The sequence below is a fragment of the Anabrus simplex genome, chromosome 1, assembly GCF_040414725.1.
Source record: "Anabrus simplex isolate iqAnaSimp1 chromosome 1, ASM4041472v1, whole genome shotgun sequence".
Lineage (NCBI taxonomy): Eukaryota > Metazoa > Arthropoda > Insecta > Orthoptera > Tettigoniidae > Anabrus > Anabrus simplex.
In genome coordinates this window covers 138042771-138106431 of record NC_090265.1, presented here as the reverse complement: position 1 = coordinate 138106431, position 63661 = coordinate 138042771, and the positions used below count along the sequence as shown (strand labels likewise).

At 39.4% G+C, this 63661-nt stretch overlaps 1 protein-coding gene across 1 annotated transcript; it reads left to right on the top strand.

Annotated features, from left to right (window-relative positions):
* Nucleotides 1-44537: 44537 nt before the first annotated feature.
* Sf3b5 (splicing factor 3b subunit 5) lies at nt 44538-62402 on the top strand. The gene is made up of 2 exons (XM_067139352.2): nt 44538-44675; nt 62052-62402. Exon 2 carries the CDS (start codon nt 62061-62063, stop codon nt 62316-62318), a length of 258 nt encoding a protein of 85 aa, XP_066995453.1. The 5' UTR covers nt 44538-44675; nt 62052-62060; the 3' UTR covers nt 62319-62402.
* Nucleotides 62403-63661: the final 1259 nt, after the last annotated feature.

Sequence of the window (63661 nt, the reverse complement as noted above, 5' to 3'; positions counted from 1 at the left end):
TAGTCAAGGAAGGTCTGCATACGATACCACAATCCTTTTCGGTGACGAAACTCACAGTACAAAAAGGATTTGACAGAACACAAAACACACCAGCACGTGGTCGAACAATGCCGGTACCGACAATCAACTTGTAGGTAAAGGGCGAAGGGCAGTACAGTGACTCTATATGTATAGAATTACTGTAAAGGGCAAGATTAGTCGAGGTAGGTCTGCATACGATACCACAATCCGTTTCGGTGACGGCCATATTTTGAGTCTTAAGCGTAGTTATGATGTAGGCGAACCCGATGTAATAATTTGCATTCTTAAGAAAAAATTTATGCTGCGCTACACCAAATTGTCAGAATAAGTCAACTGGCAAGATTACAGTGTTTCGCTTCCCAGTGATAAGCAATGGTGAGCTCAGTAGGTATGGTACAAATCTGCAGGTGTGATAAATGGCAACCTACATATAAATCCGTCTTGTGCGAGGTTAGTTATGTACCAGTCATACCGGCATTTACTGGCACAAGTAAACAAGGAAATGAGATAGACAAAATCAAAGAAAAACATTAAAGTAAAAGCCCAATACTTACCAACATACGCCTACGCCTACCTAGCGGGTTTCATGGTGGTAAATTACAGAGAACGTGAAAGAAAAACCCAAAGATTTTATTTGAAAGAATTAAATGTTTAATTACTCAGACCAATGTTTACAGATGACATTTAAGAAAGGCTCACTAAATGAAAAGGTGCACCTTCGTGAATTCACAAATATTAATTACCTAAGTGCTAAACTGGTCAGTAAAATAGACTTTGAAAATGAATAACAGTAAATAATTGCTTAACTAAATTAAAGTAACAAAGATACCTTTTAAACGAGGGACGCCCTCTAGACGAAGAAATAAATTAAATGAAAACATGAAAACGATGAGTTACAGGTTAATTATCTGCACTAATGTCCATGGACTAATTTGACTGCCCGCTAGAGGCGCTCGAGTAAACCCCTTTACGCTTACAAGATTTTAGTTGTATATTGAACATCTTAAGAAAACTCTTTCTGTAGGAATAATTACTTTTACATCAAGTGAATATATGTTGGAGTGAGGCCGCGAGATATTCTCCTGAATCGGATCACGGGAGCCCAACAAGAATTAATAACATGCATAGAAAGCATACATCAAAACCGAAAGGCGCTCCCAAAAATAAATGACACGAAACGGGGATCAACCATAAACATACGCCACACATGGAAAAGGGAGGAAAAGATAGCATTAACAAAGTAAACTCCCCACCAAGGTTTAGGAATTAAATCATATATTAAAAGAGCAAGCCGCTCAAATCACAGAAGTGACCACACGAAAAACCAGGTCGGCATAAAGCACCAGGCAGCACAATCCACAAAGGAAACCAACCGCCAATTAAATCAAGAATCAATAAATAAGATGAATAAGGAGACAGTAGCTCTCAACGTAAAAACACGCCCGTCACAAATTCAATCCATTTGCAAAAACGATCGCAAACACATGAATAATTTCCCGAACAATCGTTCCCGTTGGCAACGGTTGCCATGGTAATGTGAACAAGAAAAAGCGTTACCCAAGCATAAGATTAAAAGGAAATTTCACCAAAGGAAGAAAGAACAGAAAAGGTCAAATAAAGCAGAAACAGATTCCGATCTACGGAGATAATCTCGCGATCTCAAACCTTCGTAAGAGATGCCATTACATATTGAGTTAAATACTTTACAAACTTCTTTAACTTAACCCAAAACAAATTAATCGGTAAGGCTCAAAACACCAGCCGACGAAAAATAAATTATCTTGCACACATAGTTGAGTTAAGAGGTACATTCAACAAGTCAAAAGGTTTTGTTAATATATGTTGTTAAATTTCGAGTTCATTTCAAATGGAGATCGACCAGAAAAGGTAATCGCAGAACACTTGGAGATCCGCAATTTTAGTTAGAATTTTAGAGACGATGAAATCCAACTCCAGAAGGTAAAGGGTAGAATATAAAAATCTTTTAGCGAAACTTCTGTTCATGCGAAGAAAGCTACTCCATGGCCTCAGTAGAAATATCGTTACTTACATATTTCTGGTACAGTATGAAAAACAGGCGTCCACTCCAGGTAATAAAAGATTATTAAAATTTAAAAATAAAACACATCAGGGCCTTAGCCCGTTTCCAATGAATATCACGGAGGCATTTTATGATGGGTAAAGGCCCTTACGCAGAGCACCAATAGAACATTTATTTATTTTAAATGGATGGATGAAGGGGGATAGTGTGGGAGAGTTGACGTATATTACAACAAATGGAGGAAGTGCAGTGGATATAGGAATAAGCTCAGAGATAGCGTTAAGGAGAATAATAAGTTTTGAGGTGTTAGAATGTGGGTTAACGGAACATATGCCTATCAAAATAAAATTGAGAACTTTGGTTGCGGATGAGAAGGGAAAGATGGAGGAAAGTAGGGAGAGATATAGGAATGGTGGATGGAAGTATCTATGGGATGACAATACTAAAGAGAAATTGGGACGACATTTGAAAGAGGAGGGAGATATATTAAGGGTAGGAATTGAAAGGGCGGTAGAAGAGAACGACATGGATAGCGTGGTAAAATTAATAGAACTCCCTGTATGGAGGGTAGGAAAGAAAGTAAGGAGGAGGGTAGAGAAAAAAAAGAATAAAATGAATGGATGGTTTGATGAAGAATGCAGGAGGAAACGTGAGGTTGTAATGAGAGCCCTAGCGGAGTTTAGGAAGGAAGGTGAGCAAGAAAAGAGGAAGGAATATTGTAAATTGAGAAGGGAATATAAGGAGATATTGAATGAGAAGAAAAGAGGATGGAAGGAGGCAGAAGCTAATAAAATAAATAGATATTGTAGAGAGAAGAAATTTGAGAGGATATGGGAGGTAATAAACAAGATCAGAAGAACGAAACCGGTGGGGAAGGGGGATAAAATAGGAGAAAACGAATGGCTTAGGCATTTTAAAAGGCTTTTAGAAGGGGAGGGGAAATTGGGTAGAGAATTAGACAAGTCATATATAGGAAGTGAATTGGAGGTAGGCATTACAATTTTGGATGGGGAAATAACAAGTCAGGAGGTAATTAGAGTATTAAAAAATGCTAGACCCAAGGCTGCAGGAGGTGTGAACGATATTCCCAATAGTGTATGGAAGGAGGTTGGGGCAAATGAATCGATGTTGAGGGGGATCGTGAAGTTCTTTAATAGGTTGCTGGAAAAGGGGAAATTTCCTAGAGAATGGAGGAAGGGGGTATTATGCCCTATTTATAAAAATAAAGGAGCTAGGAGCGATCCTAACAACTATAGAGGAATTACACTCCTAGACTCGTTGTCGAAGGTGTACACAGGGGTTTTGGCGAATAGGATAACAAGATGGGCGGAACAGTACGGTAGGATATCTGAGTTCCAAAATGGATTTAGGAAAGGAAGGTACACAGTCGATAATGTTTGGATTCTGGACACTTTGATTACAAAGTATGTGAGGATTGCAGGGCGTGAATTATATGTAGCAGCGATTGATTTAGAAAAAGCCTTCGATACGGTCAGTAGGGAGGCGCTATTTTTGAGACTAAGAGAGGTTGGAATGTCAAAAAAAATGAGGGTGGCAATACAGACAATTTATGAGGAAGTGTTTGTGATGATTAAATTGCGGGATGGAAGGTTGAGTAAGTGTTTTGAATCTAAGAGTGGGGTGAGACAGGGGTGTAAACTATCCCCGATATTATTTATATTATTTATAAATAATATTTTAGAGGGTCATGGTGGAGAGGCTTGGCAGTGCCCTTGGATAGGAAAAATGGAGGTTCCGGGGTTGTTATTTGCGGATGACCTATTGATTTTGGCTTTGACGGAAAGGGGATTGCAAAAAGGGTTGGACAAGGTAGTTGAGTATACTAGGAAGTGGTCTCTCAAAGTAAATGCAAGGAAGACTCAGATAATGGTATGTAGGAAAAGGGGTGGAAGAAAGAATAAGGAAGTTTGGAGGCTAGACAAGGAAAATATTAGACCAGGAGTAAAAATGGAATATCTAGGTGTAATAATTAGTAAGAATGGTTCTTGGAAAAATCAGTGTAGGAACGCAAAATTCAAAGGTAGAGGAGCTCTTGCGGTAGTGGGGGTTTTAGAGAAGAAATTCCCAAATGTTAAATACAAAATTCAGAAAACGGTGTTCAAATCACTGGTAATGGGCAAAATGCTATTTGGGGTCGAAGTATGGGGAATGGAGGAGGGCAGGGGTGAACTAAACCAGGTGGTGGCGAAATTTAGCAAGATTATGATGGACCTACCGAACTGTACAGCCAATGCCGGTGCCAGATTAGTCTGTAAAGAATCGATAGAGGTTGAAATAGCTAAGAGGGTGTTTAAGTATTGGATTAGATTGGAGGAAGGGAAGGGCGGGGCATTAGTACAAGAAACGTTTAAGTTTCAGAAAGGTATGACGAATGAAGGTTACTGGGTGAATAAGTGCAAAAAATGGTTACAACAGGTTGGTTTGGGGGAATATGGAGAGGCCTGGGGGGGTGGTAGGAATAAATGGGTATGGGAAAGGATAAAGGGAAGACTACTAGATATTGAAAGACAGAGCTTAATAGGGGAATGTAGAGAGAGAGTCTCTTTATCAGTATTAAATAAATTGGTGGAAGTAATAAACCCGAAAACGGAGTTTGAGGGTAGAAGGGATAAGAGAGGTCTGTATTGGTGGGTTTTGGGGGTGCCGAGGAACAGGGGATGGGTAGGCAGTGAGAATAGTGATAGATGTGTGTTATGTGGAGGGATGTGGGAAGATCTGCATATTTTTAATCAATGCCGAGCTTTGGAGGAGATAAAGATTAAACTACTGAGTAAGAAGGAGCTGGATTTGATAGGGGAAAGTTATAAGATGACATCTTGGTTATGTAGAGAGTGGGAGAAAGGAACGAATATAGCGAAATTCTTAAATGTGGCCAGAGCTATATTTATAAAGAAATTGAGGGAGTAACAGGGGATGTGCAGATAATGTGGTTCTTGCCGAGGGAGGAAGGGGGAGGGCATTCTGCTCAGAGGAATGGATATCCGCCCTGAGCAGATGCGGGAAGGGGATGATATCAGAAAAGGGGGCTGTAGTGTTAGGGGAAAGGGGGTGAGCACCTTGCCCTGTGGAAAAGGTGATCCGCCTGGGGTAGGGTGTTGGGAAGTAGATAGGGAAGTAGTAGGAGGGGAAGAGGTGATAGATTAATGACTTCTGGAATATGAGAGCAGAGGTGTATAAGAGAAGAGTTGGTAACAAGGGAAAGACTGAGAAAATTAGGTAAGAGTTGAGAATAGGGGAGGTTGAGTTGGCTTGAGGGTAGTGTAAATTTAAGAAGCTGTTCTATAGTTTAAGTTTACCGTGGATGGTAGTAATGAAGCTTAGGTAAAAAAAAAATTAAAAAAAAGTAGTGAGATGGCTGAGCGAACTAATGAACTTGGAATGGAGTACTATTTGTTTGTGTGTATATGAGGTGTAAAAAAAAGTATTTGTGTGAGGAGGGAGGATAAAGATGGTGTGTGTAATAGTAATTTAGATAGATTAAGGGGGACTGTAGTTAAGGAGAAAATGTTGGAAGTATAAAAATTAAGTTTAACAGTTTGAGGCAAGTGTGGTGTTGTAGATTGTGAAGACTGAGTGAACTGATGGACTTGGAATGGAAACTGTCTGTTTGTGTGTAAGTGAAAAAAAATTGTTGATGTTTAAGTCTCAAGTGCAAGAAGGTGAGATGTAGTGGGCAGGAATAGTGCGAGAGAGGAGAAGGTGGCGTATCAAGGGAAGAGGGAGGGGTTGGAGGCTTGACCCAACCCAAAGAAGCTAGGCTTAGCATGTCTGCACGGCAAGAAAAGAAAAAGAAGAGGGAAGGTAGTGAGCTGACAATGAATAGAGAAGGTGTGACGTATATAGCGGAAGTGTGTGACAAGCCATGTGATGGGTCGGGTTTCCGCCAAGCTGGCTTGGCACACATGGTAGGTAAGGAATACATTGTCAGCAGGTGTAGGTGAGAAATAAGATCAGTTCTCACGTGGCGAGGCCGGTCCCTGCGATCAACGGGTTGGTGGGCATGTATTCCATACCAGGGCTGACGCAGAGACCGGTCTACTATATATATTTTTTTCTAGGTGGTTGGTAGGAATAGGGGAATAGGGAAATAGGGTAATTTGTAGTGCGGTGCTTTCTGCACGTTTGCCGGCTATCCGCGTGCGTGTGGGAGGACACTGAGTAGATTTAGAGGTAAATAATTTAGCTAAGTAGTTTTAGGAGAGATGTAGTGCCTAGTGTTTGTTTGTTTGTTATTTTGTTTTTGGGTTTCGCTCTGTCTGTCTTTATTACCTGTAAAGCCGATGGTGTATTCTAGGGTGGGTAATAAAGATATGTATGTATGTACGCAGAGCACCAGCACAAGGCTTCCAAAGATCATGGCGGCCGACAATGTACTAAAAGTGCGCTCCAACACGGGCTGTAGTAGAAGCGGGTCGTCCAGCGAACGAGCCTAAGATCGGACTCACTCTCAAGCAGGCCTGAGGCAGACCAATAGATAACGGGGAAATGGTGGAGTACAACAAATTAAAACATTTGAAGTACTCCGGGGACGGACGGACGGACGAAATACAGATACAGTAAGCGACATTAGTCGCACAGTACATAAAATAAAAGAGAGTAGGAATAAGATTCCCAAGTGATACACTTTTCAATGACGAATTGCCCAGGTCTCAAATGTTGAAGTGAAAGGCTTAAAACGTGTCCTCACGGGGACAGTTATTACATTGAAATTATTCCTGAAGAATCATACGTTTATATGAGTGATTTTCATTAGTGGTTTCCATTATGTATTTTCTTCTCTGGCATCATTTTGATGAATCGCTGTTCGAACAAAAGATGGTAGATGGACGGAAACACTCATGTGAAATTCCATCCCATAAATATTCCTAATCCACCCAAGTCTTTAAAACTTTCTAGGAAATCTCCCAAACAATTACTTTTTAAAAGAAAGCAACAAAATATTTGTCAACATGCTGAAGTAACCTTTTAGTAACGCAGTACCAATAACTACTTTCTTATTAAAGGAAAGTTTGAAGGTAATTTACCACAACTGTCTTTAAGTACTCTAAGTTCAATATTTCATGTAATCATAATATAACAGAGGTGCCGCAAAAATGTCTATGTTTCTGCCAATGAGATTACGTATTTCGACAAATGATATTAATAAGAAACACAGTACCAAGTTGTATGGAAGTAAAAGAGCGTACATGAACACTTCTGCTGATTCTTGTTTCTCAATAATGAAAATCAAGTTCTATTGATTATCTTCAAATTCAAATAGGTGTGAACGTATTCATGTTAGTTAAGTGTTATACAGTTATATATGTAAATGAACAATAGATGCCCAATTAAATTCTATATGAAAAATAGTTGTTTGCTTGTTTTCATTTCAACGTTTGGTACTAAAAACCTCTAAATTTGAATACACTTGCTTTTGGTTACAGTCACATAAAGAATCAACATGTCGGCTCGATAAGTAAACATTCGTGTCTGACCTTGCTAAAGAGCAGTGCATAGTGGCGCTTGTGACGGAATTGCGTCACTTCTCACTTGTCTCTGATTCGGTCTCGCTTGATAATGTTTCGACATTCGACATGACATTCGACGAGCATCGGTCACAATCCATTTCTATTCAACATCAGGCTCTTATTAATATAACGAGAATCCATTCCACCTAACTATGTAAGGATATGCTAATTCTTAGGAAAAATGAAAGTATCGAGAATCCCAATGTAATTAAATATTCGTAAAAGAAGATAACAATAATAATATTTGACACGACAACATTTTTGGAAAATAAGAAAATGATATTAACATTACATGCTTTATTGGTATTGTCCAACATAAAATTAATATATTTGTGATTGACTAACTTAAACTTAAATCCCTATAGTTTATAAATCAAATACGTATCTTGCTGAAGGCTTTATTATCAAGAAAATTTACATTATTATATTATTCTCTGACTGTTCGCCAATAACGCAATAATAAACAATTAATTTGTTCACTCATATTTGTCACTCATTAATCCAAGATCTTGTCTTCCCATATTCCATCAATATCACAATTCATCGCCTGAATTAATTATCTACTTGACAACTTGAGTATCTCATAATAACCTATGTCCAAAGTTGTCGCTTCTTAAAAGGTAATCATATGCTATTCAGAGAAATTGTAGTTAATTCCAACAAATAAATTCAATCATATGGCAGAAACAGCACACTCCTGGAATCCTATGCTCTACCGCACCTAAATATACAACATCTACCTACTAACATCATTAAGAGATGAGAAGAGTATGAAGAGCTACTACTGACTACGAAATTCACTTACTGCAAAGCAACTACTCAAAATAAATATAAGTCATGCTCTGCTTCAGGTGACAATAACATCGTTAAAATATGAAGCATCTCATTACTTCGCATCAGTGACGTTTTGTATCAAAGATCCTCTAACACTGATTATCCACCTAAATGGGTAAAATTCGCCTCCTTACAGTGCATGGATTAACATTTTGACGACTTTTCACACGTTTCAATACTCATAGTCTTCGGAATATCATTTAAAATACTTAGCGCTTGTCTACTTTCAGTACCATTCAAAAACTTTGCATGATGAACATCTTACTTAACTATTCTCAACCTTAAATTCATTGAAATTCTCGAAGACTACACCACATTTCCGTAATGCTTATTTTCAACGAACCACACTATTGCAACAACCGCATTTATCACCATAACATTCTATCGACGATCCTATCTGTTACCGTGTTTTTGCGGTAGTTATGCTTGAAAGAAGGTGCGGGGTGGTGAACAGGTCTCAAGCTACGAAAGTAAAGTTAATTTAAAATTTAACAAGGTTATATTTTCTTTTCAAAATTAAGAAATAACAAGTACGGCAGGTACAGAGTAGCAAGGCAACAAAAGGTGCAATTACAGTATTTACAGTATTTGGGCTTCGAGCCCCGAATTCACACTTCTAGGGCAATTAGCCCAACTTTACTCCAAAATAAGTTTTACCAGAGGGGCAGAAAACCCCATTCATGTTCAAGAGCACTTGCTCCAAATTACACAGAAAAACCTCCTCGAGGCATACAACACTTAATTTTCAAGAAAGAGCCACACGCTCTCAAACTTTAAGCCTCTCAAAGGCCACACCAAACTCCACCTTCAAGTTGTCCTCTCAGGACATAGACACAGGGGTAACATACCCAACCTACTGAGGTCAATTAAATGAAAAAGGGTAATTACAATGACCTCTAAAATAACAATTTGAGAGGAGGCGATCTGCACTCCTAATATATTTGTTTCAAAACCTAATTTGGCTCTAGGCCACTGATGCAAGGGCTAATCCCATACTACGGAGGTGACTTTAGAAAAGAAACAAATTTACATAATGTTAAGGAAGAATAGGTTGAGAAAATAAGTTCACCTCAAAACAATATGAGTGGGAGCTCGAAAGGGTTAAGCACTCTCTATCCCAATATGTAGTTTAAAAGATAGAATAGATACAAGTTTCTTTACATTTTAAGGAAGGTTACATAATGGAAAAACTTCGGACCCGCCCCGAGAGTTAAACTGCTGAGCAAGCAAGAAAAGAAGTAATTAATCGGCCATTACCTGGTTGTTGACTGCCGCCGAAGAAAGAGGCGCTTCCCGCCCCCTGCTATGTACTTTACACACTGAAAGATGGAACAGAAGTGGCAGCGAGACCCTAAAATCAGCAGTTTATATACTCTCGCGGAACGTTCGAGGCATTTTAGGGAAGAAAACACCCGCCCACAATCACTTTATTGGGTAGGATACAGCAACATATTCAAGTTGGGGGAAGATACATCCGATTGGTCAGAAATTAATAAAAGAAATTCGGGATTGGCTAAATACAAAACAAGGGGGAAAAGAGGGGTATACAGCCAACTTAAACAATAACAGAAAGAAATTTAGCAAAGAACAAACATTTGAAATAAAAATTTCTCCGAAAAAACAGTTCTTTCACTCCGCACTAGGGTGCACTATTGTTGATCTTCAGTAGTGTCCTCTAGAAGAGAAAGTTCACACTTCTTACTACAAGCAAAACAAAAATACGTCGAAAATGACACAGTTCAAAAACTCCAAAATTTCCAGGTAGTGACATCTTCTGAGAAAGTAGAAAATTAATACCGTAGATAAAGTTCAGACTTCCTCCAGCAGAGGAGTTTCAATTGGCGCACATTTTAAATAAGCAGCATGGAGGTGTACCGCCCGGTACAGACCTCCCCCCCCCCCCCCCAAAGGTTCCTCCAGGGGTGACACTGGCAATTTGTTTGGAAACAAGTTTCAAGTTTTGATGTTGATATGGAGATTAATTGCAGAAGTATTTATAGGATTTTCTTAATGTGGTTTGATTCAGTTTCAAAATTTTTGTTGTGGCTGGTAAAGTAAAGTCTTTATGTTTGTAGAAGTTGAATTCAGAAGGAAAACTTTAGTTTTTAAAGTTGAAGAAAATTTTCTAAGTCCACCAAAATTGCAGTAGAATACCCAAGAAAAGGTAGTAAAGTTGATCTAGAATGTCCATATAGTTGATGTTGATTAAGTTGGATGGCCAGACCGGCCGTTGCAGCTTGCGTCCAAAGGCGGCCGCTTGGACCCCTCAAGTACCCTGAGATACCGCTCGCCCGCACTATGAGGGGAGCAGTGGTGTTGAAGCACGCCGCGCCCGCGGTGAACATATACAGGCTGCGGGCCAGTAGTAGGTCGTGCGCCGCACATCAGCCTTGGCCGCGAGCAGGGCTCCGGCTCGCCGCACACATGTGGTCCTCGCTGGGGAAGAGAGGGCCCTTCCTCTAACCCAGTCGCAGCACGGCGCCGCGCGGCTGCGGGGGCACTGAAACATTAAAGCTAGGCGGCAGAATTGTTGGACCATCATCATTTTTTGAGGGCACAGGCTTTGTGGAGAGGTTGAGGGGCCAGCGGCGTGCAGAAATTCATTTCAGATGCGAGCCACAGTGAGTAGTGGAGCAGGAGACGGGAGCGTGGTAATGGCCGTGGGAAGGACAGGATGGCAGTTTAATGGTTCGGGGCAGGTTTCACAAAAATGCTTACATATAAAACAAAATACTATAGAAGGGGCAGAAAGCCTTAAAAGTGAAAACTCAAAAAAAAATATAACCTTCATATTCCTTTCACGATTATATGAAGCAAGTTAACCCAGAAATTACACCGGTTTCACCTGTGACAGGTGAACCCTAAATATCCTCTCGGTGGCTGGATTGCTTAATAACAACGTAACCGGCGTAAGGAAATCGAGAATGACACACGGCCCATGGAATCTGGGGGCAAGCTTGCCCGCGGGAACAAAATTCTTGACCATTACTTGGTCACCTACCTTCAAAGGGGGTGGGTCTCCGTCCACGATCATACCTTTCCCTAACCTTTTCATGAGACACTGTGAGATTGGCTTTAGCCTTCTTCCAAAGATCTTTAATGTCCGGATCTATTGTCTCAGGTAGAATGTCACTCAGGGACCAGAGGTTAGAGAGCGGCGTGTTGGGAACAAACTTGAACATCAAAGAGGCTGGAGTAAATTTATGTGATTCATGAACCGCCGAATTCAAAGCAAAAGCTAACCAATGCAGGGACGTGTCCCACCTGGAATGATCTTCATGATGATAGGCAATAAGCGCGGACCTGAGATTACGGTTAACCCGTTCAGCCAGAGATGGTTGAGGGTAATAAGCAGAAGTAGTTACATGAGAGATGGACAAGTCAAAACAGAATTTACGAAAAAGATTTGATGTGAACGCCTTAGCATTATCAGACACAATATATTGGCACGGACCAAAAGAAGAAAAAATAGAATTTAGGCAAGTAATGGTGGACTGAGCGGTAGCCAGCTTAGTCGGAAATAACCAGGAAAATCTTGTAAAACCATCTACGCATACAAAGATGAACTTGTTGGCATTTCCCTTTGACCGGGGGAAGGGTCCTACATAATCAATATACAGGCGTTCCATGGGGCGCGACGCTTGATGCGAAGACAAAAGGCCTACCTTGGTGGACATGGTTGGTTTACTAAGCAAACAAGATTTACAAGCTTTTACTAGTTCACGGATTTCACCGTCCATACCCTTCCAGATGAACCTTTCACGAATCTTTTCACGAGTTTTAAAGATTCCAAGATGCCCCCTAATGGGGTCTCATGATAGTATTTGAAGATCATAGGCACAAGAACAGCTGGAACGACAACCTTCATCATCTTATCATGCCTCGAAGGGCAACATAGAACACCATTCCTCAGAACATAAGGGACAACATGTTCCCCAGAAGAAAGGGTTTCCATTATCGGAGCCAGCGTCGGATCTTCACGTTGGTATTTCTCGATATCCCTAAAGAGCATGGGAGCATCTGTTAAGATGGCATTAACATCAGATAGCATGGACTCGGGAGGAGATGAACTATCGACCGGTTCATGGTTCTCAACGTCGTTGGAAAACATTCGGCTGAGTCCATCAGCAACAATATTTTCGGTACCTCTGATATGCCGGACATCGAATTGGAAGGCAGAAATACGGATGGCCCAACGGGCTATACGACCAGTACGACGCGGCCTACCTAAGACCCAGCTTAAGGCTTGATTATCTGTCTCCAGGTCGAATTTGACATGTTCCAGATAGAGACGGAACTTCTCTAAGGCAAATAAGACTGCCAACCCTTCGAGCTCATAGATAGAATACTTGGCTTCTTGAGCCGATAGAGTCCTAGATGCATAGGCGATGGGTCGCCTCCCTAGTTCAGTCTCTTGAAGAAGGACTGCAGCTACTGCTGACGACGACGCGTCGGTTTGGACGATGAATTTCTTCGAGAAATCAGGCATAGCAAGTACAGGGGCATTACAGAGAGCTAATTTAAGATCTTCAAAAGCGGCTTGTTGAGAAGGTCCCCACTCGAATTTGATGCCTTTCCTACGAAGAAGGTTTAAGGGCGCCGCTCTATTAGCGAAGTTAGGAATAAACTTCCTGAAGAAATTCACCATACCAATGAACCTGGCGATACCTTTAATGTCCTTGGGAGGTTTAAAATCACGGATGGCCTGTGTTCTAGAAAGATCGACTGCTACACCATCAGGTGACACAATATGCCCTAGGAATGACATAGAGGGCTTAGCAAAGGCAACCTTGGACAACTTGACAGTTAAGCCAGCCTTACGAAGGCGATCGAGAACTTCTCGCAGATGATCTAGATGTTCTTCAAAAGTCTCTGAAAATACGACGACATCATCCAAGTAGTGATATAAGTACTCAAATTTGATGTCGGAGAAGACCCTATCTAGTAGCCTAGTGAGTACAGCTGCTCCCGTGGGGAGCCCGAAAGGCACGCGGTTGTATTCGTATAAATTCCAGTTCGTGGCAAACGCAGTAAGATGTTTAGACTCTTCGGCTAGAGGAATTTGATTGTAGGCTTGATTCAAGTCCAAGATAGTAAAGAACTTGGCCTTGCGAAACCATGAAAAACAAGAATGAAGGTCAGGAAGGGGCACGGATTGCAACACCACCTTCCGATTGAGAGCCCTATAATCAATGACAGGCCTGAAGCCTCCTTGGGGTTTCGGGACTAGAAAAATAGGTGACGAATACGCCGACTTAGAGGGCCTAATAATACCGTCCTTCAACATCTGATCGATGATTTCTTTCAGAGCCTTCATTTTAGGTGGAGATAGCCTATATGGTGGAAAACGGACAGGAATCGAATCCGTGACCTCAATTTTGTATTCAATAAGGTCAGTAACACCAAGAGTATCCGAGAACACCTCTGGAAATGACTGACATAATTTACGAATACTATCAGCCTGCTCCTCAGGTAGATGTCTAAGGTCTAACAACATCTCATCCTGGGTAGGCGAAATAGATGAACATGATACAGAATTACACTTTAACAAGGGAATTTTACAATTGGACGCAAATTTGAATGTGCACGACTTACTCTGAAGATCGAGCACAAGACCAGTGTGAGAAATAAAGTCCGCTCCCAGTATGATGGGGCAAGACAAGCCACTCGTCATTTTTTATTATTATTGGCATAGGTGGAGTTTGCACCAGAAGTTGAGCAGGAGGGGGTGCTATTTGAATTTGGGCAATTTTTGGCCACAAACAATTTGATTTTCCATGTAAATTTTAAAATACGAATTTTGACCTGTACAGAACCTAGGATTTCCAATGGAGATGAATTAGCCGAAACATATTGAACAGGAGATGAGACATAGTCAGGTAGTTTACAAACAGATTTCAATTTTGAATACCATTGGTCCGAAATAATTGAACAAACACTGCCTGAATCTAATAGAGCTGTTATAGGCTCGTTATTTAACTCAATCTTAAGAAAAGGAACAGGTGCGGGGGTATCCGCCGCAATCCTAAGACATTCTTTGGGGCATTCGAAAGATGAATTTGAAGATAGAACATTCCCTGAATTTTCGACCTGTTTACCAGGGGCTGAGCCTCGGGAAGAGGGATTAATCGACTCAGCCGAAGCCACTCGTCATTTTTTATTATTATTGGCATAGGTGGAGTTTGCACCAGAAGTTGAGCAGGAGGGGGTGCTATTTGAATTTGGGCAATTTTTGGCGATATGTGAGAAAGCCCCACATTTAAAACAGCCTTGTGATGAACCAGCCCCATTCCTTGTCCCACTCGACTTGATCAGTGGACACTTATTGCGCAGATGGTCGGGCGACCCGCAAGCATAACATTTACGGGGTGTGACTGGTCGGCGAGGTGGAGGCCGAGTATTACTAAAGGAAGGTGGGGGTTCTTTCGCGACACGCAAAGAGTCGGCGTATCTAACTCCTTCCGCTGAGACGGCCAATGCTTCAAGTTCAGAGAAGGTTTGCGGGCACGCCGCGAAACACAAATATGACCTATAGGATGGTGAAATTCCTTCTACAATAGCCTGTACAATCTGATCTTCAGGAAAATGAAGGGCAAACACCCTAGTATAAAACTTAATGTCTTGTATGAAATCAGCCAGATTTTCATCCAATCTCTGTACTCGATAATAGTACTTCTGAATCAGAGATGACCTCGCGCGGGCGGGAATAAAATTTGCAAGCAAGTGTGCATGAAAATCTTCAATAGATGACTGTTCGGCTATGGCTCTTACTATTTTGTCAGAGAGAATACCAATTGCATAAGGATAGATGATTTGCAAAATTTGACATGGAGAAAGAGAAAACACAAGGGCATGATCCTGAAATTCAACTAAAAATCTTAAAAATGAAATTACGTCACTGGTGGTATTAACGGAAAACTTAGAGATACCTCTGAGCAACATTGCCAATGGATGAGGCAAGCTGCTAAACCCGGGTGACATAGTAGGTAAAGGTTTCAATGGCAAGGAAGTTAATTCCGAACGTATATTATCCAACGATGCACGGCGTTCAGACTCGTCCAATGGGGCAGAGGTTGTTTGAGCAGCGATGGTTTTCCTATTTACTTCTCCCTTAGGAGGCTCTTCCTCGCTACCTACATTCACTGTAGTGGGTAGATCGCTTTTGGGAAGAACCTCCCCAGTTAACAATTGAGTGACCTTGCTAGATAATTCGGAAATATTTTCAAGCAGCGTACTAGCTTCCTTTTTCTGAACGTCATTCAGCTTTAGAGACAACAGATCGTTAACTCTATTTGAAAAATGAAACAGCCTGGCTTGCACACGCTTAATCTGATTAGGAGAAGGATCATTTTCATCAAAAAAACTAACTACCGATGCTAGCCCAGTAGTATTCTCGGTGATCGTGGAAAGAGAGTCGTCAATTTTTTTCTCTCCCAAATTGGGGATGGAAATGGGCAAATCAAGGGACTCTCTAAGCTTGTTGGTGTCTACCGGAACCGTGCCTCCAGATTGCACATTTCTAATAGTCAATTCATAGATCAACTCCTCCTTGCGCAAATAGTTAAGATGGAGAACATCGCGAGGGCCGGGCAGGATGACAGAACAATTTTGAAAAACTCAAAAAATTCCAGCAACTAAGAAAATGGTTAGAGTTCGGATCAAACAATGTTTAGCCGTCAAAAGGGGCTAAAATGAGACCCATTCAACCACGCTCTGCTACCACTTGTTACCGTGTTTTTGCGGTAGTTATGCGTGAAAGAAGGTGCGGGGTGGTGAACAGGTCTCAAGCTACGAAAGTAAAGTTAATTTAAAATTTTTTTTTTGCTAAGGGCTTTACGTCGCGCCGACACAGGTAGGTCTTATGGCGACGATGGGACAGGAAAGGCCTAGGAGTTGGAAGGAAGCGGCCGTGGCCTTAATTAAGGTACAGCCCCAGCATTTGCCTGGTGTGAAAATGGGAAACCACGGAAAACCATTTTCAGGGCTGCCGATAGTGGGATTCGAACCTACTATCTCCCGGATGCAAGCTCACAGCCGCGCGCCTCTACGCGCACGGCCAACTCGCCCGGTAATTTAAAATTTAACAAGGTCATATTTTCTTTTCAAAATTAAGAAATAACAAGTACGGCAGGTACAGAGTAGCAAGGCAACAAAAGGTGCAATTACAGTATTTACAGTATTTGGGCTTCGAGCCCCGAATTCACACTTCTAGGGCAATTAGCCCAACTTTACTCCAAAATAAGTTTTACCAGAGGGGCAGAAAACCCCATTCATGTTCAAGAGCACTTGCTCCAAATTACACAGAAAAACCTCCTCGAGGCATACAACACTTAATTTTCAAGAAAGAGCCACACGCTCTCAAACTTTAAGCCTCTCAAAGGCCAAACCAAACTCCACCTTCAAGTTGTCCTCTCAGGACATAGACACAGGGGTAACATACCCAACCTACTGAGGTCAATTAAATGAAAAAGGGTAATTACAATGACCTCTAAAATAACAATTTGAGAGGAGGCGATCTGCACTCCTAATATATTTGTTTCAAAACCTAATTTGGCTCTAGGCCACTGATGCAAGGGCTAATCCCATACTACGGAGGTGACTTTAGAAAAGAAACAAATTTACATAATGTTAAGGAAGAATAGGTTGAGAAAATAAGTTCACCTCAAAACAATATGAGTGGGAGCTCGAGAGGGTTAAGCACTCTCTATCCCAATATGTAGTTTAAAAGATAGAATAGATACAAGTTTCTTTACATTTTAAGGTAGGTTACATAATGGAAAAACTTCGGACCCGCCCCGAGAGTTAAACTGCTGAGCAAGCAAGAAAAGAAGTAATTAATCGGCCATTACCTGGTTGTTGACTGCCGCCGAAGAAAGAGGCGCTTCCCGCCCCCTGCTATGTACTTTACACACTGAAAGATGGAACAGAAGTGGCAGCGAGACCCTAAAATCAGCAGTTTATATACTCTCGCGGAAAGTTCGAGGCGTTTTAGGGAAGAAAACACCCGCCCACAATCACTTTATTGGGTAGGATACAGCAACATATTCAAGTTGGGGGAAGATACATCCGATTGGTCAGAAATTAATAAAAGAAATTCGGGATTGGCTAAATACAAAACAAGGGGAAAAAGAGGGGTATACAGCCAACTTAAACAATAACAGAAAGAAATTTAGCAAAGAACAAACTTTTGAAATAAAAATTTCTCCGAAAAAACAGTTCTTTCACTCCGCACTAGAGTGCACTATTGTTGATCTTCAGTAGTGTCCTCTAGAAGAGAAAGTTCACACTTCTTACTACAAGCAAAACAAAAATACGTCGAAAATGACACAGTTCAAAAACTCCAAAATTTCCAGGTAGTGACATCTTCTGAGAAAGTAGAAAATTAATACCGTAGATAAAGTTCAGACTTCCTCCAGCAGAGGAGTTTCAATTGGCGCACATTTTAAATAAGCAGCATGGAGGTGTACCGCCCGGTACACTATCATTCACGATTCTTTATCACCTTATATGTGCACCACGCCCCTCATAATTATCCAACCAAAAATATACAAGCACATGTCCGAAGACTATCTCATAACTAAATATGTCAGAACCATCTTAACACCAACCTGGCAAACATAATCATATCTCATGAAATCATACACGACACAAGAAAATTATCTTATAAGTAGACCTCAACACCGACATATATTAATAATTTCTCATCATTTCACTAGAACTATCCACACAGTAACTAGTATGTCACCTCGATTACGAACACAGTATCTCTTGAACAACGGACAACCTTAGAAATATCCGAAATAATTACAACGATCGTGTGTCTATTACTAGTTGAATATTACATGGGGATACATAGCTTCAGTATCTCAATATCAAGAAATTAACTACTATTCACGGACATTATGAAATATTTGCGTTGATCACATGTTACTCAAGCTGTACCTCAACCATGTCATCTCATGACAACATTAAGAAACACCTACACTACCACAATGCATTCTACATGATGGAATAGAGGAAAGACTAATATTGGGGCACTTATCGTTGACGGATTCTCGTAGATCATCTCCATCTTCTCAGCTACTCGAATTTAAGATATTATTTTCATCCCATATGATTCCAGGCCTGTCAGGACACTGATCCCGATTAAGCCTGCATGATAGTCTTAAATGAAGTATTACAATGACATTCATCTTCGTAGCCATTCTAAACTGAAACTTGTACAATTGGAATTAGTACAATATTATATAACACACACAATATTCCAGTGTTAATTTATAACACTCGCCTTATGTTAAACACTAGATTTTATGTTAATACAATATTTTCCTTATTCTTTCCTCAATTCTCATAATTTAGATCAGCTTCCTTCTTACTTAACTTGTAGCAGTATGTCTTCTATACGACCTACAATCTCTATATCATATCATTGTTCATTGAAAACAAAATCTTATTTTAATATGTCGATAATAACATAGGCTCGCGTTTTCATAACTCTTAACAAATCGCTGGTCTGTAATTTCTTTTCCATCTGTTTTTGACATTTGGGGGATGACTTCTGTGGCAAGATTACTCCCTTAACCGAGAATCCACGCAAAGAAACACGCTTAACCATTCGTTTTATCTTTTTAATATGTACAATCGGTTATTTCATAAACGCCTTCTTGATCACTGAATTTGCATCATTCAAACAATTCCATGGCCTCCGCCGTATACGTCACTGCTGGACATGAATGTCGCATATAAAGGGTTGCTTTAATCTCCCGCTGATATGTCATCTTTTCATTTACAGGTTTCCGCTTGAATGCTAGATAATACGCTTCTGCAGATATTATCCGAAAACCAAGGGGTTCTGAGCTAAAGAATTTACGCATTCAACCAATTTCCAGCAACATTTCAGTTCAAATGAGCGAGTTATCTCAGCCCGCAGACATAGCTGGACGTATACTTCCGCATAATTTCCGTTAATTTTCTCGTTCTCATAACCTTCAATGGTTCTTCTGTATCTGACCCGGAGACCATTGGAAGGAGTAACACTGCTTTATGCACAAAAAATGGGGTCTGTGTATACGGATACGAAATATTGACTTGATAAAAGATTGTTCTTCTTCTCCTTCTGGAAATTTATGGACTCTTGACGAGTCACCCAGTCACAAAAACATAATTTTAAAACAATAGACACATTATAACACGGTCCACTTGGTCTAAAAACATTGAAGTACCGATATTCGCACACATACTTCTCGAGGGCAGTAACTGAGTCAGATAACCTATATTGTTATCCCATCCAAGAGATACGTGTATGGAGTCTTGGTTGTAGGCGGCTCCACATCGACCATAAATAAATCAGCCCTCATGGATAATAGGTTTATTTACACCACATACAGTTTGAGTACAACTTTGCATATGAGATATGTTACATTGATTACACCAACGAGACACAAAGAGACGTGACGCTCATGCTCACTCCACGCAGCCGAATGACCCTGATGCAATGTTACATTGTGCACAAGGGTGCGTTCTGTATTCGGGGCGAGTTCATTCTTCCCGATGCCGCCACATCACCTCCCCCCTCCCCCCAGGAGAAGGAAAGTTCACAAATCGAATGGACGGGCAACACGAACTCTTCGTCCTGATCGTGTTGTGTACTTTCTGGGTGGTGATGACGCATCAGCTAAGTCAGTTGTAAAAGAAGTGCTAGGTTGACTGGATGAAACGGGTGTAGCAGATGTGTCAGGTGTGTTGGTGTGGGTAGGAACAGACAGGTTTGTATCTATGTGTGCAGGTTTCACACGGTCTGTACTCACTACTACTTCCTTGTTTCCAATCATTAGTGTCAAAGTCTTCTCATTACGGCTGATTACAGGGTAAGGACCAGAGTATGGGGGCTGCAAAGGAGGCTTCACATGGTCAGCCCTCAGGAAAACATGGGAGGCAGTTGCCAAGTCTTTGGAGACTAATACTTTCTCTTGACTATGGTGGGAGGCAGGAACAGATCTTAGTTCGGCCATTACCTTCCTTAGGTGATTTACAAAATCAGAAGGGTCAACTGGAGTAGACTAACTGGGCGAAGAAGTAACCATTTCTCCAGGGAGGCGTAGAGGCTCCCCAAAAATTAGTTCGGCGGGGGAAGCTTTCAGATCTTCCTTTAGAACCGCACGCATGCCAAGTAACACTAGGAGTACGGCTTTAATCCACGTTGCACTGACACATCAGCGAAGCTTTCAACTGTCTATGAAAACGCTCCACCATACCGTTAGCGGATGGGTGGTAACTGGTTTTATGGATTTTTGTTGTACCAAATTGTGTCATAAGTCTGCGAAACAGTGTAGACTGGAATTGTCTTCCTTGGTCAGTAGTTATACAAGTAGGTTGACCAAATCGGGAGTTCCAACCTCTTATTAGGGTATCGGCTGTTTCTTAGGCAGTGATGCTGCACATGGGCCATGCCTCTGGCCAGCAAGTAAATTTATCAACAGCAGTGAGGAGGTAATTATAGCCTTCGCAGACAGGCAGTGGGCCAACAATATCCAAGTGAATGTGGCTGAAACGGCCTGTGGGTGCTCCGAAATTCCCCAAAGGAGATATATTATGCCTCGTCACTTCATTGCGTTGACACAACAAACAAGCGCGAGTCCAGGCAGGAGTGTCTTTCTGAATAGATGGCCAAACAAATCTATCAGAGACTAGACGAGAAGTGGCTCAAATGCCTGGGTGGCTTAAGTTATGGAGCTTGTCAAAGAACTTGCGTCGAAAAGGAATTTCAGGAACGGACGGGGTTTTCCTGTTGATGTATCGCAAATAATAGTAGTCGTGGTGCCCGGGAGGGTTACTTTTTCTAATGTTAGCGATGTACCACCAAGGCTTTGAGTTCGTCATCGTCCGCTTGGGATCGAGCCGGCGCAGCGTAGTCATCTTCTAGTGAGATGGCTTCAACACGAGACATTGTATCGGCAACAACGTTATCTGCTCCCTTTATATGCTGAATATTAGTTGTGAGCTGGGATATGAAGGACAGCTGATTAAGTTGGGCTGGGGGTAGTTTTTCTCTGCGTTGAGAAAATGCATAAAGCAGAGGCTTGTGTTCCGTATATATGGTGCAGTGTTGTGCTTCCAGTATATAGCGGAAATGCTGGACAGCCTCGTACACAGCTAACAGTTCCCTGTAATCGGCCGGCCATGTTATCTCACGCGCTAAAAAGCTTCTTGCTGAAAAACGCTAGGGGCTGTTCAATGGTGTCCAACTTTCTGTTGCAAACATGCTCCAACTTGAGTATTTGATGGATCGGTAAAGAGAACTAGAGGCGCTTCTGGCAATGGATGAGCAAGTTAAGTGGTTTGCGCTAGGCTTTCTTTGCATTCGTGGGAAGTGCGTTGCAATTCTGGAGTCCAGCGGACAGGTTTAGACCCTTAAGCTTAGAATTGGCTAGGACGTTCACCAACGGCGCCTGCAATTTAGCCGCATGTGGTAGGAAACGTCTGAAGAAGTTGACCATGCCCAGGAACCGGCGGAGGCGCAGGACAGTCTTCGGTAGAGGGTATTCCAGGAGAGACTGGATTCTCTCTGGTGGGGGTTTTGTACCGTCATTTGAGAGTCGATAGCCCAAGAAGGTTACCTCACTTGCACCTAATATGCACTTGGATGGATTTATGACTACACCGTAATCAGCTAATCTCTGGAAAAGTATGCGGAGATGGTGCATATGCTCTTCAGCATCCCGTGAGAACACCAGGTTATCGTCAATATATGGGAAACAGTTTAAATCTCTAGTGGCCTCATGCATGAAACGCTGGAAGGTTTGTCCAGCATTTCGTAACCCAAATGACATATAGGTACATTCAAACAGCCCAAAAGGTGTTGGTATGGCTGTTCTGCAAATGTCACTGGAGTGAATCGGGATTTGTTGGTAGGCCTTGATAAAGTCAAATGTACTGAAAATGGTTGACCCTGCAATGTTATGGCAAAAATCTCCTATGCGCCGTAGCGGGTAGCGGTCGGGTATTGTCATTGCGTTCAATACCAGGTAATCGCCACATGGACGCCATGAGTTGTCTCGCTTAGGTGCAAGGTGCAAGGGTGAGAACCAGGGACTATTAGAAGGTCTTGCTGTACCGCACCTTACCATGTCCTCGAATTCTTTCTTCGCTATCTGCAATTTTTGAGGTCCTAGACGATGAGTTCGACAAGAGACTGGTGGGCTTTCGGTTGTCCTAATGTGATGTACAGTATTGTGTTTAATATCACGTTCGATCTCAGGTGGGCGAGTAATGGAATGAAACTCAGCGAGCAACATGCTGAAAGGTGAGTCGGTGGATACTGCAGCAGTCTTTACGCTGGCCTGTTCGATAGAGGTGGCAGATGCCTTAACGTGTAGGTCAGTGGTGCCGTCGAGGAGGCATCTGTTACGGCAGTCAGGGAGTAAATTATAGTAAGCCAGAAAATCAGAAACAATGGTGGTTGTGCTAACATCAGCAATGACAAATTGCCAGCGAAAGTCACGACGTAAACCAAGGTTGAGGTTCATGGGAAGGCTACCGTACGTCCTGATTGTACTACCGTTTGCAGCACTCAGCTAATACCCAGAAGGTTTGCAAATGCTTCCCAGAAGCTTACGCGGGAAACAGCAAAGGTCAGATCCGGTGTCAATCAGAAATTTTGCTTTGGTATTCTGATTAAAAATAAACAGACGGCGGCCCGATATAGAACAGACAGTTGCCGTCTTCACTGGCTGTTCGTTCCGTTTTCCGCCTGCCAGGAACAAGGACTAGTACATTTTACAGCTTTATCTTGGAACTTTTTGTGGTACCAACAAAGCCGGCCCTGTGGCGTAAGGGAACGGTCACGGGTTTTAGATCTCCTCTTACTGTGACTCCTGCCTCGGGGCTGGTTACGGGCCAGGGCATCGATTTTACGTGTCAGTTCCTCCATCTGGGCTGCTAAAGTGTTCGGCGCCGCTGTAGCATGTACGGCTAAGTGGCTATATGGTGGTGTGACAATAGGAGAAAGTTCCAAGATCTTGTCTGCGAGCTCTGCTATATCAGCTAAAGGCATTAATTGGGCCGCTAATATAGCCTGCAAGTGCTGTGATAGTTGACGCATGAAAAGTTGTTTTAATATACTTTCGTCATGAAGTGAGCTACCGGCTAATGACTTTAAGTGACGTAAAACTGTGATGGTTTCCTATCACCGAGTTCTTCGTCACCAAGACGTTGGCGAACTCGTTGCCCTTCGGATACGGAAAGGCGACGGACAAATTCAGATTTTAGTTTTTCGTAACGTCCTGTGGTAGGGGGGTTAATGACAATGTCTTCTACCTCGGCTATGACCTTGGTGTCAAGCTGTGAAATTACATTTTCAAATTTAGTCTGGTCGGCCGTGATGCCTGCGAGCCTGAATTGAGTCTCAACCTGGGCGAACCAGACAGTTGGTCTGTTATACCAAAACGATGGTAGCTTTTCAGAGATTTTGGCAACTTGGCCAACATTGCTAGATGTAGCATCGGTACCAGTAGACTCATGCTCCTGGAGCCGGGCTAGTAATGCTTCGTTCTGCTCTTGCAAAGGCTTCGTCAAAGCAATAAGTTGTTGAGTTGGTTCTGTAAGTTGTTATTTTGTTCCTCTAAAGCTTTTAATCGATCCTCCGCCATAATCAAGATGGGTACATAACACAGGAGCAAAGAGAAAAAGAATTCTGAAAATACCGACAAGATGACAAAGAAGTAGTGAGCGGTATGACGTGTAGTTGTGTTTGTAAGTGAATGAAGATGTGTGAGGATGAGCAACGCAAGCACAAATTTACAAATACAAATGCAGATAGGCCTAGCATATGATACGAGATTCACAAACATGTAAACTATAAGTTGACAAAATTATCTTTCAGATATTACACATTGATTTCGGTTATATATGAAAATATTAAGCATAAGCCATGGGTTTCAATGTCCATTTTAAGTCTTGAAGAATGTCCATATAATGCAATTGTATGTTATACCTGTAATGTAACAACTTAGAAACCACTAAAAGGTATGATTACGATATATATGTATACATATATTGTAACAGTAAATTTGGTGCTTCGGTAGAGATGAGACGCAGGGCGTGTACCAGTCGCTGAAGTGCATACAGAGGGAGAGGGTTTGTTTAAAAGAAATCCTAAAAACCTTTTTTCAGAGTTTATTAAAATATTGAAATTAATATCACCTCTGTACAGCGTATACAGTCGAAAATGTTCCTCGTCCTATGGCTGGCGATGTCCTTGGATTCCGGCAGCTCCATTTTCCATAGCAGCGAACCACCATTCGCCCCCCGATGGAAGTTCTAGAAGATCTATTCGGTGTCTTGAAAATCCATGGCGTTGAGGTAGTCCTTGTAAATGGTGAACATGAATGAACATCGTTAAGCTCTGGGGCGAGTTAATGCAAAGGCTGCTTCTGCACAGATGAGAGAGTGTTTATAAATGCTTTTAACAAAGTCCAAACACAAATGTCTCGGTGAAATGTCACTTAATTTTGTCACGTGCCAAGTGAAAGAAATATTCATAAAATAAAGTCCACTCGGAACTGATTGTCGAGTTTAACAGAATTACTTAAAGTTCGTTGCACCTAGTACAACGTGAAGTAATGTCACATGACTCAGTTCATTGAAGCACTGTTCTATTTAAATGAAATAAAGATGTTCCGCTCGTGAATCAGAACTCATTCACGTATTGAAAATAACATGAAACCAAAGACGAAATTAATTGAGTACTGACAGTCCTTGGTTCGACTGTTCGTAAACTAAATGTTCGCAGAATTGAAATACACTGTTCATTAGAATAGAAATGCACTGTTCACACATGCACAGTTCACAGTTTATGACCTAAAATGTCGACACAATTTATGGATTGGTAAATTAAATTTGGATTCAAACACAGTCTTATAACTCGAAGTATTTAGTATTCGGCAAGGAGCAATCAGTTCTAAGACCTGTCCATAAAATTTCAATTTTGAGCACTCGAAAACGTTTGTGGGTCGTAGACACTCGTATAGAGTAATAGTCAATAGATAATGTCCAGACGATACACAATTCACCTCACGTCCTATCGGAGTAAAAGGTTGTCACAATATAAAGAAATCTGCATAAGTCCACATTCAACACGATGAGATTAAAGTCCACGAACTTGAAACTTAATAGCGGCTTCACGCTCGATCACGGTACCCGCGCACTGACTGTGCGAATACTACAGTCAGGACGAATAGAAGTACATAGTGTGACGACTTCTGCTGTTTGATATGTTCCTACACTACGCGGCGCTGGTGTAGGTAAACAGGGATCAGCTGTCCCTGAACATGTGATTTTAAATGAGATCTGATGTGACTTAATTCGGAATTTATCGTTTAAATAAATTATTCAAAACCGTGTGTTTATTATTGTTATGTTTCAGGAATGTGCATTCTCTTCACTGACCGTTGACTGTGTTAATGTGCGATCTGTGTTTCGTGCAAATTAAGATTATAGTGTTCCTTGTTTTGAAAGTAATATGTGACAAATTCGTAGGAAATATTTTACATTTAGTAATTATTTAATGAGATTACTTCTGAAATTGGCTCGTCAGTGTCTTAACGAATATGTCAAACGGGTATGTGTGTATAGAGCTATTTCATTAATTCACCACAAAATGAAACTCAGTGCAATTATCAGCTATAACCTTAAAAAGACACATGTTCGACTGTTAGTGTATATGCTGCGTAATATAAACACATTAAAACTCTGCAGGCACCCACATGATGTTACGTACCGGTATGTCATACACATGTAATTCCTACATAACTACTTAAGTTAAATTATATATTAACATGCTCAAATTAATGAATCTTATCAGCACTTCACTCCATCAGTCAGTTAACTGGACACCTTGGACATTTTCCGGGTATGTTTTGCGGTCGTACAAGCTTGCATTTCTTTCCATACTTCTCTTGTTCGGAAATAAAATCGGCATCGTATATAATGAAAAAATAATTTTGATACCGGTACCAAGTCCTGAGCATGTTCAGTACAGCACCCAAGTCTATAAGAAACAGTAATTGACGGTAAACTATCCAGGCATTCTTGAAATATTTCACCCCATATGCTTCTTGTACACTAATATTTCTCACAACTTCCTCTACATGAGAAAACATCAATAATAATTCACTCGATGGACAAATAAGATAGATGCGTTAAAATATTCTTCTAGACTTCTTAGGTCCTCCTCTGTATTGTTTTGCATAGAACCAATACATGCTGTACAGCCTATCACTTCGCTTGCATGTTTAACAATATGCCCACAGAACTTATGAATGATGACAATTTTTGAACTGGTGAAAGGAGCAATTTGTTCATCTTCCCAACTTGATAATGGTGGACCGAGCTAGTTGGCCGTGCGGTTAGGGGCACGCGGCTGTGAGCTTGCATCCGGGAGATTGTGGGTTCGAATCCCACTGTCGGCAGCCCTGAAGATGGTTTTCCGTGGTTTCCCATTTTCACACCAGGCAAATTCTGGGGCCGTACCTTAATTAAGGCCACGGCCGCTTCCTTCCAACTCCTAGGCCTTTCCTATCCTATCGTTGCTATAAGACCTATCTGTGTCGGTGCGACGTAAAGCAACTAGCAAATTAAAAAAAAATGTGGCTGATCAAAGGTAAGCGTGCTGTAATTTTTTTTCCCTGAGCTGTACTTGTGATTTTGGCATTCTCTTTGACAACCAGCTTTTGCCATGGCTCTAATCTGACTGAAAAATTATGTTAAGGGTACTATCACTTTAAGGCAGATGTTGACGTGGGATAGCCTTCGACCACTTTGAGAACAGAGTGGGATCTTTTGGGGGTGAAACAAAAATGACGCTTATCATTCGAATGTTTATTGTAACCCGAATTACAACCCGGGACACTGCAAGTTGTAGGCATATTCACATGCGGTAGTAAATTGAAGCATATGCCAAAGTATACGTCCTACTTCTCAAATGCATAACCTTTTTCTCTTTTCAGTTCATGAAAAGTTAATGCCAGCTATTTTGCATTTATACAACTGGAGAATGTATAAAAGTACTGAAAAATACCACATACTGTTTACACACTTCCACAGTAAGCCGACGAAAAGCGCGCGTACTTGGCCCTTTTACCGACAGCAGCGCGGCAGGTGGCGGAGAACATGTACACCGTGTCTGTTAATATGTGATTCAGAGGGAGTCGTCACACTATTCATTTCTATTCGTCCTGCTACAGTCTAGTGTACACATAGAAATTCCGGCCACACGCTGGTATTACACTCAGGCAACATACTGTAACCTGCTGGAATAGACAGTGATCTGCTGAGCGAAACAGTACGTATTTATATCTGATCCGTCGAAACTCGTAGAACATTCTACATCGGTCCAGGCTCTGTAGTGTGGCGAGGCATGCTGTGACGTCACCCGCTCACTACGTCACGCGCGCACAGCTGTTGCTCGCTGTCGAGTCAGTCCTTCGTAAGCGGTCCGGAGCATAACACGTAAGTTTAAGATTTTATGACGGGGACTTAGTTTGTACCGCCGTTACCGGTACATCATATAATAAAAGTACAACAATTCAATCAGTTTTAACGCATGAGTAGGCTATTCTGAAGTAATTTTACTTGTTTGAACAGCAAATAAGGTAGGCCTATATTGTGAAGTATCTTGTATCTTGGGCCTTAATTAGCATAAAAGAAAGAAAAGAAAATTGCACAAAAGATGGCTGGATTACGTACATCAATTTAATACCAAAATTGTAATTGTGGTTAGAAAACTAGGTGCTGTCCGTTATATAGATTTCTTTGTAATGATCGTACAATTTCACAACGAATTAATGTCGTGCATAAAATTTTGCGATATTCCGGAACAAGTACAACGTTGGTTATATACATACAAGTTTTTAGATGAAATGTAGAGTTCTCGAAGAGAAGCAGATGTGTCGTGCAGTTGCCGCGTGCGGACTGAAGCGATGAATATCGCCAACGACCGTTAGGATTCTGGCGACTGTTTTTGTCGTTTGTCGAATTGGTTTTATACTCGGAAGACGTGGTAGTTCCAATGAAGTAAACAGTCTGATGCCTCTTTGAAATAAAGTGTGGTAACATACCGTGATCTGTAGTGAAGCACGTTGTCCAAGATAGGTTACGGTATGAGCGTGTTCTCCATACTCGGGGTCACCATTTATGGAGTCTTGGTTGTAGGCGGCTCCACATCGTCCATAAATAGTTCAGCCCTCACGGATAATAGGTTTATTTACACCACATACAGTTTGAGTACACCTTTGCATGTGAGATAGGTTACATTGATCACACCAACGAGACACAAAGAGACGTGATGCTCACGCTCACTCCACACCGCCGAATGACGCTAGTTTAGGAAGCTATACCCTGATGCAATGTTGCATTGTGCACAAGGGTGCGTTCTGTAGGTGTGGCGAGTTCATTCTTCCCGATGCCGCCACACGTGCATATAAACAAAATAGAAGTGGAAGCAGGAGCAAATAGCTTACAAGGAAACAAATGCAATTGTAATGTTTACAACGTTAGGCGGCAATTATCAAGAAAACGACTGATTATCTGAACCATTACAGGGGTGGGGTCAAGCAATATATAATAAACACGGGTTGGGAAAGGGGTGTTTATAAGTGCTAATTGTTCGAAAAATAATCTCCGTGCGGAAGAATAAACAGGACATTGGAAAAGTAGTTGGTTAATGTCACCATCTCGATCTCCACATATGCAGAGCGGTAGGGTGGTGAGATGAAAGCTATATTTATATTGTAGGGTAAGGGCATGATTAAAGCGTAACCGGATTATGTTGGTAATATGTCGTCTAGTGTATGAATCTTGTGTGTACCAAGACTTAGTACGTATGTGAGGGTGAAGTTGATAATAAAATCTTTCTTTATGTCGGGCAGAGTTACACCATTCCTGTTGCCAAGCATGGGTGGCTGAGTCCTTGAGAAGGTTATAATAGTCCGTGGGGGGATGATTACATTAATAGGGTCTCTCTGAAGATGGGCCGCGTATTTTGCTGCAGAATCCGCTTGTTCATTACCTATAATTCCGGAATGTCCAGGGGTCCATACTAAAGTTAAGGAAATTCCGGATTGCTCAAGTTGATAAATAAGATAATTGACATTTTACAGGTACCAATTAAATGATTATTTACAGGACGTTAGTGATTGTAACACGCTTAATGTATCGGTATATATGGTTGCCTTCGGAAAAGAGTGGTTTTTAATATAAATTAACGTTTGACGGATCGCGAATAATTCAGTGGAGTAGCTGGAGAAAGTTTGTGGTAAGTGATAATGCTCGGTAACAAAGGTGCTAGAAACAAAGATTGCAGCTCCTACTACCTGTTTGGTTTTGGATTCATCAGTGTAAATGTCAATACCACAATCCGTAAGAGGTACTTTGATTTTGTTTACCTGGGTGTAATATTTTGCCACGAGTGAGAAAGTCCTGGAAAAATCTCCGCAGTGGGTTTTAAAATGTAAGGTTTATAACAAAGACTATCACAGGAAAAGTAATACATACGCAAAGTAGGGATTCTTAATAAGGAAGTGCGGTGGATATGTAATTCTTTGTATGCAAAATATAGTGCTGGCGCTCACGCATTTCTAGGAGGTCTTGTATTGTAACATTCATTCACAAGTTGTAGTTTTGGAATGAGTGGGGAATTCAAAAGGGCGAATTTTTAAGGAGGTATTTTTGGCTATCATTTGACGTCGAATAAAGAAAGGATGTTCACCCGATTCTACAAGTAATGCGTTAGTAGGTGTAGATCGAAGGGCTCCTAAGGAGATACGTATAGCTTGATATTGTAAAGTATCAAGGTATTGTAAAGTAGAAATTGGTGCAGTGTCAATTATCGTTGCCCTATAATCAAGTATGCGCTTATGGTCGCGCGATATAAGGAAAGAACTGTTATAGGATTTGATCCCAAATTACGTCGTGTGACTGTTTTCAATATTTTGACATACCCGTTACCTTTTTGTCGTAAATTATTTAATTTATGATCAATGGTAATGTCTAGGTAGGTATGATGGGTGGTGAAAGTAATTTCGTGTCCGTCAAAAGTGATAGGGGAGCGGTCATAAGAGCGTTTCGGTGTAAAAAGCATCGCCGCACTTTTCGTAATGGAAAGTTTTAAACCATGTACGTTGAGTCAGGTGAAGACTTTACTCATGACACTAGATAAATGGTTTTTTACACGCATCTATACTATGATGAGAGAAATATAAAACAAATCATCCGCATATACTAATAATCTAGCAGATTGTAAGATAACTTGTTCAAGGTCACTTACATAAAGGACAAAAGGTAGCCCACTTAGTATATATCCCTGAGGGAGCCAATGTGACGATTGGCGACTGGGAATGTGGTGTGTAGGGGATTTAATTGTCACGTATCGATAACTGTATAATTGTTTCATAAGATATATGAATTGGAGAGGGAAACCTTTTTAATGCAAATTTTTCCCAAATAAAGTGAAGGGGAACAGAGTCATAAGCTCCTTTAATGTCCAAAAATATTGCAATAGTACTGTGTTTTCTATGTCAAGAGTATTTATTGGGTCTTGTGTGCTTTTACCTTTCAGAAATGTATATTGGGTTTTAGGAATCAGATTATAATGTTCTAAAGCCCAAATAAGCGTTGGAGTATAATTTTTAAGAAGGTCTTACGGATACACGACCCTAAAACAATGCCACGATAAGCAGTGGCGAAGCGTGAATTAAGTAAGGAGGTAGACAGGGATATTTTTATTTAAGCTATTTTAATCAGGCGAACAAATGATCATCTCATCCGGGAAATTGGAATACAGGAAAGTCTATTCCAAGTTGTGCACCAGATCATAATGCAATCCTTTGGTCACATTATGAGAAGAGAGGATGACAACCTGGCAAAATTAATTGTCCGACGAAAAGTTCCTGGCACAAGGACACGAGGAGGGGTCACAAAAAGATGGGTTGATCAAGTAAGGGAGATAATGGACTTACCATGGAGAGTTACTGTCCGAAAAACGTAAGTACTTACAGAATGGTATCAGCTTATAAAATAAACAACAAAGTCACGATAATCAGTCATGAGTGAAACGACTGGAGAGAGAGAGAATCATATTATATATGGAAACTTGTTTTCGACGAATGAAGATCTGTATTGAATATTATATTAATGGCTCTGAAACTAAGACGAACCCTATAACAACCTATAACCATGCGTGCACCCGTTTTATTTTAAATATAGACTAAATAGGCAGCGGGAGTTGTCAAATAATCAAATACTGCTAGAATAAAAGAATAGCAATATTTTTCATTGTTACGTAGATTTATTAAGAGAATAGATTTTCGTAGAAGTCACCTTAAACAATATTATAAATGAATTAAATCTGCCTGTCCTTCATTTGAGCAAATATATCTATTACTCTCGTCTTGACGTCAGGTGTCTTGCTAAGATGCCACAGCAGTTCCTTCTCTATAGCTAGAGTTCCCAAGTTAGACAGTCATCGACTTCCTTAAATAGGTTTTAATTCGTTTGGAGGCATTCATAGCGCGTTCACTATAATAATAATAATAATAATAATAATAATAATAATAATAATAATAATAATAATAATAATAATAATAATAATAATAATAATAATAATAATGGCGTGTGGCCTCTGGGGAGACCTGGTGCACGTCTTTCAATTTGACGCCATATAGGCGACCTGAGAGGATGATGATGATGTCACACACAACCAGCCCCATAGGCAATGGAATTAACCAATTAAGGTTAAAATCCTCGATCCGGCCGGGAATCGAACCCGGAACCCTCTGGACCAAAGGCCAGTGCGCTAACCATTTAGCCATGGAGCCGGACAGAACGTTCCCTAGAAACTGGCGTTAGCGGAATATACAACATCAAGTTAAGCAATTTTGTTGTTTCCGTATGCACACTCTGGAGTTCATTTTTAAGAATGTAAGCCAATAATTTTGGGGGTTATAATACCGTAAATAATATTGGCAGGCAATAAAATGTATGTACTTGAAGTACTTTGAGTTTTCCTCAACCTACACCACGGTATATATAAGGTGTAAGTTTGTTATACTTCGTATTTGAATATTATTATTTTATTTTAGACGTGTCTTATAATAAAGTAAATTCAAATTAATTACATTAAAAGCATGTTTGTGATGGTAGCCAATACGAGCACCGTTATAACCGAGATCCAAATACTAGCCAATGAGAGCAAGAAGAGACACTGGTAAGTCTGTCTACTGGGCGGAGAAATCACGCTATAGGAAAGTCATAGTTCCACGGTCAGCACCTACAGATAGCGTTACTGTTGCTCTATCTGAAAGCTTAGAAAATGGACAGCGTCTACTTTCGCCTACGTGCTTTGTTTGTAGTTCATTCGTAGTTCTGAGTAGGCAGTTACAGTATCCGTAATTTACATTTCACACCCTCGACATTTCAGTATTTATGAGGGTTAGCTAATAATCAAGTTCCTACATTCCAATAATTGCAATTCAAGTCCCTGGCGTAGTTTAGAATGAAATACTTTTGAGAAATTATTGTAAACAACCTCATATTTTTCAGCATTTAAGGACACTTTTATTCTCCGTCCCGCGGAGTAGGGAAAATAATAGTAATCCACCATCTGTAAAGATCACATAACCGCATTTCAGTTGAGAATTGTAGTGTAGATACGGTATATTAGATAGTACCTTGCCTGTTATATTCGTGTGTATTTTTGTGCAAACGGCAGGTTCCATTTCTATTACAGCATAGTAGGACAAAGTAGTACTAATATTAATCTGTATACGTCTTTAACTTTGTCGGTAATCTTTGAGTACCTACCGGTAGTTCTTGCGAAAATCTAAATTAAGGCCTAATTGGAATGTTCGTTTCTATTTGTGCTTAGTAAGAAGCTAGGATACCGGTACGTCTGAACGTAGTTTTAACATTATTGTAGTGTAGTATAGTAACTTATTAGAAATTTGAGTGCCTATTCTATAATTTTGAGTAGTTTTGCGAATTTCGAACTTTAACGGTAATTTTCTTTTCTCTTTTTGCTTGGTAATAACCTGTTGTAATTAGAATACGTCTGAACATAGTTTAAAATTCTTGTAGTGTCTGTACTTAGTCTGAACGTAGTTTAAAATTATTGTAGTGTATTATAGCCTCTTATTAGAAAGTAGTGTGTTTATTCTATTAGTGTGAAATATTGCATAGTACAGTACCGTTTCTGTGGTATCTGTAGTAACTCTGTTACTAAAATCCTGTTGTAATTAGGGTAGACTTAACTGCAGTTAGGAATTGTGTAATTCTTGTGTATTATTCTCTGTTTCCAGTAATTAACAGCAATTTTCATCGTGTTAGCGTGTTGTAGGAATAAAAACAGTACAATAAAGTAGTATTGTAGTGTAGTAGTAGCCTATATTAAATAACTTACAGTCGTGTAATCTTTGTGAACTAAGTTAGACAATATTTTTTTCCTTTCATTTTATTTTGCACAGAATAAGTTATCTTATTTTTCTTTTCTTTTAATTATTTAGTAAAAAATGGCTAAGCAGTGCGAGTGTAGTAACTGCGGGTGTGGCCAGGCATTAAGGAGTATGAGGAAGGAGTTGGAGAGCTTGAGGGATATAGTTAGGATTCTCTCAGAGGACAGGAAGGAAAGTAGGCCTCCAAACAATGTACAGGATACAGTAGGTGTAATAGAGGGATTGGAAGGAAAGGGGGGAACTGTGGAAGACAGGTGATCTAATGTTTTAAGGGGAAGAAGATTGCAGGCTAAGGGCTCCATTCAGGATCAAAATTCAGGACAGGTGTTGGTGAGAAATCGGTACGAGTCGCTGCAGGTAGAACAACCGAGGGAAGATGAGGAACAGGGAATTGTTGCCGAGAAGTTTGGAAGTAGGAGAAAGGGAAGAGGTAAGAAAGGGAAATGTGGAGTAGTGGATAGGAAAAGACAGGTGGAACAGGGTCATGGGATGGAGAAAAGGGAGGAGGAAGTAGCTTCTGCAGCTGTCAGGAAAGATAGGACTGACCAGGAGTGGTGGAGATCAAATGAGGTGGGTAGGGTTGAGACTCTGGTCTAGGGGGATTCTATCGTTAGACATGTCGGGAAAGTGTGTGGAGGAAAGGGTACCAGGGTAGAGTGTTATCCAGGAATTAGGTTAAGGCAGATGTTCAGGAAAGTAGAAGAGAAGGAGGAGGGAAAGGAGAAGGTGGTAGTGTTTCACGTTGGTACTAACAACGTAAGACAAGCAGGTATAAGTACCAACATAGTCAGGGATGTGTGGGATCTGGTAAATGAAGCACGGGTGAAATTTAAGGAAGCGGAGATTGTTATCAGTGGAATACTGTGTAGGAGAGATACTGACTGGAAGGTGATTGGGGATTTAAATGAGAATATGGAGTGGCTTTTTGGGAAACTGTGAGTAAAAGTTCTAGATCCTAATGGGTGGGTAGGAGATAGGGATCTGCGCTCAGATGGCCTTCACTTAAACCGCAGTGGTACATATAAGTTAGGAAATTTGTTTAGAAGGGTTATTATGGAGGTACATTCAGGGAAACAGGGTGGCCTAGGGAGCGGTGTTAAGGGAACACGGAACTGGAAATTAAGTAGGGATGAGATAAAACTGTTAGTGCTCAACTGTAGAAGTATTGTAAAGAAAGGAATAGAATTAATTGAATAGATATGTACTTACCATATGTTGTAATAGGAGTTGAATCATGGCTGAGAAATGATATAATGGATGCAGAAATTTTCTCACGGAACTGGAGGGTGTACTATAGAGGTAGGATAGGAATGGTAGGAGGGAGAGTATTCATTCAGGTGAAAGAAGAATTTGTAAGCTACGAAAAAGTTAAAGATGACAAGCACGAAATTCTAGGGGTAAGGCTCATTTCTAAAGATACTAGGCAATTTGATGTATTTGGAGTGTACAGACCAGAAAAGGGTAGCGCATATGCTGATTCAGAATTATTTGATAAGATAATCAGCTATGTTGGAAATTATATGCAAAGGAATGTAATAGTAGCAGGTGATCTCAATTTACCAAATGTCAATTGGGAAGGTAACACGTCTTAGTTTTTCTGTTCATCGTAACTTTATTTTATATTGTAATTTTCCTTTTAACGTTTAATCTAATCTAAATCTAATTAAATTCGTAACCCGTATCAATGTGATATTTTCAAGTGTGACTTCATCCGAAATAAATACGTATCAGTGTATGCGTACATCTGTTATCATATTACATGAACAATGGACTATAAGAAGAAGATTATTCCTAAAAGTATTCAAGTGTTCACTGTTGTGCTTGATACTTCATTTCACATTTGTTTCTTTGACAAATTAACGTTATTAATGTCCAGTTTTTTCATTAATTTTGAGTTTAGGTTAATGTCATTATGATTTGATTTATTTGATATTTTACTAGTATGATTCGGGGATATTTATGAATAAACTCATCCTACCCCATATTATTGTTTCTCATTCGAGTTATACCTAAATTTTCCTGTCATTTACTTACATTTAAGTGAGAAACTTCGACTTTTAGCCTGGCCCAACGACGACCAACCCACTCTCTGCCCAACCCTGAGTTAGTCGGATGTTCATACAGGAATGGAGGCATCGTCCTAGAGGGTATTTACCCCTGGGTACGGTACAGTATGTGATACGATGGGTAAGAGGCGCATAGTGGGCAGCTCCAAAATCTAGTGTGAAACAGATCATAATTGGTGGATAGTCACCAGAAATATAAAAAACAAAACAATTATGTTGTATACACAAAGGGAGTCTGGAGCGTACAAACATAAATAATTGAAAGATTAATAGTTTATAGATTTATAAAGCGGTGTTGGAATCATCAAGGAATGTGTTAATTGTAGTAATTAAACTATGTGTCAGGTTATAGAGTAAACAAGAAACACTGGTAGGCAAAGAAAATTTGAACTGTACAAGGCGGTATAAAAAACTTTGTCGTGCTAAATAATATAATGGACATGGAAAAAAATTTAATCGGCGTCACCGGAGTTACGACATTCACAAAAGGGCTGAGGGGTCAGGTGAAATAGTTATTTGTATTGAGGAGTAAGTACATGATTAAAACGTAGACGGATAATATTAGTAATATGTCGTCGGGAGTACTGGCCTGCCATAAACCAAGGTTTTAGAGGAATAAGAGGTTGCAGTTGATAGTATGATCTTCCTTTGTATTTTGTAGCATTGTGCTATTCTGTTTGCCGTTCATGATGGGCCGTATCTTTAATGTGTGGGAGATAATCTGGGGTGGGGTTAGCAATATGAAAGGCGAGAGGTGGAAGTCGTGCTGCTTGTGTTGCATAAGTACCTGCCTGTTCATTTCCATGGATGCCATTACGCGCTGGCACCCAAACGAGCGTGAGATATACACCTGAGTGATCCAGTGTATAGATAAGATGTTTTACGTTATAAAGATACCAACTGAATGAGAAGGAGGAGGAAGAGAGTGGTTGTAATACGCTCATAGCATCAGTGTAAATGGTTGCTTTGGCATAAGCGTGTTGTTTGATGTAAATAAGGGCTTGACGTATCCTAAAATGTTCATCAGAATAAATGTAAAAGGGGTCGGGTAATATAAATAGTTGGAAAAACTGGGTTTGAGTGACATAAAACGCCGCTCCAACTTCATTCTGTGACTTGGAGCCATCTGTGTATATATACATATATGTCTATTTAGCATGCGAAAGTGGTAACACCTAATCTTTTTTGTACTGGTGCCAGTGAGCATTGTTTACGTTGAGCTTGGCGGTAATTAGAAGCAGTGCGTAAGATAATGTTAGGACGATGAATGAAGCAGGGGTAGGAAAATGTGTAATACGGTGGGATATGCGTTCGCAAAAGAGAGTCACGGTATCCATGTAAACAATCATACGCGTTGTAGAGTGCCGGCATTTTTGATTATGGTTATGTGGCATGGTGTAATATCCATACAGAAGTTATAATTTTAGAATGAGGGGATATCTAGGTATCTATAATGGCAAATTGCTTTAAAAGGTACGTGTTAATTAACATGAGTTTTCGTATTTTCAGAGACGGGTCTCCAGATTCCACAAGTAAAGCATTAGTGGGCGTTGTGTGAAGACCTCCGAGGAAGATTCATACAGAGCAGAATTGTAACTTATTGAGGTGCGCTAAATTAGTGGTCGAAGTCATATCAAGAATATGTACACCATAATCCATATAGCAACGGAGGGTGGCTTTATATAAGGAAAGGGCTGTGACAAGGTCCGCTCCCCAGTTTCGGCGCATTACCGTTTTGAAGACATTTAAATAGGCTGTAGCTTTATTATGTAAATGTTTAATATGGTGATTCCAGGTTAATTTATTGTCTAAATTTAAGCCAAGATATTTATATTGGTTACAGATAGGGATAGAATACGTATCGAAAGTAAGAGAGTTTCGGTTATAATTACGTCGATGGGTGGAGATCATAGTTGAGCATTTGGATATTACAAGTTGAAGTCCATGTGAATCCAACCACGAGGTGGTCTCGCTCATAAGTTGCGACATTCGCTCTCCACATGTATTTATAACGTTGTGGTAAAAATAGAGAGCAAAATCATCGGCATACGCCATTATGCGAGCGGACTGCGTTATTAACCTTTCAAAATCACTCATGTATAGATCAAAGAGGAATCCACTGAAAATGAGAAATGATATAATGGATGCAGAAATTTTCTCACGGAACTGAAGTGTGTATCGTAGAGATAGGATAAGAATGGTGGGAGGGGGAGTATTCATTCTGGTGAAAGAAGAATTTGTAAGCTACGAAAAGTTGAAGATGAGAAACATGAAATTCTAGGTGTAAGGCTCATTTCTAAAGATAATAGGCAACTTGATGTCTTTGGAATGTACAGACTGGGAAAGGGTAGTGCTGACATGGATTCAGAATTATTTGATAAGATAATCAGCTATGTGGGAAACGACATGGAAAGGAATGTGATTGTAGCGGGAGATCTTAATTTACCAAATGTCAATTGGGAAGGAAATGGGAACGACAGGAAGTATGACCAACAAATGGCACGTAAGTTAATATGGGAAGGGCACCTGATTCAGAAAGTGATGGAACCAACTATAGGGGGGAAAATCCTGGATGTGGTCTTGGTAAAAACAGATGAGCTTTATAGAGAAACCGAAGTAATAGATGGTATTAGAGATCACGAAGCTGCTTTTGTCCTAATTAAAAATAAATGTGAAAGAAAGGAAGAGATTAAAATTAGGACTGTTAGGCAGTACCATATGACTGATAAAACAGGCATGAGGGAGTTTTTAATAACAATAACTATGATCGGTGGAAAACGGTAAATAAAAATGTAAACAGACTCTGTGATGGGTTTAAAGCAATTGTTGAGGAATGTAAAAATAGGTTTGTTCTTTGAAGGTGGTAAGGAAAGGTAAAGATCCACTATATTACAACAGGGAAGTAAAAAGACTAAGGAGGAGTGCAGATTGGAAAGAAATAGAGTCAGAAATGGCTGTGGAAGTAAGGAGAAATTGAAGGAATTCACTAGGGAATTGAATCTAGCGAAAAAGTCAGCTAAGGATAACATGATGGCAAGCATAATTGGTGGCCACATTAATTTTAGTGTAAAATGGAAGAGTATGTATAGGTACTTTAAGGCAGAAACAGGTTCCAAGAAGGGCATTCCAGGAATCATTAATGAACAAGGGGAGTGTGTATGCGAGGATTTTCAAAATGCAGAAGTATTCAGCCAGCACTATGTAAAGATTGTTGGTTACAAGGATAATGCACAGATAGAGGAGGTGACTAATACTAAAGAAGTATTAAAATTTATCTATGACAGCAATGACATTTGCAGTAAGATACAAAAGTTGAAAACTAGAAAAATAGCTAGAATTGATAAGATTTCGGGGGATATACTAAAGACAATGGGTTGGGATATAGTACCATATCTGAAGTACTTGTTTGATTATTGTTTGCATGAAGGAACTTTACCAAATGAATGGAGGGTTGCTATAGTAGCCCCTGTATATAAAGGAAAGGGTGATAGACATAAACGTGAAATTACAGGCCAGTCAGTTTGACATGCATTGTATGTAAGCATTGGGAAAGCATTCTTTCTGTTTTTATAAGACATGTTTGCTAAATTAATAACTGGTTTGATAGAAGTCAGTTTGGGTTTAGGAAAGGTTATTTCACTGAAGCCCAACTTGTAGGATTCCAGCAAGATATAGCAGATATCCTGGATTCAGGAGGTCAATTGGACTGTATCGCGATTGACCTGTCTAAGGCATTTGATAGGGTAGATCATGGGAGACTACTGGCAAAAGTGAGTGTAATTGGACTTGACAAAAGAGTGACTGAATGGGTGGCTCTGTTTCTAGAAAATAGAACTCAGAGAATTAGAGTAGATGAAGCTTTATCTGTCCCTGTAAAAATTAAGAGGGGGAATTCCTCAAGGCAGTATTATTGGACCTTTATGTTTTCTTATATATATCAATGATATGTGTAAAGAAGTGGAATCAGAGATAAGGCTTTTCGCAGATGATGTTATTCTGTACAGAGTAATGAATAAGTTACAAGAATGTGAGCAACTGCAAAATGACCTCGATAATGTTGTTAGATGGACAGTAGGCAATGGTATGATGATAAACGAGGATAAAGTCAGGTTGTGAGTTTCACAAATAGGAAAATTCCTCTCAGTTTTAATTACTGCATTGATGGGGTGGAAGTTCCCTTTGGAGATCATTGTAAATACCTATAAGGAAAGATCTTCGTTGTGGTAATCACATAAATATGATTGTAAATAGAGGGTACAGATCTCTGCACATGGTTATGAGAATAGTTAGGGGTTGTAGTAAGGATGTAAAGGAGAGGGCTTATAAGCCTCTAGTAAGACCCCAACTACAGTATGGTTCTAGTGTATGGGACCCTCACCAGAATTACTTGATTCAAGAACTGGAAAAAGTCCAAAGAAAAGCAGCTCGATTTGTTCTGGGTGATTTCCGACAAGAGTAGCGTTGAAATAACAACATTAAGTTAATGTATTCATTTGTCCACCTAATCAATACAATAAATCTTGTCTTTGTTGAATTACATTGATATGTTAATTAAAACGGTACATGTTTCGCCTTACATATAGGCATCATCAGCCATGGGTTTAACCGTGAAATAAAATCAGGCACCTGATTTACATATAAATAAGATAAAACTAATTTATAAAAAGCCTTGAAGAATGTTGAAAGAAAATTGACATATGGTAAAAGACTAGTACAATGTTGGTTTTACAGACAAAGCTATGAGTGAGAATTTTATAATTGGGGAAATTATTTACAGTAGTACCATTTAATAGACTATTGATATGTGTAAAATGAATAAACAAACATTTTTATATAGATAAGTGGTAAAATTGCTGTAAAATGATGTTGACTGACTAGCGGTTGGAACTAGATAATAATGAAAATGGCTATGGGAATCGTATTTTTAAAACATAATGTTGAATAAAAATAAAGTTGAGAGATGGTCAGGTGACCTGTGATAATTTGTTTACGTAAGTTAAAAGTCAAAATTCAACAACATATGGTGATGTTGTAGTTCACTTTGAGGAAGAAGTTCGAGGATGTCGTTGAAGGTTAATATACAATGTTTATATTAGACCTCTATGGACCATCTCATTTGATATGATGTTATAACGTTGTTGAGTTATGTAAGGCGAAACATGTACCATTTTAATTAACATATCAATGTAATTCAACAAAGACATGATTTATTGTGTTGATTAGGTGGACAAATTAATAAATTAACTCAATGTTATTATTTCAATCAATTATCATCAATACGGATCAAAAATTATATTTATTACTTGTAAAGAGTAGCGTTACAAAAATGTTGCAAAGTTTGGGCTGGGAAGAACTGGAAGAAAGGAGACGAGCTGCTCGACTGAGTGGTATGTTCTTAGCCGTCAGCGGAGAGATGGCGTGGAATGACATTAAGTAGACGAATAAATTTGTGTGGCGTCTTTAAAAGTAGGAAAGATCACAATATGAAGATAAAGTTGGAATACAAGAGGACAAATTGCGGAAAATATTAATTTATATGAAGGGGAGTTAGAGATTTGAATAACTTACCAAGGGAGATGTTCAATAAAATTCCAATGTCATTGAAATAATTTAAGAAAAGAATAGGAGAACAACAGATAGGGAATCTGCCACCTTGGCAACTGCCGTAAATGCAGATCGGGACTGATTGATTGATTGATTGATTGATTGATTGATTGATTGATTGATCGATTGATTGATTGATTGATTGATTGATTGATTGATTGATTGATTGATTGATTGATTGATTGATTGATTGATTGATTGATTGATTGATTGATTGATTGATTGATTGATTGATTGATTGATTGATTGATTGATTGATTGATTGATTGAAATGTCTCCCTGCGGTAGACCATACAATGTTTGTCGACTATAGATGGAATGTTGAGGTGATTTAACAATAAGAGTGCGATAATTACGTAAGTAATTGTCGTAAGATAGAGATAAAGGCAGGTGGGAATCGCTTTCAAGAAAGACAATCCCATAACGTGCAAAGGGATAGAGTCATATGCTCATTTATGGTCTAAGAATGTGGCTATGGTACTGTGTCGACGTGTCTTTGCCAAAAGGATATCGAGTACAAAGGTGTTTACTGCATCTTGAGAAGTATGTCCTTTAAAAAACGCATATGGATTTTTGGGACAAGTTGATGGTTCTCTAGCACCCATAGAAGTTTGATTGATTGATTGATTGATTGATTGATTGATTGATTGATTGATTGATTGATTGATTGATTGATTGATTGATTGATTGATTGATTGATTGATTGATTGATTGATTGATTGATTGATTGATTGATTGATTGATTGATTGATTGATTGATTGATTGATTGATTGATTGATTGATTGATTGAAATGTCTCCCTGCGGTAAACCATACAATGTTTGTCGACTATAGATGGAATGTTGAGGTGATTTAACAATAAGAGTGCGATAATTACGTAAGTAATTGTCGTAAGATAGAGATAAAGGCAGGTGGGAATCGCTTTCAAGAAAGACAATCCCATAACGTGCAAAGGGATAGAGTCATATGCTCATTTATGGTCTAAGAATGTGGCTATGGTACTGTGTCGACGTGTCTTTGCCAAAAGGATATCGAGTACAAAGTATGTCCTTTAAAAAACGCATATGGATTTTTGGGACAAGTTGATGGTTCTCTAGCACCCATAGAAGTTTCTGTAACCATATTTTAATGAATGTTTTCCTAAGACACGAACCGAGGACGATTCCGCGGTAACTTGAAAATAGAAGGCTATCTTATGTGGTTTAAGTATAGGCACAAGGAAAAAATCGTTCCATTGTTGGGGCGTTTTGAGTGTAGACAATACGTTGTTATAATACGGTAATTAATAAGCACCTTTTCTTGCTTTCGGAAGTAACAAATGAATCATTCTGTAGGTTATATAATCAGGGCCGGGTGCGGAATGAGAAGATTTAGGTAAGACTGTTTTTAGTTCATGGAGTATAATGGTTTGTAGTAACACAGAAGAATAACTATGCGAAAAGTTCGGTGTGAGAGAAATAAGAAACTGCGCGAGAACAGTAGGCGGTATTGTCGCAGACTCTGCATGTTGGGAAACACGTGTAAGTGATCAGACAGCATTCTAGACTTGTATTACCGGGGTAGATGTTGTTACAGATGAAATGAAATTCTTCCACGTATCTCGTCGCTTGACATTAAAGACTCGTCTGGAGTAAGCAATATGGTTTTTTAAAGTGAAATAGTTGTGAGGCGATAAGTTTTTCCGATAAAGTCGGAATAATCTTTGGCGCTTTTGTATAATTTGGTGGCATTCAGTATCCTACCACCGCAGACGGCAAGGTTGTCGTGTTTGAGAGGTATTAACGACTTTAAAGGGGTGATATATATTGATATAGCGAAATAAGATATTAAGGAGGGAATCATATGTTAACATATTATACGGTATTAAATGGAGTTCAGTCTCTATAAATTGACTGAAGGTTGTTGCGTCAATATTTTAAGCGAACGTACATTACTAATATTTCTGGAGGCAGTCATAGACGGGTTCGGTTTGCATAAACTATACGTAATAATGATGGGGAAATAATCACTTGTATATGTATATATTGATGTATGCCAAGTTGTTAGCGGTACCATAGAACTGCGACATAAGGTGAAATCTTCTGCACTGGGAGGGGATGCAGAGGGAGTCAGCCGTGTAGGAAAGCCATCGTTGAGTATTATGAGATCATGGTGGTACGTCGCATCTAGAAGATGGATTCGTTTTGGCGTGTCTGAGTCACAACCCCACATCGTATGGTGACAGTTTAGATAACCGAGGAGATTTATCTCCGATACATGACCTAACTGGGAGAAATAGTTCGACCATTGCCTTTCTGAAATATAATTATCCGGTGGACAAGAGATATTAATAATGTATACCTATATTATATTGCGATAAAGGATGATTATGATGACTATCCTTTAAAGAAGCCCGACATCTGGGTCATCGGCCCCAATTTCATTATTCGGGACTCGAGCTCAAAATGCGTGCGCAAACGATGCAGGCAAGAATGGGAAAGATATCATGTCGTAAACTGTACCGGTATACGATGAGAAACACTGATACTACTATACCATTGGCGTTCAGTAATCTTCATTTTTGTTAATTTTTGTATGTACGGCCATTGGCTGCAATCAAGATTATATAAAGAATATTACACCAATTATTTTTCTAAAATGGAAAAAAGAAGGGATAGAGTTCTAACATATAGCGCTTAATTTACATGACGCAGATTAGCTTACGTTTCGCCAACGTCGGCTGTTAACTCTCAGAAATTATGCCTATAACTTTCGGCTGAATTAAGAAAATTATATTTTCATTGGTATCTTCATGGGACTTATTACTCTGAGTACTATAATAGAAGTGAAAATAATTTACAGTTATGTCTTTTTAAATATTCATGTACTTTTTACGAATTTAGGATAGCGGCAACTTAGGGTAAAATTTTCATGTTAAGGTAATTTCATTCGTGCTTGGTGGCAGCCTTCGAGCATACAACCAAACAAATAGTGTCTGCTCGAAGGTGGCAGCGCTCATTACATGTTTACCTGTTTTTGTTGTTGTTGTTGAGGTTGTGGTCGAGTACTTGATTTATTGTTGTCATTTTGATTACTATTGGTAAGATGTAATCTACTTGTATTGTTGCAGTTAATCTTGGTGCATGTTCTAAATGTAGTGACGTAGCGTAACTGTTATTCTTTGTTGCATGTTTCTTCTTTAATATTGCGAAGATTGTTTGGAGTTATTGCTTCACTTGACTCTGTGTTTGGAAACTTTATTTGATTTGAATATGGAAATTACTAATACATATTCTGCTGTTCTTAGTAATTTTGAGGTTATGAAGTTGTTGGAAGAATTGAAATGTGAACGATATAGGACCAATGATACCGGCAAATTAACCTCAGTTACTTACGATGTCTTACAATATCTCCGTGGAACACCGTGTTTTTCTGAAACATCTGCTAAAATTGAACGTTTCTTATTATCTATAAATTATTTTTCATTGACAAAGGCAGAGAAACTGATGATGGTGAATAACCCTCCTAAATCTGCTTTAGATATGCAGGTTATTGTGGAAGATATTGAAGATCGCTTAACAGAAGATGAAGTGAGGCAGATACTGCTGTTTGTGAAGGAACATTTGCTGTGTTCTGAAGACCGAACACTGGACAGTTAAACAATAAGTTTGTGTAAACATTAGCTGGGTTACATTTACCAGTTTCTGAGTGAAAATATGGTACAGCTTTAATTATTGTTGTTGAGGGAGTGGATTACTATTTTTTTGTATATCAATTAACTTACAGAAAATAATAATTCTTGTTCACTTGCACTAACTTATAAAAAAAAGCATCTTCACCTTTGTTTGCCGTACAGTTGCCACTCATTCCTTGAGAGATCAGAAAGCCTTCCTCATTTGTCATGGGCCTGAAAGCCAGATACTGATTCCCGTTGAACTGAAAAATGTAGATTTATCAACAATTGCAGGAGACATCTAGAGAGTAGATATATTTCAAAATATTATTAACAGTTACCATCACCTAGTTAGGAACAGACATTTTAGTATTTGGCCTACCCTTCCTCATTTGTCATGGGCCTGAAAGCCAGATACTAATACCTGTTGAAGTGAAAAAAATGTAGATTTATCAACAATTACAGGAGACATGAAGAGAGTAGATATATTTCAAAATATTATTAACAGTTACCACCACCGAATTAGGAATGGACATTTTAGTATTTGGCCTACCTCCCCTATTGCTCGATGTGTTTGATTTTGTTGGTATACTGTGACAATTGATGTATGTCTACCCTAAGTTCAATTTCCTGACATGGGGTTAAAGATGAGGTGAAATGAAATTATTTGGCATGTTTTTACAGCCAGATGCCCTTCCTGACATCAACCTCATATGAGGAGGTAATGCAGGTGAATGAAATTGGATAAGGAGATGGAAAAAGTCAGCTGTGGCCTATGAATAGGAACTGTCCTGGCATTTGCCTGAAAGTGAAGATGGGAAATCACAGAAAACCATTCACATGACAGCCAACAATGGGGTTCATACCCACTCTGCTCCCAAATGCAGAGGTTGGCTCCATGGCCATAACATGTTAACACATGCGGCCACTCTATTGGGTATAGGCCTACTACGATAATTGCTATTCAGAGCTATAGATTTTGTGCACAGTAGGTCAAATACCTATTCATACTAATGAGTTATATTTTTCTGTGCAGCTTCTGGTGTGAGAAATTCTTTAGATTTATATACACCGGGCGAGTTGGCCGTGCGCGTAGAGGCGCGCGGCTATGAGCTTGCATCCGGGAGATAGTAGGTTCGAATCCCACTATCGGCAGCCCTGAAGATGGTTTTCCGTGGTTTCCCATTTTCACACCAGGCAAATGCTGGGGCTGTACCTTAATTAAGGCCACGGCCGCTTCCTTCCAACTCCTAGGCCTTTCCCATCCTATCGTCGCCATAAGACCTATCTGTGTCGGTGCGACGTAAAGCCCCTAGCAAAAAAAAAGATTTATATATATTTATCTTATATACCTTGTGTTAGACACCTGTCGTTCCGCCGTCGGCTGCTAACTCTCGAAAATTATGCTTATAACTTTTAGCTGAATTACAGAAAATTATATTTTCATTGGTAACTTCATGTTGTATAGTAAACATGGCAAAATAACTTGACTCGTAGACTGAAACATCACTGTTGTCTTACGAGAAGTGCTGGACTGTTGTGGGCTAGACTTAAAGTTCGCCATGCTGGAAAGCTTTTTCTTGAAATGTTTGTGTTTTAATGAGGAAGGATGTGGATGGTAACATACTCATTCAACCACTAATTGTAAATAGGCTATTCACACAAACAAGGAGGATAATGATGATGAGCTTGACATTCTCATTTCTTGGCAGTTATGAGCTAAGGTTGAAATTAACTGCCTGATGAGCGAGACCTGTAGTCATTATCATGATACTGTGCTAATAATTAGGGAAAGGATTATAAGGTGGAAAGTATAGTAAGAAAAGAGGAAAGAAAGGTTCTGAAAATACATACAAATGGTGCAAAAACGGTGTTGATGAAATCACTTTATTAAAGTTGTCAAGTTTTGTACCAAGAAGTCGCTCGGCTCCACCTTCCACAACTTCTTTGCAAATCAAATGCTTCATATGTGTACCTTGTGGACTGGAATTCCTGACTGGATTAATGCCATGGCAAGATCCACACTGAACTCAAGCAATGACCGCTGCTTTTCAGATCCTGAAGCAAAGGTGTTTATCAGAGTAGTTTAGTTGGCTTATGTTTCGACTTGCGAATTTCAATGTTCTTTACATGTCTGCTGTACTGGATGTGCTGGTTTATTCCGTTTCATTGATGCTTGTCATCGATTGCATTATTTAGTTTGCAGACGACACATCGAAGAATGATGCCATCAGTTTCGATAAATTGCATCCTGAAGTCTTCTAGAAGTGCATACAACTTCTCCTTCTTAACCTTCTGTATGATTTTGTGTTGTGAAAAATACATTCTGGTCCAGACTGGTAAAACACTGACACGGCCAGCAAGAGAGTACACAGTCGATAGGTCAAACTGTTAAATATATGCCAGTACTAACTGTACGTGGTATAAACTGTTGCTGCATAATTGTTTAAATTTAATTTGATTTTACAGCTGTAGGTTGGCCATTCTTGGTGAGCTTGTCCATTCTTACTAGGATATGAATTACTGATGATTTCCATAAATTATATTTTAGTATTTATTTATTGACTATTGTTTAAACACAATTTTCAAAATCTGTTCAAAAATTTCATCTAATCTTTTAAAAAGACAAAAGTGTGGGGAAAAGGTGCTGAAGCATGAAATAGAAGGGAAAAGGTGGCAAAATGTGGTAATCTCACAAAAAGGTGCAACAAATTGTGTTTATTTTGCTTCATTTCATCTCCTCAGATACATATATTGACCTACCTATATGAAAATAGCTTTTCTGGAAAGATGCTGTTCCTTAAAATCCTTTTGCTATTTTCACACCAGGCCAATGCTTTAATGGCTGTACCTTAATTAAGTCCTGTCCTATACCATCGTTGCCACAAGACCTGTCTGAATCGTTGCTGTGTAAGTGAATAACAAAAAACAAAACAAAAAAATGGTTATGATTTGTTCTAATTTCAGAAGCAGTGGATTATTGAAAGAGGAATAACAATATAAGTATAAACCACAAACAAACAAGGGAGCTGAGTTTGATATAAGACCATTATTTCTAAATAGCACATATGGGGGTATGTTTGTCAATGATATATTTTAGTTGTTCATTGAATGAACTGATTTATTGTTTGGGCACTGGAAACCAGGCTGTACCTAAAGATTATAGGCCTGTGTTGAAGAACTTTATAGTGTAGTACTATCCTTGCATTAGATCTCTGCCGCTGAGTGACCGTTAAATTTCTAAGAAAGTGAAAGGTCACGCCATTAGAATGTTAGCCAGCAGGGTAGGAGAGGTGGTGCTACACAATTTCTAATCACTATATTGTGTGGCAGAAGCCTGGATTTCATCGCCATAAGACCTATCTGTGTTGGTGTGACGTAAAGCCACTATGATATAGATGTTGATTCCCACAGGGAATATGAAATATTTGTCCTTAATGTTTTGGGCAACATCTTGCTCTTAAAACATAACTACTAGGACCAGAGACCATAGTGATCTTGTCATCTGGTGTGCGTTAAATGTAATAGGATACCTTGTTATCAATCATTTTGTTGAGCATAGTGAGGGGAAGGAAAAGAGAATCTTATATTAACTCCTTGAGTGCCAACGTTCATTAAATCAGCACTTGGAAATGTGAGAAATACTAGCATTGAAATAATCAACTGTTTGTTTAACTTGACATAGTTCTTTCTGTATTTGCTTGATGGCACTTACGATATATTTAAACAGCAGGAACCCTGAGCTTCCTAATGTGGTGACTAGAGGAGTCTGTAAGTAGTAAACTAGGCGAGTTGGCCCTGTGGTTAGGCACGTGCAGCTGTGAGCTTGCATCCAAGAGATAGTGTGCTCGAACCCCACTGTCGGCAGCCCTGAAGATGGTTTTCCGTGGTTTCCCATTTTTACACCTAGCATATGCTGGGGCTGCACCGTAATTGAGGCCACGGTTGCTTCCTTCCCTATCGCATTGTCGCCATAAGACCTATCTGTGTTGGTGCGATGTAAAGAAAGTTGTAAGTAATAAATTTTAAAATGTATTTATTTTGGAGAAATTGACAGTTGACTGACATAGGCGTACAGTATGACATAGTCCAGCAATAAACATGCTTGGCTCAAAGAACAAGAAATAAGCTCAGTTAGATGTGTGATGAGAGGAAATAAATGTTTATCTTGTAACAAATGCAAGGGCTTCATTGTCATTCTGTGTCATAAAACTTCCCAACAGGCAAGGAAGACTGTGTAAGGTTCACTCAAGCAATAAAACCAAGAAACAGACTGTTAGTTAAAAAGAAAAAAAGCCTTCAGACCATATCACAAGGCATAAAAGTGAATTTTTAAAGAATTTGTGTGCTGTGAATGATAAAATGTGACATAAATTAGTATTCACTTGTCTTTAATAATTTCCAGGTTGGGTTTCTGTTTGTTTTGTTTTTCTTCATGAAATCTAGCCTAGTACTTGGCAAATTTATTTACAGATTCTAAAATACCACAGCCAGATAAGATGAATGAAATATTGCATGCACAATACAAGCAGTGAAGCAGTGATTATTTCATTAATAGATTTGTGTCTTTGCCCATGCTTACGTAAATGGTACCGATACACCCTTTTTCACACAGTTCATACACACAGTGTTCACAGAGCTCATAGAAACACAATTTTTTTTTAAATGCAGGTCTTGAACTGGTAGGGTGCATGTTCAGTAAGGCCCGTTATTACATGATGCCTTCATTTAAAGCCTGCTTCAGTCCACTGCCGTTCAGTCGTGACGTCAGTTGCATAGAACTCCTCTCATATTTCCTCCTTCTTTATCCTTTCCTTCGCATAGCTGTGAGCTTGCATTTGGGAGATAATGCGTTCGAACCCCAATGTTGGCAGCCCTGAAGATGGTTTTCATTGGTGTTTCATTTTCACACCAGGCAAACGCTGGGGTTGTACCTTAATTAAGGTACATGGTCTCTTCCTTCCCACTCGTACCCCTTTCCTACCCCATCATTGCCATAAGACCTATCTATGTCTGTGCGAGTAAAGCAAATTAAAAAACAATCCTTTCCTCAAGTTCTTTTTTTATAGTTCTCCATGGCTGACAATAATGGTTCTGTTCTAAGATCTGCTAGAAAGTAAGTCTCCGTCCTGAGTGCATACACCAGTCTGATAGCCCTAGGGTCCTCTTTAGAAATCTTGCTTTGATGGATTCCAGATTTTGTAGCTGGGCCATGTCAGGTACTCCCATACAATCTCAAAGTCCTTATGTGGATATTGGCCCCATTTTGACCTCAAATGGCTTCAGGGCTGTAGCCAGAGACATATGTATCTGCTAAGCATTTGATCTTGTTATAGCATCCACTGCTGTCACGCCATTAGAATGTTAGCCAGCAGGGTAGGAGAGGTGGTGCTGCACAATTTCTAATCACTATATTGTGTGGCAGAAGCCTGGATTTCATCGCCATAAGATCTATCTGTGTTGGTGTGACGTAAAGCCACTATGATATAGATGTTGAATTCCCACAGGGAATATGAAATATTTGTCCTTAATGAGTAAATTTATAATACCAATTTAATGGTCCGTTATTGGACATTATAAATTTTCCAGCTAACTCGTTCTTGGTTGCCTGCGTTTTGCCCCTATGTGCTAAGTTGGGCTCATCAGTCGGTACTTAGCACCCCCACCAAGACACATGGCTAGTGCATACCGTGGAGGCTCATCCAAGGTATGCACTAGCCATGCGTCTTGGTGGGTGTGCTAAGTACCAACCTGTACACTACCTAACCTAGAATTCTGTATACAACGTAGAATTCCGTAGTGAAGGACAGGTACATGAGCTAGTATCTAATAATACTGCCTTGCAGGAAACCCTCCCCTCATAATCAGTACAGGATTAGATAATGCTTCCTGTGAGTTCTATTTTCTAGAAATTAAGCCACCCATTCAACCACTCTTTTGTTTAGTCCAAGAGCCCTCATTTCATCGCTAGTCTCCCATGATCTACCCTATCAAAGGCCTTGGGTAGGTCAATAATGACACAGTCTATTTGATTTCCTGAATCCAAAATACTGGACAGATCTTACTGGAATACTACAAGATGAGCCTCACTGGAATAAACTTTCCTAAACCCAAATTGCCTTCTATCAAACTAGTTAGTCATTATGCAAATTTGTGTAATATTATCAGAAAGAATGCTTTTGCAGACCTTACAAGCAACCCATGTCAAGCTGACTGGCCTGTAATTATCCGTTTTATGTTTATCACCCTTTTCTTAGTACACTGCGGCTGCTATAGTAACTCTGTTCATTTGGTGTAGCTCCTACCAGGCAAGTTGGCCATGCAGTTAGGGGCACGCAGCTGTGAGCTTGCATTCGGGAGATAGTGGGTTCGAACCCCACTGTTGGCATCCCTGAAGATGGTTTTCTGTGGTTTCCCATGTTCACACCAGGCATATGCTGGGGCTGTACCTTAATTAAGGCCACAGCCGCTTCTTTCCCACTCAGCCCTTTCCTATTCCATCGTCGCCATAAGACCTATTTGTGTCTGTGAAATATACAACCAGTTGTAAAAAAAGAAAAGAAAGATGTATCACTCCTTCGTGCAAAGAGTATTCAAATAAGTAGATTACTGTGTATTCAAATAAGTACGGTATTGTGATTCCAGTTCTTTACTCTTGGCATTCATGTCTTTTCTTGTATTAACACCGGGGGCTGATAACCTAGCTGTTACGCCCCTTTAAACTACAATCATCATCATCATCACAATATTAACACCTAACTACTTACAGTGAACCCCATGAAGTACTTTCACCCCATCACCACAGAAATTAAAACAGTGTTTGTAAATGTCTTCATTATCAGGTATTTTTCAATACTTTACCGGTATTAATCACTTCCTCTATCTGGATGTTATGCTTACAGTATATGCAACTATCATTACATACTGCTGACTGAACACTTCTGCCTTTTGTAAGTCCTCACATATATACTTACGTTGTTCATTAATGAACCCTGGAACCTGTTTCTGCCTGAAATTACCTGTACATACCCTTCAGTTTTTTTTCCCCTAAAATTCATAAGCCACGAACCTACTATGCTGGCGTAGCAGGGGGAGAGGTGATACTCCCACGTGGCGCGTCCCAGGTGGCGGATAGGGGGGTCCTAACTGGCTTGCCGGCGCACTTGAGGGAAATAAAATACCTCTCGCAGACCAAACACACTACCCCCTGTGGGTGGGGGACGCAGACGCAGAATACACCCACGGTATCCCCTGCCTGTCGTAAGAGGGGACTAAAAGGGGCGACCAAGGGATGATTGGATTAGAACCAAGAAACTACTTGTGATTAGTACCACCACGCGGGGAACACTATGGGTCGCTATTACTTGCGCGTAGTACCACTATGTTAGGTACTAAATAGGTATTTGATTAGTAGCAATCAGGAGCACCGTGCGGTCAGGCTTTTACGGTACCTGTGATTAGTAGCACTATATGAGCGACACCAGGGTTCTGTCTTGCCTATGATTAGTACCCACTATATAAGGAACACCACAGGATAGTACGAGTCCCTGTGGTTAGTACACTTATGTGATGAAAACCATAGGTTTGCGTTGCCTGTAAAAGGCGCCGCTAAGTGTGACACACTATAGGTCTGTATTACATGTGCGAATTTCATTACCTGTGAGTAGTACCATAATGTGTGGAATACCGCAAGTCTACGATACTTTTGATTAGTACCGCACCATGTCAGATACCATGGTTATACTTTCCAAGCGATAAGTACCATTATGAGAGGCCGATGACCTATATTTTGGACCCCTTTAGATTGCAAGCATCATCGATTGAGTATTGAGCTATAGAAGCAGTCCCTTGGTCAGTATTAATTTAGTTGAGACTGAGGCATTGCGGGTCGTCTCCACTGATTGTTTAAACTTCATATCCATCCGCTCATTTTTCGTCCTCACGCTTTGAATTCTGCTCAGTGGAGGATTTTTTATTTTTATTTTGTCATTGCATTTCGTCTCATTTTGTACCATCAGGGGCCGATGACCTAGATGTTAGGCCCCTTAAAACCACAAGCATCATCATCATCAAAATTCATAAGATTGCCAATTATATTTGCTATCATGTTTTCCTTAGCTGAGTGTTTTGCTAAATTCAACTTCTTAGCAAGTTCCTTCAGTCTCCCCTTACATCCTCAAACATCCTTAACTATATTTTGTTCTGACCTGCACCTCCTTCTTATCTCTGTATTTCTCTGTTATAATATAACTTAGTGGATGTTACTAGAGGATGTGAAGAGTTGCATCTTTTCCCCCTTCCTAACATGCTAGTATTTGTGTGGATGGCATAAATCAGCCAGCCATGTTAATTATTTTCTTCTTACCTTAATACCAATTTTTTTGTGTTACGTATCATTTTATCTATTAAATTTAGTTGTGAAAAGGATTTTCTTACTTTTATAACGTAGTGTTATGAGTTAGGACCAGTCTGCTTAAAAACACAGCAGAATTTTCAAGAACTTTGCTACTGCTTACATCTCTGTTGCATCCTCAACCACTTTCTATGGTTGATGCTTCCTTTCCTGCCTCACTTAAACAAGGGATACAGACTGTGTCTGTGTATTCAGGGCAAATCCATTTGAAGCACATACTACAGAATGTCTTAGTGGTCTTGTGCAGACTTCTTTTGCACATGCAGCATTGTTCTCATGCTCCTGCTTCTAGATGGCAAGCAGGTCTCTCATCATCATCATCACTTCCCTTGAACAATTTGTACCCCCTTTTCAGTTCCTCAGGAATGATTTCCGGTTGTTTCATCATTCTCAAGGTATGGGATTTAATGAGATCCATTGACAGATCATACAGAAAATTTCTTCTCAAAATATTTGGTATCATTGTTCTTATAACAGATTGCAGCAATGATTCCACCAATATTCTTGAGATCAGAATAATTTTCAGTGACCAGCGTCAACATCTTCTAGAAACATCATACATTCCACACATTTTGTCTAGGATATCCACTGAAAAATATGTTTTGTCGTAGAATGAGGTCCTGATTTTCTCCTGTCTTTTATTTTATTTTTTTATTTTTTTTTCTTCATATAACGTGGTCATCAGTAGAACAACTTTGCCTTTCCTCAGAACGGAGTTGAGGGAGATAAAGTTTCACAAAGAAGATGGAATGATCGCTATTCTTCCACTCCGTCCATAATGTTGTGGCATTTCAGAATTCCTCTGAAGAACTTCATAAAGATGATAAAAATGTAAGGGTTATTACTAGAGCCCAGATTATATGTAATATAAAAATGAGAAATTTGTACATAAATATGTAGCTAAAATTGACAAAATTTATAGTTAAATATGTAATAAATAAAAAATACGTAAATATCTAAGCTTTATTTAATATATTCTTGTGCACAGAAAAGGAAACAAAACCGAAATAAGTTAAAAGTTCAGATGTTATTCAACCTCCAATTTTCATTTTGAGACGCATTTAATAACTAAATATTTTTCCAAATTTTCTGCAGTCATTGAATGCCTTCTGTCTGTTAGGATGTTACTGTATATAGGAAAAGACCTTTCAACTTCACATGAAGTCACTGGCATGTATTTCAAATTGCCCAGCAAAGAAATATTTAATTGTAGACTTGCTCAAGCAAGGAAGGTCCTTATTAAAAGAAAAGAAATTTGATCTCATGAAAAACAGATATGCTTATTAGAAAAACTTTTTTGAAGACTTTTGTATGGGATGTAGCTCTTTATGGAAGTGAAACATGGGCAATAATCAAAGAAGAAAGAGAAAAAGCGCTTTTGATATGTGACATTAAACCGAAGACTGGCAAAGGTATCACAAATGAAGAGTCGCTAAATCTGAGAGGCGAACAGTGTGACAAAGTTTGTGCAAGGGAATTAGAAAGATCTTTTTGAAGACTTTCGTGTGGAACGTGGCATTGTATGGAAGTGGAACATGGACGATGACTGGCTCAGAGAGAAAGAGAATAGAAGCTTTTGAAATGTGGTGTTACAGAAGAATGCTGAAGGTGAGATGGATAGATCGAATCACAGATGAAGAGATACTGAATTGAATTGGTGAGAGGAGATCGATTTGGCTAAATTTGACGAGAAGAAGAGATAGAATGATAGGACCCATCTTAAGACACCCAGGACATATTCAGTTGGTTTTTGAAGGAAGTGTAGGTGGTAAGAACGGTAGGGGTAGACCAAGGTATGAATATGACAAGCAGATTAGAGCAGATGTAGGATGCAGTAGTTACGTAGAAATGAAAAGGTTAGCACAGGATTGGTTGGCATGGAGGGCTGCATCAAACCAGTCTATGGACTGATGACTCAAACAACAACAACAGTGTCATCCACTGTAAGGCCAATTTCTTTCAAATCCTCCCTAATTTCTTTTATCCATCTGCATCCAGTTGTAGTATTTTTTGAAGCAAGATTGTACTGCACTAGCTGTTTCAGAAGTCGCGAATCTGGCATTCTCGGGATGTGGCCGAAGTACCCTAGTCTTGCCATTGATGCTTTCATGGCCCGTACTTATAGACATGATACTGTATAGGCTTTTGGGCGTATGCCATGTCAAAGCATAGGCCCAAAAGCCTATACAGTATCATGTCTACCCTAGTCTTTTCTTGCGCAGGGTGATATATACAATGTTGTTAGGTACTGTTTGCCATTGCCCACCTTTTTGATAGCTTTTATTGATACAAGTTCTTCCAATTCAACTTTCAGTCTTCTGTAATCTGTCAGTTTTGGATTGTTCATTTAGATGGAATAATGTTTCTGCAGCATATGTGGCTTCTGGCTTTATGACTCTGTTGCAATGTTTGATTTTTGCATTATTGGATAAGCATTTCTTTTTGTAAGTTTCCCATGTTAATTTCTGTGCCTTAGATAACTTGTTTGCCCTTACCTGAATTGAAGATTTTTCATTTAAATTATTTGTTATTATCTCACTTAGATATTTGAATTGTGTTACAATTTTAATTTTAGTACCGTTAATATGTATTTCTTTCAATGGTGTTGGATTTTTTGGAGCATAATTTATTTCTGTTTTCTCAAATGATATTTTAAGGCCAATTTTATTTGCAATGGTGTGAAGCTCTGATATTTGAGTTTTTGCTTCATCCAAATCTTTGGGTAGTAATGCCATGTCATCTGCAAAACCAAGGCAGTTTGTTTGGATTTTCCTACATATTTTAATATTTGGAGGGCATTTCCTAAACCATTCTCTCATTACCATTTCTAGTACACAATTTAATAGTAATGGTGATAAACCATCACCCTGTCGTAACCCAGTAGTTACTTTGAATGGGTCTGATAATTCGCCTCTTAACTTTGCTTTTGATTTGGTCTCTGTAAGAGTTAATTTTATCATATTTAATAATTTAGGATGTAATCCCATGTGTCGTAAAATTTTTAATAAAGATTTCCTGTGAATACAATCATAGGCCTTCTTGAAGTCGATAAATGTTATCCCCATGTGTCTATTTATTTTTCTGTTGTAATCCATTATCAGTTTGAGGTTCATAATTTGGTCAGAGCAACTTCTCCAAGGCCTGAAACATGCTTGATATTCTGCTAGTTCATTGTCAAGTTGTAATTTAATTCTGTTGAGAATAATTCTAGAGAACATTTTATATGTCCAGGAGTGGAATCCTTCGGTAGTTATTAGGGTCTGTTTTGTCCCCTTTTTTATGTAGTGAATGGATGATTGTTGCCCAATGTTCTGGGAATTTTTGTGTAATCCAGATGTTGACTAGTTGTTGATGGAGGCCAGTTATTGCTGAACTTCCAGCATATTTCCAAATTTCTGCAAAGGTTTGATTTTCTCCAGGTGCTCTAAAATTCTTTATGCCATTCAATGCTGTGTAAACTTCGTTTATTGTAGGAGGGTTTATATTTTTCGTTGGGGTTGTTATTTGTGTATTGACATCTAAGTGAAGGAATTCTGTAGGTTCTTCACAATTTAGGAGCATTTTGAAATATTTAGCCAGGATTTGTGCATTGTGGTGATTGTTGTGGGCTAATTCACCATGTCCCTCTTGTAAATAATAAGGTTGGGGCTTCATACTTAGATGTGTTGGTTTTTTTAATAAATCTGTGAATGTGATACTTTGAATTCTTCTTCAGTTGAGTTCAGAGTTTCTGTAAGATACTGTTTTTTTATTCTTAAGCTTTTTAGTTGTATCTTTCTGCTCTTTAACTAAATTTTGAAGAGATGCTTCAGAGTTTTGGGACTGGTGCAATAACCACACTTTGTCTCTTTTCTCAATCATATCATCACATTAATTATTCCACTACTGATGGTTTTTACGAGGCTTTATTGGGGCCAATTCTTCTGCAATTTTTAGAAGGTTACTAACTAGGTCATCTATGTTATTTGTGATTTTATTTTTTGATAATTTTCAATTTTGATCATTTTCCTTTTTAATTAGCAGTGTAGGATATATTTTCCTTTTTGGTTTATAGGCTTGTTGTTGTAGTCTCCTTTGAGGAGTTAATTTGACTTTAATTTTTACTAGGGCCTATGTAATGATCTGAGCATGCGTCTATTCCTCGGAGAACCCTGACATAAATTTCCTTGATATAATTTATCCATAAATACACGATCTAATTGCCATTCACCTTTAGTATAATCGAGATGTTTCCATGTTTTGAGTTTTTGTGGTTTTCTCTTAAAATATGTAGATTTTGATATTAGGCCATGTTTCCTGCAAAGATCAATGAGCTTTTGACCATTTTTGTTTGTTCTCTTCTGAGCAGGCCATTTACCAATTACATCACGACATCTACATTCTCTTCCTAGTTGGGCATTAAAATCGCCAATTAATATTTTAACATGGTTTTTAGGAATGTTATTTAGGATATCGTCTAGTAGATCCCTATAGTTTTCTATCTCTACATGGTCTTTTAAAAAGTTCTTATCATTGGTAGGAGCATGTGCATTAGTTATGGTATAAATTTTATTAGCTGTCTTTATTGTAAGCGTGGAGATCCTTGAGGAATGAGATTTAAACTTTTGTATAGAGTTTATTATTTTAAGGCTAGCCAGAAAGCCTGTTCCGAACTGGGGAATGTTTTTGTCACTCTCCTGCTATACCTTTGTAGAGTCTGTACCCTTGAGATTCGAGTGCATCCTGATCCCATAATGAAAATCTTCACGAAGGCTTTTGACTCCATAAATCGAGAAATTCTCTTAACCAAGATCAAAAACATGATCAGCGAAGCTCATCCCCTTTTTAAGTTGCTAAATCTTGATAGTGACCTACATAGAGATTGAAGGTGGAGTCGACACCTCGGACCCGATCAGACAAACGAATGGAGTGCTGCAGGGTGACCCGATGAGTCCTTTACTGTTCAACATCATCACTGCAGACATCACGAATATAGTAAATTCTTCACCCGACACGACAGTCATCCTCTACGCAGATGACATGGTACTAGGATCATCAAACAAAGACAGCTTACAAGCTTCCTTACTAGAGTTAGAAAAGTGGGTTAACGAAAACCACCTCACGATCAATCTTCAGAAGACGGTGCAAATGACCTTCAGAAAAGGAGGGAGACTTTCTACAAAAGACACTCTTACCCTCTGTAACAACGATCTAACAGTAGTCAGCAAATTCAAGTACTTAGGAATAACTCTTCAAACCACAGCTCTGTCTTTTAATTACCACATAGAAGAAAGAATTGCGGAAGCGACAAGGGCCATCTACAAGATAAAAGATCTCGCAACACTATCTTTATACACTGCAATACTGTCTTGTCTTACGGATTGGAACTAATTTGGGACCATCTCAAACTGAGAGATCTTGAATGGATAGAGAAAGTAAAAGCATGCTTTCTTAAATGTACTTTACGAGTTGGAAAATCGGCCCCATCACGTCTAGTATATGAATTGGCCAAAGAAACTTTTTACATTCAGGACCTCAGAATGAGGCTCCATCTGCCATCTACTGGAGCTTACAATGAACTCCTACGCAGAAGGGAAGAAACGAAAAAGGAAATCGACCCCGACTTCTATACCTCAGATGCCATGTTGGTGAGAAACTGGACCAAAGAAAATCAAGATCAAAGACATATCATAACACCGGGCGAGTTGGCCGTGCGCGTAGAGGCGCGCGGCTGTGAGCTTGCATCCGGGAGATAGTAGGTTCGAATCCCACTATCGGCAGCCCTGAAAATGGTTTTCCGTGGTTTCCCATTTTCACTCCAGGCAAATGCTGGGGCTGTACCTTAATTAAGGCCACGGCCGCTTCCTTCCAACTCCTAGGCCTTTCCTGTCCCATCGTCGCCATAAGACCTATCTGTGTCGGTGCGACGTAAAGCCCCTAGCAAAAAAAAAAAAAAACATATCATAACACGACTTTCCATTCATGGTTTTCACCACAAGATATGCACAGTGAAGTCTTTTCATAATCCAGGTGTTAACTGTATATGCATTTTATGTGGCAAACAGTGTGACAGGTATCACATCAAGACTTGCAACAAGAGAACCATGTCAATAAGTGAATATTGTAAACCCTAATGCCCATTCGGGTGCCCTTTCTAATAATAATAATAATGAAAATCTTGTGCTGGTCCATTATGTCAGTTATCACTTTTAATTTACCAATTTGTAGAAGGGAATTTACATTGTATGTTGCAAAATATGACATATGGTTTGATTTAAATTTTGACTTGGGTTCAGTTGTCTTGTCTGTATGTGGGTATTTCAGAGCCTCCGACTGCATTGGATCTTCAAGGTGGCTGCCCACTGTATCCGAGTACTGCCTTCTCTAACCATTTGGTTCAGACGGTAGAATATTTAGTTGAAGACTTTCCATAGTTAATTGTCGAGGTATCACCTGTGGTGGGACTAGGTCCCGAATTACAACTCTGGATGTGATCCAGTGAGGTGATAGTGATTTATGAGTTGGTAATTAATGAAATTGTGAGAAAATTACAACTAACGTATTGAACCTTAGAGGTTGCCTCAAGATGTTCTTTGGCTATCATTTTATGGCATTGAGCCAACCCTCCTGTTTTCCCCAGGCTTGGGACTGGCAACAGCAACTACTGGGCTAGTAATAACAAAAATATTCTCATTTGAAATGTTTGAAAGCAATATTGATTGAGGAAACTATACTCCTTGATGATAGTCATCCACGTGAACACTGGCGTGACTGTCCAGTAAACTAGACACAGCTAATCACCTAGTGAGTAGGAGCCTTTAGAATAATATTATATACTAGCTGTTACCCACGGCTTCGCTTGCAAGGATTTTGTAAGTTGATAAAAATTAATTGTTCCTCGGTACTGCACTAAGACATTATCTGAAAATCCCAAAAGTATAAAAACTTGCCAAAAAATTGCATTTCATTTACGCCAGAACCTCTTTGTAAACCACGTTTGTGGCATTGCCTTTTGGGGCTAAGATGACCAAGCTACTGGCAGAGCTAAATCTGGACCATGCGACATGAAACTCTACATGTGAGAAACAGTCAAAATAAGGGGGGGGGGGGTTCTTTATTTCTAAAGGACATTACAAATACGAATTTTCACGCCTGTAACATGTTAAGTTTATGAGATATAGCTACTGTAGATATACTCCTTAGTTGAGAGTTCATCGTTGAGGCCTTCGGTTCACAGAGTTTCGATTTTGGGCTGGGTCGGATAATTTAATCGCGTGTGATTAATTCTTCTGGCTTGAGGACAGGTTGTTTGTGTTTGTCCCAACACTCTCCTCTTCATATTCACTCAACACACCACATTACCAACCACAACAGGAATACACAATAGTAATTACATCCCTACACATAGGATTGGTGTCAGGAAGAGCATCCGGTCGTAAAACAGCATCAAATCCACATGTGCGGTATAGTTCGCACCCGCGACCCCACAGGTGTGGAAAAACCGGTAGAAGAGAAAAAGATACTCATTTTAAAATATCGCCCACTTTTTAAAATTTCATTTATTTTTTAAAGAGTTTTCAAGTATGGCCTACCAATTTTAACGTCTTCCGTTTCTGAGATATATGTATCGTCATATAAAGTATTCAACTCCTTCCTCGCTTCTTTTCAACCCTCACCCCTCAAGTTTATTTTCTGAAAACAAAAATTTTTCTTTTATTTTAAAGGAGATTCCAAATACCAAATTTTATGTCTGTAACATGTTAGGTTTTTGTGATATATTGTAGATAATCTCGCTGCTGTAAGCATACTGGAGCTGATGTTGCCATGGTTACAGCAGTTCATTTCTTTATCTAATTCCTAGAGCAGGTGTAGTGTGGTGCCAATATCTCAATAACAGTTGGTATTAGGGCCTTAAAACATGGTTTTCGGGCCCGTAGGGCTTACAGAGTTTTGTTCTTTGCGTCAAGGGGCTTAAAATTAGCTTTGTCTCGTCCTTGTACGACAAATTCGATATTTCGCCTATATTAGCCTAGTATTTTTATATCTCCCCAAGTCGCACCCCACCCCTCAAATTGTTTTGAAAATAAAATATAGCCTAGTGCTGAGGGATAATGTATGTTTCTATTAGTGAAATAATTTTTAGAATCGGTCCAGTAGTTCCTGATATTAGCCATTACATACAAACAAACTTTACCTCTTTATATATTAGTATAGATGGTAAAAGTTATAATGAAAACAGATCAGATGAGAAAGAAAATATATTTTTGTGTTAATGCCTGATAGTAAGAAATTGTAAGGACGTAAAGAAAAAGAAAATTTTCTTTTTATATTACCTGTGGTTTTTAATCACAAGGTGCTGAGGTTGATGAAAACATATCAATGTTCTTTATGCCTTATTCTCCCTTTTTCAGGTAGTAATCATGGGTGATCGTTATAACATTCACAGTCAACTGGAACATCTGCAGTCCAAGTATATTGGAACTGGCCATGCAGATACCACAAAGTTTGAGTGGCTGGTTAATCAGCATCGAGACTCATTTGCTTCTTACATGGGACATTGTGACTTGTTGAATTTCTTTGCTATTTGTGAAAATGAAGCAAAAGCACGTGTTAGGTTTAACTTAATGGAGAAGATGTTGCAACCTTGCGGGCCACCGCCAGAGAAACCTGAAGACTGAAGATTCTATGTAAATACTTACCTCCAAATAAATGTAAAGTATTTTTTGTAAAATTTGAATATGTGTAATAAATATACTCCATGATGCAAGTGCTTTCATTGAATGCTTCTTATATTGATAGTATGCCCAGACATCTGAATGTATAGGAAAAATAATAATATTGCTATAATGAGAGTTTTGCCTGGTGATGAGTTATGTGAAGTCTGATACTTTACCCCTAGCCACAACCTTAGTAGTGTTGTTTTCTGCAGTTTCAATGCATTAAATGAGGCATTGGGACCTATAATCATAATATTGCAACATCAAAGAATATATGTTTTATAGCTATTGATGTAAGAGACTATTAAAGTTAGACAAATGATAGCTTAACAATATAATGGTGATAAACTATCCTAGTTACGGTACTTACAATCTATATATATAAAATAAGAGTTTTGTCTGTACATTGCTCAGAATTTGAAAATAATGGTATTTCTGTCTGTATGTATGGTTCATGTTTGTGGGTTACTGTAGTCACGTCCTAGTTCGTGAACCATGGGCAACAGCTGAGTGGCCTAGTAAGTGGTCCTGAGAGTCGGGATACCAGTTGCTATGGAAAGGCAGTGGGCATCTTGGACATATTCTGAGTCGTGGCCCTCCTTGTGCTCAGGCGGCTAGTACTATACAATTCACCGGTGGTCCATAACCCGTTAGAGGAGAGATCCTCACTTGGACTATGTGCAAGTAGGGCAGCATCCTGCTTCATGAATTTACCGAGCTCAGAACACTGTAAGCAAGCCTCAGACGTATGGGAGTAATGGAGTCCCACTCCCATTTGACAGGCGAAGGACTCCTTGGAAACAACTTGGCGAACGAAATGGAATTCGATGGGGAGCTATCAATATTAATGGGGCTTATGGAAGAAAGAAGGTAGATCTGGCTGAGTCAGCAAAGAGGATGCATCTGGATGTGCTAGGAGTAAGTGATATTCGTGTAAGGGGAGATAATGAGGAAGAGATAGGAGATTATAAAGTGTACTTGACGGGTGTTAGAAAGGGAAGGGCAGAGTCTGAGGTAGGGCTCTTTATCAGGAATACCATTCCACGCATCATAGTTTCTGTTAGGCACGTAAATGAGCGAATGATGTGGGTAGATTTGTCAGTGGGAGGAATTAGGACAAGAATTGTGTCCGTGTATTCACCATGTGAGGGTGCAGATGAGGATGAAGTTTACAAGTTTTATGAAGCATTGAGTGACATCGTGGTCAGGGTCAACAGCAAGGATAGAATAGTGCTAATGGGCAATTTCAATTCGAGAGTTGGAAATAGAACTGAAGGATACGAAAGGGTGATTGGTAAATGTGG

Coding starts and splice junctions, on each gene's coding strand:
- Sf3b5 (XM_067139352.2), top strand. CDS start 62,061: ATGGGTGATCGTTATAACATTCACAGTCAACTGGAACATCTGCAGTCC.